This window comes from Pomacea canaliculata, linkage group LG8 (genome assembly GCF_003073045.1).
Source record: "Pomacea canaliculata isolate SZHN2017 linkage group LG8, ASM307304v1, whole genome shotgun sequence".
Classification (NCBI taxonomy): domain Eukaryota; kingdom Metazoa; phylum Mollusca; class Gastropoda; order Architaenioglossa; family Ampullariidae; genus Pomacea; species Pomacea canaliculata.
In genome coordinates, this window is record NC_037597.1 from 12533264 (window position 1) to 12604975 (window position 71712).

Consider the following 71712-nt stretch of genomic DNA (forward strand, 5'->3'; position numbering starts at 1 on the left):
ACTCACTCACACTCACTCTACCACTGTTACGTCTCTCACACTCACTCACTCCACTCTCACTCACTCTCTCTCACACTCTCACACTCTCACTGTCACTCACACTCCACTCTCTCACACTCACTCACTCACGTCTCACTCTCTCACACAATCACACACTCTCACACTCACACTCACTCACTCACACTGCACTCTCACTCACATCTCACCTCTCACTCTCACTCAACTCTCTTCTCACTCTTCACTCTCACCTTCACACTCATCACACCTCACTCTCAACTCACACCACTTCACACTCAACTCACTCGCCTCTACCACCCCTCCTCACTCTTACACTCACACACAATCTCACTCACTCAACTCACTCACTCACTCACCCACCACTCACTCGACACTCACTTCACCTCACTTTCACCACTCTCACTCACCTCACTCACTCTCACTACCACTCTCACTCACTCTCACTCATCTCCATTCTCACTCACCTCACACTCACTCACTCACTACCTCACTCACTCTCACTCACTCACACTCACACTCCTCACACTCATCTCTCACTCTCACTCAACTCTCACACTCATCACTTCTCATCTCACTCACACTCACTCTCTCACACTCACTCTCACTCACTCTCACTCTCTCACACTCACACTCCACTCACTCACTCACTCACTCACTCTCTCACACTCTCACTCTCTCACTGATAATAGATAGAACTAAAGATAGAATAATATAAAGAATTAATATAAGAACAATAGATAGAATTAAAGAATAGAATTAAAGATAGAACTAAAGATAAATAATAGAATTAATATAGAACTAAAAGATAGAATTTATAATACAACTAAAGATAAACTAAATAGAATTAAAATAGAATTAATATCTAGAACTAAAGATAGATTTAATATAGAACTAAAGATAGAATTTAAAGATAGAATTAAAGATAGATATTTAAAGATAGATAGAATAAATAAACGTAGCAATAAAAGAGAATTAAATAGAAATTAAAATAGAGGAAAGTTAGGGCACCACCAGTTGGTGCAACTACCTTGTCGTGTGTTGGTGGCTGCGTCCTTGCTGATCCACAGAGCTATTCGGCGGGAGCTAGCCTGGGGCTCCTGGCATGCCGAACAGGTCTGCTGGGAGAGGCCAGACTAAAGTGTGCAACCCTAACTAGATGTAAAGATAGATTTAAAGATAGAACTAAAGATAGAATTAATATAGAATTAATATAGAACTAAAGATAGAATATTAAGATAGAACTAAAGATAGAATTAATATAGAATTAAATTAGAACTAAAGATAGAACTAAAGATAGAATTAATATACTAAAGATAGAACAAAGAATAGAGGTTAAAGTAGAATCAAATAGAATATAAATATAGAATTAAATAGAACTTAAAGATAGAATTAAACTAAAATAGAATAAATAGAATTAAATTATAGATACCAATTATATGGAATTAAGATAGAACAGATAGAACTATAGATTAATATAGAACTAAAGATAGAAATTAGAATAGAATTATAAAGACCTTAAAGATAGAGAAAATTAGAATAGAATAGAATAAAGATATAGAACTAAAGATAGAATTATTAAATTTTGAATAAATACAAAGATGAATTAAAGATAGAATTAATATAGAACTAAAGATAAATAAAATAGATTTTAAATATAGACAAATTAAAGATAGAATAAGATAGAATTAAAGATAGAGAATATAATTATAGATCGAATTAATATAGAACAGATAGAATTAATATAGAACTAAAGATAGAATTTAGAATTAAGATAGAACTATAAGATTAGAAAATATAGAACTAAGATAGAATTGATAATACTAATATAGAACTAAAGAATAGAATTAAGATAGAACTAAAGATAGAATTAAAGATAGAATTAATATAGAACTAAAATAGAATTAAAGATAGAATTAATATAGACTAAGATAGATTAAATAAAGATAGAATAAAATAGAATAAAGATAGAATTAAAGATAGAAAGAATAAATATAGAACTAATGATAGAAATAAAGATAGAATTAATATAGAACTAAAGATAGAATAAAGATAGAGTTAAAGATAGAACTAAAGATAGAATAATTAAGAATAGAACTAAAGATAGAATTAATATAGAACTTAAAGATAGAATAAAGATAGAATTATAGAACTAGAAGATAAAGAATTAATATAGAACTAAAGATAGAATTAAAGATAGAATTAATTATAGAACTAAAGATAGAATTAATGATAGAATTAAATATATCACACTCACTCTCTGTCTCACACACTCTCACTCACACTCACTCTCTCACACTCTCACTCACTCTCTCACACTCACTCTCTTCACACTCACTCTCTCACACTCTCTCCACTCACTCACACTCACTCTCTCACACTCACTCTCACTCACTCTCATTCACTCTCTCACTTCACTCTCTCACATCACTCACTCTCACTCACTCTCACCCTCACTCACTCTCTCTCACACTCACTCACACTCTCACTCACCCTCTCACTCACACTCACTCACCCTCACTCCTCACTCTCTCACTCTCTCACTCACTCACCACTCTCACACACTCACTCACTCTCACTCACTCTCTCACACTCACTCACTCTCACTCACTCTCTCACACTCACACACTCACTCTCCCTCACGTGCTCTCACACTCACACACTCTCACTTACTCACACTCACACACTCACACACTCTTCACTCACTCTCTCTCACACTCACACTCTCACTCACTCTCACTTACACTCTCACATTCTCTCACACTCATTCCACACTCTCACTCACTCTCACACTCTCACTCACACTCTCACACTCACACACTCTCACACACTCACTCTCTCACACTCTCACTCACTCTCTCACACTCACTCTCTCACACTCACTCTCTCACACTCTCTCTCACTGACTCACACTCACTCTCTCACACTCACTCTCACTCATTCTCACTCACTCACTCACAGTCACTCTCTCTCACTCACTCTCACTCACTCTCACCCTCACGCACTCTCTCTCACACTCACTCTCACACTCTCACTCTCTCACTCACTCACACTCACTCACTCACTCTCTCACTCTCACTCTCTCACTCACTCACTCACTCACTCTCACACTAACTCACTCACTCACTCACTCTCACTCACTCTCTCACACTCTCACTCACTCACTCACTCACTCTCACACTAACTCACTCACACTCACTCACTCTCACTCACTCTCTCACACTCACTCACTCTCACTCACTCTCTCACACTCACACACTCTCACTCTCACTCACACTCTCACACTCACACACTCTCACTCACTCTCTCTCACTCACTCAATGGTGTCTTCTGATTGTATTTTCCGCAGCTGAGATACTGGCAGAGAACGAAACAACAGCCTATAGAAGAGGAAGTCCTGCGGAGAAGATGGGGTTTTCTAGGACACACCCTAAGGAATCCAACACCCAACGTCACAAGACAGTCGCTGACGTGGAACCCCAGGGAAAGAGAAAGCGAGAAGGCCGAGAAACACCTGGAGACGGGACCTCGCCGCCGACACCAAGCTCACCGGATTTGGATGGGGTCAGCTGGTGACGGTAGCCCAGGACAGGAGGCGTTGGAGGGCGGTCGTCGATGGCCTATGCACCAGGAGGGCGACGGCATAAACTGACTGACTGAGATACTGTATTGAGACTTAAGAAGGGAAGGGAAAGGCAGGCAAAATCCAAGAATGTCATCGGAGCATGAAAGCAAGTGGAAGTGAATAATACATCTCTGCAACCCACAAAAACATTAAGGACCATGTGCAATATATTCTCTCAAGATCTTCTTATCTGCTTATAAGGTATTTTATTCATTAAAATGTTATTGATTATTCATGGGGAGTCACACAGTCTGAGACAAAGTCTGATGAAATTATTGAACACAAAGAATAAACATCTTAAGAAGGTACTTAGTCAAGTGTGATAATGGTGTAGTTCATTGTTTCTCTTCAACCAAAGGAACTGCTGTTGAATAAATGCATCAACTATTATTTTTGTTGTACAGATGCCAGAAGATTGCCCAACATCTCTTAAAGAAGCTAAAAGGCAAACAACACTCAACTCAGATTGTTAGTAATTTGCTGAAAGATCAGGGTTCCAATGTTTCTATGGCCGAGCTTTCAGATATCAACTGTAGGACCAGTGCCAGTGTTAAATTTTGTGTTTCCATTGTTGTACTGGTGATATTACTTTGTTATATATCAATGTGAATGACAGTGCCTTCAGCCACTGATTTTGTTTGTATACCTGTACTTCACCTGCAAATAAGAAACTTTCTTGAAGAAAATTTCTTGTAATGTTACGTGAATCATGAGATGAAGGGGGAAGGTTTTGAAACTGCAAATAAATTAAATGAGTTTCAGTTGCAAACTATAATTTGTTGTTATTGTTGTTGCTCTTTTTCCCTCTCTTACTCCTTTTCGTTGGGTTGTCCAAAATGAAACAAACCATACTAGAGCCAAACTAACAGTGGTGTATGAGGAAAGAAAGAGGAGATAAAAAGAAAGACAAAAAAGCAATAAAAATAAAGTTTGAAAATTTCATTGTCTTTGTTGTGTTATTTGCGCTGTTCATCCTTCTCTCCTTTATATATTCTAGTTTTGTTTGTTTGTGGAAAATACATTCAGTCCTGACCATGACAGTATGTTCAGATAGAAGTCTTTCTGCTCTCTTTTTCTCTCATCTCTCTCCCTACCTCTCTCTGTTCTGTGTTCCCCATGTCCCTCTTTCTATCTCTCTGTCTCTCTTTTTCTCTCGTCCTCTCTCCATTCTTTGTTCCCTATATCTCTTTTTCTGTCGGTCTGTCTATTTTTCTGTCTGCCTCTCTTTCATCTATATCCTCTATTCCTCTCCCCTCCTCTCTCTCCCGTTTCGTCATTTCTCGTGAGAAGGAAGTTACCGTGCTTTTGGTGTGAGTCTGGTAGAGAATCGTGACTAATTACTCAGTGCTGCATGTACCTTGCTGTCGCAGTTTCACGTAAGAGCATATTTTCCTGTCGAGTTTTATTCAAGCATTAAAACCGGTCGTCAAGATTGGGGCCCCAGTGAGTTGGAGACATCCCAGAATAGCCGGTAAGAGGCAGGAGGACGGGCTAAAAAGAAAAAAGAAATCAGGCTTCTGCCTCTAGGATAAATTCTTTCACGATTGGCTGGAAGACTGATTAAGAGTAATATACTGTATGTAAATATCGAACGTTTCAAACTTCCTTACGTTACATTGATCATAATCCTCTGGTCACATTGAAGACTGGAGAACAGATTCTATGAAACACAGAGAGAAAAAGAGGAAAAAACATGGGTAGATAAATATATACATAGAGAGATTCCTTGCTGGAAATTACTGATAAATAAAAATGAAAATTCACTTCGACTTATGTAAGGTTTTCTACATTTCTTGCGACAAGAGATGAAGGTAATATTAATGACAGTGATGATAATAGTGACGACAGTGGTGATGATGGTACAGATTTGTGTATAAACATTTTGGTTGCAGGCAAATTTCTCTGAGAACTTATATCAACACTCTATCCCTGTCCTACACAAGAAAGTGTTGGTTATCACCTGTGACATTTATGTTTTATTAACTGCCGGCAACAGCAGCCACAACCACGGGGACAAAACCTGCAGCAGGAGGCGGCTCTTCAGGTCCGCCGCGCAATTTGCCTCGGCATAATTTGCCTACACTGAATTGCAGGCAGTTAATAATGAAGCCTCTTGGTTTAGTTAAGAACAAACATCTGAAGTAGAGGACAGCCATCACTCAGTATCGCCCCAAACTGCCGCTGGTGGAACTGCAAAGTCTATTTTCGTAGTCCTGTATAGGCATAGTATGGAGATTAAGTTCTTCCAGAAGAGCGATTCAGAAAACTAAGCCAGGGTGATGGCGTTTGGAAGTAAAGCTAAGCGAAACTGTCCAAACGAGCTGAGATGGGGCCAACATTATTGCTGTTTTGCTTAAAGCAGGCCCCGCTTTCATCGAATAAACTAAATCATTATTAAGATAGCGATGGAACTTTGAAAAAAAATTGTTGACTTCGTTATCTCTACGTGCTATTGTCCATAATGTGTCATCTTGCTTCCTGCTCCCCGGATTTCTCAATTTGTCCGCTATCTCCTGCTTGCTGTGTCCCCACCACCGAGCTCTTCTTAAACAAGTATTTGGATCCTAATGCCCACGTTTTTCTTCCAGATATTCTAGAGGTTTGCAGTTCTGGCTACTGCATTTCACGATAAAAACTATATGTTCAGTATTGCAAGCGCAATGTGAAATCTTGTTGTACAAGGTTGATATTATTATGTGTTTGGTGTTCTTGGCAGTCTTTAGAAAATCGCATAAGAACTGCGGCAAAGAGGATTATGTTGTTATATGAATCCCATTATTATTATTATTTTTTTTAATTATTTATATTAACATTAGTTATAGTAAGTAGATTCCTCTGGTAGAATTTTATTTTAGGCATTAGCAGTGTTGTCCATAGGAATGGGAATCCCATGGGAATCCCATGGGAAACGTCCCATAGGATGGGATGGGATGGGACAGCACACATTTGTATTTCCCATGGTAGTCGATACTTGATATTGCAAAATAAATTTACTGTTATTTCATTCATCAAGGATTTAAATCTTTCCTCTGAATCATCTATTGTATGTGAAGTAGCAGGAATTATTGAACAAAAGCCGAAAAGTGGTTTTCAGTGTCGTCCATAGGATTGTTAATACCATGGGAATCCCATGGGAAACATCTCGTGGGATGGGACGGGATGGGACAGGCATAAATTGCCATGGGACGGGATGGGACGGGATAGAAAATATGTCCCATGGACAACCCTGTTTATTGCCATTCCATCCCATCGCTGACTAGAGAGGAAAATTTCATCATAACTGCATAGCGTATTAGGCGAAATATCAATGTGATTGTGCAAGGTGCAAAAACAGTTTTCTCTTCCAGTCTAGCTTATCCCTTTGTATGACTGTTTCATGACAAATGCCAGTTAATGATAATTATTCGTAAAAGCATGGACGTGGTTTGCACTAACCACCTCAGATGGGTAATATTTCCTGGAAAATTCCTCTACATAAGGGGGCATAACGAACAGCACTGAGACATAATAAACGAGTCCTGTTAACTTACCATAATGGTGAAAGCTCCTGTCGATGTTGATCTGTAAACTCGACTGTCTTGACAGCTGCGTATGGGGCAACTCCAACATGAAGGAGGATGTAGGCCTCTCCCAACAGTCCTAGAGAGAGATTTCAGTCCGCGGAGACGGCTGGTCGTCGCTACCCGCAGTACACTCGCATCTCTAAAGTTGTCGGATCTGGCGCTCGAGATGTACTTATCTTTGTAAAGGTCATGCTGGACAAATATCAATTGTTTTCGGTCTATAAGTCCTGCATGTGAATCACAGAGATAACTTTCTCTGCTCATTCTCTTGGCTTGCACAGTGGTCACTTCTGGCCTGTTTGGTCACATGGGCCACTGGCGGCGCCACTACAGTTTTTATCACCTTTTTATGGCCTGGATCCTCACAACAGCTCTGCGATGGACACCGCAAGGAAAGAGGAACAGGGGGAGGCCCAAAGAAACATGGAGGCGAACCTCCGGGAAGATTTATCACTCGAAACAACCCCAAGAACAGCAGCAGACAGAACCAGATGGAGGTCCCTTGTTGTAGCCTCACGTGCCAGACGGCACAGAGAGGACTGATTGATATATTTATTGATTGATTGATTGATTGATTATGGGCCATTAGTAGTAGAAGTACACTCAGGAGGCTTAGATAGCCCATCGTGAACTGAAGCTACTTAGGCCCTACACACCCTCAACCACTACCGGCACCCACAAGCTTCGACCACCATGTCTTGGTAGATCTTATCGATAAGTTGGTTCCACTCATTGACATACACCATTCTGATGGGGGACAGCTTCGTCGGTACGCAACAAGCTTTGGGCACTGCACGAGGACTGAAAGAATTCACCAAAGTTTGCACAACGGCATGGTTGGTGGAGTTAATGTGAGTGGGCAGCGGAAAGCTGCACTCCCCATCACAATAATATACTTCGTATCCGCTTGGCGAGAGAATCCAGTTGCTCCAACCCATATCATGGAAATCGACGAATAGCCGGTGGCGGCGACACGGGTTGCTGTTGTCACCCTTTCGCTTCAGGTGGCGCTGTTGGGTTTTCTTTTTGTTCCTCGCAGTTTTTCTGCTGCTGCGTCCACTGCCTCGCTCGTCATCCATGTCAAGCGGAGGGCGCTCTTGGAGCCGCTGGGTCCTTTGGGTTCGCCGCTCTCCGCAAGCGCTCCAGCCCCGTCACGTTGGGGTTCGAGGGGACGAGACTGACCTTCTCTTTCCCTGGAAGTGTTGGCATGTTTAACAGTGTCCGGACACACGTACTGGGGTCGCAGTCGCTGCCATGGTGATCTGCACACAAAGTAAATACTTGTTAAGTTTTGTTAAAAGTATTTTTTAATACTCCTTGTACTTCGCCATACAGGAAGATTTAGCGTCGATTCTTCGAGCTATGTTAAAGGTCGACAATCTTTCCAGAGATAACTTCGTAGCTTCTCTAAATCCAAAATTAAATAAAATATTTGTTTTGCTAGCTTTATTGCCATTCCACCCCATCGCTGACTAGAGAGGAAAATTTCATCATAGATGCGCGTAGCGTATTAGGATAAATTTTAAAGGCAGGTACATTTTAAAAATGGACTAAAGAAAGGAGAGAAAAAGAGAAAAGAAGCAAGATTCATCATGGGTAAATCTAAAAGTCAATGTGATTGTGCAAGGTGCAAAAACAGTTTTCTCTTCCAGTCTAGCTTATCCCTTTGTATGACTGTACGTTTCATCGAGAACGGAAGACACAAATGCCAGTTATAATAATGATAATTATTCGTAAAAGCATGGACGTGGTTTGCACTAACCACCTCAGATGCTTAACATTTCCTGGAAAATTCCCATACATATGCGGGCATAACGAACAGCACTGACACATAATAAACGAGTCCTGTTAACTTACCATGATGGTGAAAGCTCGATGCTGCGGGGTGCGGACTGGTGTCAACACGACGACTGGACGACAAGGTGGAAGATGAGGTGGTCGAGGCGGAGGATGGTAAATAAATTGTAAACAGTTGAATGCTCAGCAGCAGAACCAACCAGCTTACAGTCGTACTGAAGTGCAAGCTGCAAACAATAATTATATATTTTGTGTGCGCGCTGCAAATCCCAAAGAGAAAAAAAAACTATTTAAGGTATCGATTTTACAAGAGAAAATCATTTAGGCCTCCAACAAATAAAGAGGTCACAACAATGCTTGGTAGCTGAATCGGTGTCACTACTTACCCATCTCTCGTTAGAGGTGAGAATGGTCATAGAGTCGCAAAGTTTTGGAGCAGAAGTCTTGATACCGCCAAGGTAGCGATGAACGAGAAGCAGAGCGGAAGTTACGAAGCACAAAAAGAAGGAGAAATGTAATGAACCTCAAGTTAAATAAGACCCGTAGCTACACCCCGCTGTTAGCTCAGCCATGGACCAGGAGGACGATCTAACTACCTCCTGCCCTCAGCTACGACCCCTACTGTGCCAGTTTTAAGCCCTTGGTCATTGTCGTTGAGATGATGCTCGTCATGAAGTCTGCTGCCAGTGTCATCTCTAGGGGGTTGGGTCGGGGAGTGAAGATTTCTTTCATCCAGTTGTCGAAGGTGGTTGTAATTAGACGTTCAAGATTTTGTTCGCGGACAACTTAATCACCTAGGGAATATACACAACATTGATAACATGAGCAGTGGTATCAGAAGGGACGACCGCTGACAAACCACAGCCTGGCAATCAGTCAACGAAAGGATCTTATGCATCCTTTTAATCTTTAATTTTTTTTTTTTTATGCATGACAAGCTTGTAAAATCCCCTGTGCGTGAAAAAAAAAACTATCGTCTAATCGAGAAAATAATGAGCAATCGTATTTTACATACAATTGCCCTACATACTCATCATATGGTCAGTCTGATATTGTGCTACACTTAGCGTTGGCTTATTTGTGTGTTAAACATAATCTAGTAGGATGTTAACCAGATAATAATGCTAATTACATTACATAGCAGTGTGTGTGTGTGTGGGCACATTATAGCGATTGAAATGGAGTCGTCTACAGGTGGTTTAATTAGCTTCCCATTGATACGACCGACTGCGAGATCGCCGGGCCACCTTCACGGTCAGCAGGTCACCACCCATGACGTAATCATTAGAAGACGGGTTGTCTTCCCCCTTCCCCCACCACCACCTGACTCCAGTTCTAATTACGAGGAATCAAGTAACTAGTCGGTACACCTTTTTTTTCATTTATTAAGCAGGAAATGCTGCTTAGGTTTTGAAAGAAGGAAGAACATACAGTGGCTGTGTAATAAAATATGAAATATTTCTGTTTAAAATTCTTTTCTGTGACGCAATGTAACTATAGCCTCCCTCACGCCTACTTCTTTTTTCATCCTTTTGTCTTTCGGTCATCGGGGGTGTACCTAGCTTACTTTTACATGCCTACACGAATATCTTTAATATTGCTGCATTACACTGCTTTCAATGCTGGTCTGTAATGTTTTAATCTAATAACCTTCGAAATACACATACATGCTAGAGTGATAGTGGTGCTGCTACTAATGAAAAGTATCACGAATAGCTTCCATGTTCTCTTTAAAGTATTCTCTCAATTTTGTCCCCTTTGTTCTGAAAGCGTCATCCCACCTACCCATTCCCCACGACCATCAGCAGAGGCATTGATGTCTCCCCCCTCCCATCAAGTGAATCTTAATCCCACGACAAAGAGCAATCAACCCATCTGTTCCGCTTGGGGGGTTCATATGTAACGCGGGCCCGCCATTGATTATCGAAAACGCCGAGCACAAGAGTTGGAGAAGACCCTCTCCTCCCACTCCGTTTCTCCCGGGTGTTCTACCATCCAGCAGAGGCCTCGCTGCCGATGTTTTACAAGCCATCTGCACATCTTTAGAAAATTAGTTGTGTCTCGGCGGACAGTACTGAATACCTTTTCCCCATTTCATCCCCAATGGGCTTGATTATGGACTTACTCCATTGAGTGATCCCGGTAAACAATCTCAAAAGCACTTTACAGAGAAAAAAAAAAAACCATAAACACACAGACAGAAGAATAATAATGGTCTGAAGATAAAGAGTTTATTACGTTCTCAAGGTGAATGCCATCAGCACAGATGAAGTCACTACAGCCTCTACGTACCTGTGTGGATCCTCCCGCTTCTTGTCAAGCTCTCATCTTCCTATCTGTATGTGCTTTTGCACATGTGTGTGTTACAATAATTCAAGAGAGAGAGCAAGCAAGCATATAAATGATACTCAAAGCAAATGCAGAATAGCAATATACTTGAAAATAAAAAAAAATTGTAATACTGATATAAAAACAAACTGTCACAGTTTTCTTCAGTTTACAAAGCCATAGTTTTTTTGCTAATCCCTGGTAAATACATCAGAAATTAGCCCCCTTCCCCATCCCCTAAATATGTACAATATTTTTATTACCATAGGTACAAAAATAGCTTTGAAACCACCTAGTCCTACAACAAACAAAATGTATGGTACACCATTCATCTCCAGGACTGGCTGTGAAGGTTCATGAATGATAAAACTGCATCCATTTCCCATTTACAAGGGAGTACGTCACAATCCAGTCATTATGATGATAATCTTATGGTGAACTCTTTGCAACGAATTGTGAAGTCTCTTATGCATTTGAAGATAAAAGGTTCAAATGTGATAAACATAATGATGCTACAAAACCAAGTCATATATGCGGCAACAGAGAGCAGGAATCTATTCTGATCACCAAAATGTGGGAAAGGAAGTGCTCACAACAGATGTATGGTTTATAAGATTTCAAGAATGTTAATTTCAGCCCAACCAAATTTTCCTAATTTTTGTCATTCCATTAATGTGTTTATTTCTATCATTGCTACCTCAGGGGAAATGCTCTATTAACTGCCATCAATGTTGTATCACCATTAACACAATGCATGTCCAGGATAACAACAAATCGGTGAATAGACTCTTCTTTGTCTTTACCAAGAGACTTAGTAATATTTTGCAGTGCCTCTCTGCTCATCCCTACACAGGCTTCACCTGGCGCAGAATCCAAGGCACCTGATAAACACATCGCTAATGTCATACTCCGTGGGCACTCTTTAAAGTAGCACGGCTTCATTGTATTTAAGATAACATTGGCATTTAAACCTTGCCACTGTAGCAACAGGAAATCTTCATTGTCAAGATCAGTGTCGACATCTGTAAAAAGAAAAATGGTATTTAACCAAAAACACACACATACACACAAAAACTGGTATATAGTTTAATCAACACCAAGATCTAGTATGACATAAGGAGGCAGCAGAAAATGTTTCAAGCTCAATGTCAATAGCTGTGAAAGAGATGAGTGTTCCAGACACTGAATAAGTTACCGCTGACAGTTAAGCCTATTACAGGACGAACGAAAACTGTGTAAGGGTATACAAGCGAGAAATATAATCTACCTGGATGATACAAAATTTCAACATAGAAATTGGCAAAAGAAACCATCATGCAAAGATATCAACAACTTAATGCAGTCAAAGACCAATCAAACAGGACATGTTTCGAGAAGCAGAAAAAGCCAATGCCAATTTATTTTAAGGCCCTTAAATAGGCTCTGATAGATATGCAGAAATGATACTTTCTGTGATGTCACTATCATAAACATTATACATCATCTGCACAGACTGCTTTCATCAACACAAACACTATTATTATTCTTCCTTTATATTTTACTTACACTGGTCACCAGTTCCTTGTGATGAGGAAGCTTCTTGTTGTGAACTGTGAAAATGTTTGTAGCCAATGTTAATGAAATCTGCAGATACTTCTCTGTTTTCCAAAACCATCACAGGTGCATCAGTCATAGACTGTGACAAACCAGGGAAAGCTAAATTGCACAGATTGCATAAAATGCTACACACCTTCTCACACCACAAGGTTTAGCATTTCTTTAAATTTTTAACATGCCAAACAGCAAAAGGTAAACCCTTTTTAAAAGTATAAAATGCGTTATGCAAACATTACAGATTTGTTTTTAAACGAAATGCTTTTTTTCTAAGATTATCAAATGATATTAGGAATATTCTGATTGTCACCAAGAGTCATCATTTTTGAGACACTTGTTACTGAAATAGGTTTTTGTAGCATTCAGATATGTATTCCAGTACCATTACTAATCACAGTTTGGTAGTTACTAGTGGAGTATGACCTTTATCTATGTAGTTACAGAAGAGAGTCCACTATTCTTAGCTTCAAATCTGTGTGCAAAATTTTAAAGCAGGAAAGAGTGATACTCCACAACCAAGAGCTTAACATTTTCAGGTCTTGATTGCTTTACTGCTAGCATTAGATCTATGTATTGCCACATTGTGCTCTTATCTTAAATGTGAACTTACTCAACTTATTAGCTTACAGCATCTACTATGCATATAATTAAGATTTACTGAAAATACTAAAAATAATTCTTGTTACCTGAAACTGTTGCTGCTTTGTCCTCCTAAGGACCCTGTTGGAAAGGTTAACAAAGAAGCAAATTATTTTTTTGGTTAATGTGGTAATGCATTTCTTCTACAATAACACATGTGGACTTACATAAAAAACACATCATGAACATAAGACAATGTTTCTTCAACTGGATGTTTTCAACTACAGCTGCAGAAGTTTCAGTTTCCAGCATATTAGATAGAATTACCTTGAAGTTCGCCTTCCCTTTTTTTTGAAATATAATACTGAAATTAATTTTGCTTGAAATGTCATTTGAGCAGTTTCTTTGTAACACATTTTTTCCACATAGGGTTTCCATGCCTCACTTGGAATCATCTGCAAAAGTATAAGAGCAGAAAATTTCACAATTTACTATGCCCATTTCTTTTATCATTGCCCAAAAGCTTTTGTTGCTTTTCTTACTATTGCTGCATGTACTCTGTGCACATACAGCAGATTAAATGAACAAACTGATTACATGTAGTACACTTTGTACACACCTAAATCTTCAATTTTAAGGTTAATAATACTACTGATCCACAAATATTAAAAAAAACCCAGTCTTAAAGCTTACCTGTGGTACAGCTAGTCACACCCATGACATTATTAGAAACACCAGAGATACAGATTTTAAAAAATTCTAATGATTGTTTAAGGATAACAAATTCTACATAAATAATTGGGAGCAAAAGATGTCAGTATTGAAATATGAGATGATTAGATATAATACTACAATATTCAGAACTTCCTGCATATTAATAAAGTACCAAAAAGCTACAATCCTGGTTTGACAAGTCTCTGCAAAAACACTTCACACCCATCTACTGATCTTGTGCTTAGGTTTACCTCAAGTTTATTCTTCTGTTCACTAAGAGTTTGCAAAGAAACAGGCAGTGGAGGGTAAGAGAAGAATATCTGTTGTAGCCTCCTGTCAGGAATGATTTCACAGTCTGCGTCCTGGGCCCAGATCAAAATGGCTTGGAGAGTGGTGTCTTGGCCAAACGGATAATCTCTGGCTACCTCTGTATTGTGCACATAGATCTAGCAAAAAGGAAGAGGTATAAATGAGAGAGAGAAAAAAAAGAAAGTAAAGAGAAATAAAAATTAGTCTAGGAAATTCATGCCATGCTAAAATTAAAATAAAGACTTAATTGGGGCTTTAAAATTCAAAGCCACAGAATCTAAACCAACAAATAAGACTGCTGTAAATTTCCAAGATATCAGTAAACTAGGCATAAAAGTAAAGGATCTTTTCAGATTAATTTCACAGAAAAGTTTTGTTAGCTAATTACCTGTGTGTCATTTGTAGATGTGACAAAGACAAAGCGACATTGATGTGAGGTCTGAAGATGGTCAAGGCCATGTACAACCCTTACATTTCGACACACCATCAGCATACCTGGTATAAGATTTTCTTCAAACAACTGTTTCTAAAACAGAAGCAGACACCATGAAACTGTATAAAAGTAGTATCTTTGACTGACTGTAAGTACTAGTCATACCTTCAAGGTATATGAACAGTAGAAAGTTTGTACACAACCCCTACCCATCATCGCATGATGAATGCACAAAGCAGTAAAAGAACTAAATTTTATTCAGCCACAGCCTCCAAAGAAACAATGTCAAATGTACCTGTGTGCCTCTGAAGAGTTCAATCACAGTAGGGCATGAACTACTATAATCTTGGATGAAAACCCATCGTTTGATCCAAAAACCACCACACGCACCCTGCTTAACTGTTCAAAAAGCAAATGGAACATAAGACATCATAATGCAAACAGTACTTTTACCTTTACAGAGAATAAATTATTTTATGAACATTAAAACAGATCTGCTACCTAAAGATGTCACTCTAAAACATTAGTTGCAGAAGCATTGTGAGTTGAAAATTGCATGAACTAAATATTCAACAGCTATAAATGATGAACAATAGGCTTGATAGCTTATCACTTATCCTGAAAATGGAAAATGCCAATATCTGGGTAAAGCCCCAAGAACAAATAATAATATGATTTTTATAATTGTTTAAAATATAAATAAGGGACCTCTCATATGCGTGTATATATAATATATTATTCTCTATTGTATTCGCTATAAAATTTAACTAATTAATAAATAAACCAAATATGGATCCCTCCTAAAATCTTATTAACATGTATACATAAGTGTCATTACATTTTTATATTAGTTTCTAAAGTTACCTTTCATCCTTTCTCTCTGTGTGATACTGACAAATGTAATAACTCCAGCAATATCACAAATGTAGTTATCTGGAATAGAGCTGAAAGCAAAGATTGCCTAACTGATAAACTTTCTTGAGATAATGAAAAGATACAGATCCCACAAAAAGTTTCTTGAATGCAGCAAAATGAACTCTCCCCCAGAGATTCTAATAATTTCATGAATACCCAAACAGTCAAGTTATAAAATGTATAAGTTGAATTTGGAAAAAAGCATAACACATATTATCATAGTAGATTTAATCTTAACCTAAGTTCTGAAGAAAAAGAATATGCTGTATTCGAGGGGATGGTTTAGCATTTTAATAAATTTTATTTACTACAATAAACTGTCAGTAAATGCTACTTCCACAACCGCACTTACTTTTTTTTTCCACAGACACATAGGTCTTGTAAATAGTGATTTGTAAATCTAATAATACAAACCTCAACTGCTTTCGTGTCACAAAATTTGATGCTGGCAGAGGAAGATCAGTATCAACAAGGTCATCTAATACAGAGTCATCCAGAAGAGTGATTTCTCCAATGGGATGATGGGGATTGAGGCTGAGATCAACATCATACCAAGGTAGACCTGGCTGCCTCCACAGGAGGTGTTGTGGTAAAGGAAACTTAGGCTTCACTCTGAAGTTTCGCAGCAACAGCACCTGGCCTTCAGACAAACTATATCAGAAATGATACAACTGTTAAAAGAAAAGGTAAAAGTCATCCCCTAATCTTTCAGTTGGTGGGGAGAGAACATGGAGGTCATTTGTTATAGAGGCTCATCTCTTTTCTCTCTCTCTCCCCTAACCCTCCACCTCTCTAAAACCTATGGAATCTGGTACCCATTCTTGTTTGACAGGAAAATTCACTGTGCCATGCCATATGGATATCAAACTGGTGTATCTCTCTGTGTGGATGGCAGTAGCCTAACCGCTTAGCTATCCACATCGCCGTTTTATATATATACAAACACAAATGCTCTCTCTCTCTCTCTGTTTATATAATTATAGTTAGGCTGTTGGTAATACGCTGTAAAAAAAAAAAAATTCCTAAACATGTCAATTAATGCTATTCCTTGTCATATGGTCCCTTAAGATATGAAAACCTTCTGCCAACAAGGTATTACACAACATATTTGGGGAACATTGTATTAAAGGGTGTTTGTTACATGTGTATGAATATAAATGTGTTTCTATAAAACATATATGTTTCTCTCTTTAGCCGAACAAGGAATAAATGTGTGAGTATTCATGTGCATGCATGTAAGCAATATCAGTACACTCATGCAAAAAAAAATGTATACAGTACATAAAGACATTCATAAAATGTTCCATAACAAAAAAGGTGAGATGATAAATACATAAATTGCCAACATTGCAAGGAACCAGTGATGCTATGGAAAGAAACTCAAGATGTTCCGTAAAGCTCCCTTACAATGTTAAGTCCTATCTCTCTAAACGAAAAAGAAAACAAATCAACCTGACACTTACTGGTTGAGATACTGTGGTCCCAGGACATTCCAGAAAATGGCAACACAGCATCCTGTATGGTCTCCTACTACTACTGGTAACTACATATACAAATATCATTATAATAATATTATCTTTATTTGTTAAAACTTTAATGCAAAATACATTGGTTTTCTGATCATTTGCTGACAAACACTTGTAGTCTCAAAATGTAACAAAGACAGAAAGTGTGTGTAAGAGTGACACAGAGAGAGACTGAGTGAGGATACACAAATATATTCATAAAAATATACACAAATATATACACAAAATTATTAACTGATATAAGAATGAATAAACATAAGTAGCTGAAAGTTTGTATTAAATTTAAACGCCTTTCATTAAAAAAATTATTTCAAGTCAACAGTAAGGATTCATAGCCTAGCAGGCAGAGAGGCAACAGGGCAGAGGGCTAGTTAAAATTGCAGAATTATTTTCCACTACTAATGGAACATTGTGGCCTGACATTTGGAATGTGATTTTTTCTATCCTTTTCTTGAAGATCAGGTACCTATACTGTTTGACACAGAGAGGTTTACACTCACCAAGCCAAGCAAACTTTGAACTAGTTTAGTTTAATCCATGTTGCTCCTTTGAGGAGCATAGGGCCGCAACAACACCTCAACAGCAGACCTGGTTTTGGGCAGCCCCCTTCAGTTGGGCCCAGGTGGTTCTGGTGTCCTTTGCCTCACTCTCTACTATTCTTTTCCAAAAGCTTTGAACTAACCTCCTTCTTTATTACAAATAAGAAAACTCAAATATATAGGAATAAAAATACTTTCAGTGCAATATAAACTACAGAATTTCACAGACCCCAAGTTAACTAATCATAAAGTTTTAAAATATATACTTGAAATCAATACCTGAAAAGGCCACTTGTCTTGTTTGTCAGGTCGAGCATAATGGACAAGACGTGATCTGCGCATTACTCGGACAAGAAGATGTGGTTTAAGTGACTGAATGTCTTTCCATTTTCTTATGATCTCCTTTAAGGTATACAAATCAGTTGAAGTGACATCACCTAAGTCACTGTGAATGGTAGCTGAAACACAGTTAAATCTTGGGTAACATGAACTGTCTCAATAAAGAACTAATAAAAACACTGTAATATTTTACCAAAACAAAAATGCATGGGCTTAAAAGATGTGTATTTGTTGTTTTTTGATGTCTGTAAGGTCTTACTCTATAATAAACATTTTGATGTGACTGACTTATACAGTGTTTAAAAACCCTTATTATGGCATAACTCAAGCACATGTGGATAAGCACATATTTCTCAACCTTTTACTTGGGATGCCCCCTTAGATGAAAAAAAAAAGTAAATCCCTACTAATTAGTCAGATAATTTCACTAATACAGATATGAAATATGAGCAACTTAAAAAAAAAAAAAGAAGACTGCCTTTGCACAATCCCAAGGGGGTCATGCCTCACAGGTTGAGAACCACAGGCGTAAGCATTCACACACATACGGTCATTAATCCATATAACAATTACCGATGATAAAAGTACAAAAGAGGAAATACTACTGCTAAATACCATTTGCATGAGAAAAACATTCAACGTCTGCATTTGACCACAAATCCAGATAGTAACCACGTGATGATGCTAGTGGGTGGAGCTCTTTTTGTACCTCATTGCCTGGATGCCAAGGTATGTCAGATAGAGCTGAAATCAAAAGATTTACAGTGGGAAGAACAATTACTATGAAAGTGAATAAATAGCTAGAATTTTAAGTATTTAAAAAATATGTCTACTGACTCAGAAGAATACACACATTTTTTTTCCACCCCAAAACATACTTACTCCTTCTAAATGTCTCCCCTTGTTTATTAGCAATCTTTATGCCTGTTGTTCATCCCCCCTCCTTCATTAATAATCTTTAACCCTGTTGTCTCTTGCACAAATATTCTCCAGAAACGTCTTTATCTGAATCTATAGATGCAAAATCAGTCTGCATAAATCAGGTATTAAACTGCCCATGCCTTGTCTATCATTACTATTAGCTTTAATCTAGCATGCTGAACAAATTAAGGTAGTAAGCAGAAGTATACTTCCTGCTGTCTTTTTATCTTGGATAATAATAAAAAGAACCAGATGCTTCATAATAAAAACAAAAAGGCTCAGTAACTCACACAAATTATCCAAAGATGTGATTTTATCATCCAACAATATCATATCTTCTATCACTGGAATGTATAAAGGATCCAAACTTGTCTCATCAGCTCTCATTTTCACCTTTACAAGCCTGATATGCACCCCTTCACGTAACTTGCAACATGAAACATAGCCCTTTAAACAGCACATTTATTATTAGGCTAATAAGGGGATAATTTTATTTTATTTTTTAAAAATATCATTGTCTCAAAGTATGTTATAATCCATCTTTACTCTCTTGCACACACACACATATTGTCTCAAGTTTGTCACAGTCTATCTTTTACTCTTTCACCTACATTACCCTCTTACTGCTTTCTCTTTTTTCTCTTGCACACACACACACACAATTTGTGATAATGTATTGTCAAGAGTAATGAAACGATTCACAAATAAACAACTGAAATAATGAGGGAAAACCATAAAATAAATATGAAAAAAATGCACAAACTTTTTTCTTCTGCACCAGCTGGTTGAAATCACATGAAAGAACCAATTTGTTTTTGAACTTTCCATCTGTGATTGTTATGTCATAAGCGTCGCTAGAGATGACACTTAACCCTGTTTGCTGTCGAAAAAGGGGATCAGTAATATACCGCTGGATGTTCAGTACCTGAAAAATAAAATATGGAGACAAAAGCAATCGTCTTTAGATACCATTTCAATCTGCCCGTGATTTCGATCCTAAGGAAGAACTAGCGACTGGCTCTTCAAACAATACTTTTTGTTTTAAGTGCAAAACGCGTGGAGCAATTCTATCTTTACCATACTTATATTACATTGATTATGGTAACAAGACACATTAGTCGAAAAGCAAACTGCGTCATACACCCATTGAGCCAGATATGTTCACAAGTCATAGTAGGACTCAAAGTCCTTAAACTATGTATATTCTTCTTCTTACGATTATTTTACGTAAAATCGTCATTACTGAGTCCGTAAATGCAGTAGGTGTAGGCAATGATCTAACACTATCGGTCTTTGTTTACACTCGTGTCACAAGCTCGATCGTGGTTCGTTAATTTTTTTTTTTTAACGTAGTTACTAGTATACCCTTAAAATAAAACCCAGTTAGCATACGTATTGAAAATTAGCTAAACTGCCAATAAACAGCTATCTCTTCTTGCGTGTGATGAACTATACTAATTTAACCCAACTCATCAGTGCATATACTTGGCGGATGAAAATTATAATTCCTACCATTACATCCGTCTGATCTGAAAATGGGTTTTCCATTTAAGTTAATGTCATTCATTTGAATCACTGTACTTCAGCCTAGTGGCAGCACATCAACGTGCAACTTCTTTCTCAAAACACAAGGCAGCGTATTTTATTTTCGTTTTTTCCGCCATTTTCTCCAACTACGTAAAAATGTTGACTCGGAGAAATGTCCGAAACAATTTAGGACGTGAGTTTAGTCTTTATAGTGCGGTACGTGTCTCTTTAGGAGTGTAATCTGGGTTTTGTTCTTTTTTAAAAAAAAGTCTAAAGTGGATTTCGATTGTTGTGCTTAGTTTGTGAGCTGAGGATGGAGAGAGAGAAGATGTGTAGGACGACTGTGATAGAGACACAAGGAGATGCATGTATACATGAAGCCGCCCGGGGAACGTCGTCATCTCTTCGCCACCGTGAAAACAACGATGTAAATGTAAATTATTATGACCATTATATGTGTGAGGAGGGGTTGGATGACTGAAAAGCTCTTTGCCAAAATGCTAACACAGGCGTGGCCTGTAAGATCGAGCCTTTATTCAGCTTCCATCGGGCCGTCGATTCTGTACTTGCATGCAGGACCAGCAGAGAGAAGCTGTACGTCCTTTCATATATGTGTAATACAAGTTTGTGGTCCTTTATTTGTTGTTTTGAAACCGTACTGTGTCCGAATGAAGGTAACTCCCATGTAAGCCTGAACTGTAAATGTATGAGAGTCGATTTGATGCAGCGGATATAAATATATATGTTGTGGTGTTATTGTTTTGATGTGCATCTATGTAGAGCCCCGGTTTTCAAACTTTTCCAGACGAGAACAACTTCCGAATTGACTGAAAAATTCGAATTGACCGAGTACCATCTCCCAACCCTACCCACTACGGATATATATACACTAGTGTAGGACTTATATAATTATAGTCATGGTGCTCGCGTACCACCCGTCATACCTAATTAATTCGTGTACCAGTAGCTCGAAAACCGGGGATACAGGGCTGCCTCTATAATTGCCCTCTGGGATAAATAGTCTTAATAATCCACCCCTGCCTTTATCTTCTCAAACGATTCAAGTCTCAACGTCTCGGAAACACGATAGGCCAATTGTCATTCGAGACAGTACGTCTGGTGGCAGAATGGAGGAAATGGTCAGGCTAAAGATTATTGATATTCTGGAGAAGCTGGGCGCCATCTCTCTCTCTCACACTCACACACACAGGCCTGACGAGAGGAAGAGAATGAGAATGGGACCTCAGTTGGTCACCATATGCTTCCTCCCTGTTTTTCCTTTTACAAATGTCTAAGGATATAGTCTCGCCTAAGAAACTCATTGTATCAGCGATCGAGCTGCATGAAGTACCGCAAGCCCTACGCCCGTATATGAAGATGAAAAATACGTTTAGTAGCTTGTATTCTGCCTGTCCATCCTGTCTTTTGCTGTTGTTGTTGCAATTCTGTTGCAGGTTTTTGCGATGTAACAGCTTTAAAAAGGGATATATGACACAACAGTTGTGTTAATAACAAAAGTAATAAGAACAAACGTAGAGAAAAAATAGATCAGCGAAGAGTTTATAATAAGCTATAATATTTTAATGTTCTCAAGCATAATAATAAACGTCAACGGAGCATTTCATTCCACAACACTGATGCCATCGTGCCAGAAGGGTGAAAAGCTATTATAGTGTTCAATCGCATCAGCACACACAGCAAATGACAGTGTAATTGATGATCACCGCGATATATAATGAAATTAATAATAATCTCATGAGCTGAAGACTCAAAGTAAATATTGCAGTTCTTTGTTGGGTGGAAGCTGGGATGTGATCTGTCTTTTTTTTCTTTTTTTTTTTTAACTTTGTCAGAACAAAAAATATAGTTGCACCTGAGCAGTTTCTCTAACACAGCGTCTTCATAGCTTTGGATCAAAGTTGTCACAGTTTGATGTTACAAAACATGGTAGTAAAGAAGTACACAAAAGTGTAAATAAAGGTGGCTCCCAGAATGATTTAAACTCAACAGAAAACACCGAGAGACAGTGCATGGCTTTCAACTGATGAAGCGCTAACGCGCGTCTGCGCATGTCCGTGTGGCATCACAGTTCAAAGCTTTTTTTCTAGCTTCTCATTATTTGTTTTATAAGTTTGAATTTTTCTATTGCATCTCCATGTAGCCACAGTCAATGATAACATCGTTGTACAAAAATACAGTAAAATAAGCATCCAATATATCATCTTTCTCTCCTCAGAACTTGTTATTGTTTTTATAGGCTTGCATTTTTCATTCAATTCCATGTCAGCCACAATGACTAATGACAACTTAAAGATTATATGAATATACTAAATAAATAAATAGTTTAATTACCCTGGCACCATGTATGCACCGTAAATTTTGGAGTATATATAAAACTTTTGGCCCAAGCTTTAAATCCTTCGGCTTACACAGCGATGCGGCTTGTTTGTGGATTTTTCAGATTCCGATCAATTTTTCGATGAGCACCATGTTAAAGTGTTAACTGTTAAAGTTGTTACAGTATTAACTGTTCACATTTTAAAATCAAAGCCGCATATGATTGAAGCATTCATACCAGTTGCAGAAGCACACCATCATCATGCCGAAAACGAGACGAAATGAGTACAAAGCAACTTTCAAGTTTATGTACTTGCGGCTTATTTGTGAAAAAAAAATTACAAAAATTTAGTTGGTGTGGCTTATAAACAGGTGCTCTCAATAGACCGAAGTTTACGGTATATTCGGTTGGATGAAGAAAGGTTTGTACTATTTAGTCTTGAAAAACAGAAGTTAAACTTAAGAGAGGTGTCTTTATCATATTTGTATCCTCGATTAGAAACTAAATTATGCTAAAATTCAATTTCCAAATAGCTTGTTATTTTTTTTACTCAAGACAAAAAAAGCGCAATTGAATTATACATAAGCTTATTTGTATGTGCATATGTGTACATATATACTAAAGCACATTCACCAAAGTTATATGAGGAACATTGTCAACATAGCTGGATCTTTTTTGTTACTAGGAATATTTACATCTTCTTCGTTAAAACTAGGTGTAAATAATTTGGTACCAAGAAATATCAGTCTATATTCTCAAACTGGTTACGTATGTACAGTTTGATACAGGCATCTCGTTTCATTTTAAATAAAAACACGTGAAACATGTCCTGCAATTTCGAGAAAAATAACTGTCAATGCAATATGAATCTTCTCGACCCATTGATCTTTTCTTTGGAAGAGGACAAGCTGATACATGTAGCTTAGTAGTGGGGAGGACTTGGAGTCCAGTTTCCATTAGGCCTGATGAATGAGCTACATGCTCCACTGGCTTACTAAGCACACAGTATGCTTTAGCTGAACATTATTTGACATTACACAGCATGTTACACACAAAACACACTTCTACCCTTTCGATTTCTTTCATTTCCAGTCCTCAGTCTCTCGCTTTTATCTTCTATAGGTGTCTTCTCTCCCTCAAACACAAATACTCGCCCACACAAGTGACCAAAAATTCTGTTTATCACAGTATTTGTAAAGGTACTGTAAACATCACGAAATGTTCAAAAAATTTCATTAAGTATGCAGAAAACTTCGTGAAAATAAAGTTTGCAACTGTGACCACTCTTGGAGCATCGTCTACTTTTCCAAGTGAATACAAACAGCGTTTCAACATGTGTTCTGTTATAATTAAAAGTGCATTTACCCCCGATTTTTACCTCGACAGAGACAAATCTCGATTTGGAGAGTCGGCGAAATAGGAATGTGTACCATTCAGTCAACACCATTAGGCAACAACTGTCCGTCTACGAGAGATGTTTCTAAACTTGTTAATGATCTATTGCTAAGAAAGACTGGCTCCGGCATGGCGAGATGGCGAAGATGACAACCATGTGCTCAGGTGCCAACGCAGTTTATTATAGCATCAATGGATGTCTTTGAAAAGCGAGTCCATGGATACGCTTTCAGCTTGTAATTATCAGAAAATGTATTTTCCCATTCTTTTGTGACGCCGAAAATGGATGGGCGGTGTCTGTCCATAACACTCGATGGGTCAAAGTGCGTTGAAATACGAAGGGACTAAGTGAGGGAATCAGGTGTGAATGATACTGTCCACGAATTGTCAATAACAATTTTTTTTTACTTGCGAATTTCTAGCTGCGATCTTGTCTCAGAACGGTTTGGTGCGACTGCCTATGATGACTAGCTGATAAAAATACCTAATTGAGCTGTTATCGATCTTGACCATTGATTACTCCCGCAGTCCCGCCCTTGACTTCCTGCTGCTATCCCAACGTACAACGGAGCATGACCTCCTACGACTTCAAGCAACGGTCGTGTTTGTTTGGTTTTTTTTTCCTCTCTCTCTCTCTCAACGCTCTCTGTCGAAAGGTTCAAAAGAACCGACTCCACGGGTAACAAATATCACTTATTAATTAAGTACCATCTTCCAACTCTGCAGAACTAGTGTCAAAGTCCTTCCCGCGTTTTTAAAATGGTTTGATTTAGGATGATGTCGAAGAAACTTTTTTCTTACAAGTCACGACACTAGTTCCCAAGCAATTGTCTCGCGACCTTTGTGTGTGTAAAGTCAGCGACCCAGGCAACCCCTAACGGCGCATGGGCGCCGGTTTGGTCTTGAGGTCTTTGCACCTGGGGATGTGGCGCGAGGCGGCCGTCTCGTTGAAGGTGCGGCCACAGTGTGGGCACGGCACAAGGTCCGGGTTGTGGGAGACAGGTGGAGGTGGCAGGTCTTTGGCCGACACGCCCTGCTGTTCCAGCTTGGTGACCTTCTTGGCGTAGCGTACAGACTCCAGGAAGCTTTCGTGCTCCCTCCGCCAGTTCTTCTTCTTCTGGAAAAACAAGAAAACAAGGGGCGGGTCTAAATAGGACCTCTGTACTGTACATTGCACTGCATTACCAACTTTCAAACTCACACACAGAGGCATACCACACCAGAAAGAGATACAGCCCAATGTGGTGGCGAAAAAGATAAATATATTATATATTATTTTTTTGATTGAGAGAAGGACCTTCAGACGGGGGTGAGAGTTAGCATCTACCACTGAAATAAAATCTCAACTAGAAAATCTTTATCAACGCAGATACAGCTGAGAGTCAACACAGTACAGAAGTCCATGAACTGGTGACACAGAACCTTGAAGCTAAAGATGGCAATAATCCGCCTTTTTGCTTATAGTAAATGTCGATGAAAGCAAGTTAAGGTTGGTTGGTTCAGGGAGACGATGGCTCACAGGAAGCTCGTGCATAAGGGAAGAGCCAAAAATGACTGCTCGTTGCGAAGAATGGGCTTCCCTGACTGGTAACCTCAGGGTCATACAACAGACAGCAGAGGCGGGGTATCGCTTTGTGAGAACACATGCAGAGAGTAGGAAAAAAAGAATTTCTTTATGGCTTTACTTCTTACATTAGCGTGCCCGCGTACAGGTCCCATTGAAGACGAAAGGGAAATATCTCAGTTCTTTGCTACAGGATTGGCAGTATGGTAGGACAAGCATAAAAGAAGTACAGCAGGTCTCCATTGAACCCGTCTCGGCAATAACTTTGAATGTAATTTTTTTTCAAGTTTGCGCTGTGGCTTTTTCGTCCATTCATACACTAATAAAATTCGCGCTCATGAAAATGTTTAAAAGTAGGTGCAATTCTTTGCTCTTAACAGATTAAAGACTTCTTCCCAACAAATTATAATAATACAGCAAGGAATCAAGCAACAGTCCTTGTTGGTTGTTTTTGTGTAACTCCCGCCAGGACTCGATCAAGTAGATCGTGTAGGGATGGAAGTAGAACGCAAACGTGAAAGAAGGAATGAAGGGTGGGGAGAGACAAGAAAAAATAGTATAAGACACCAACTATAAGCCTGGCACGAAAAAAAGGAAAGAACATGTCACTAAAAGAATATTGAACTATCTAGATTGGTCATTCCAACACCTGTGATGCTTACACGACATCATTACCTAGCGACAAAATGGATACTCGTCATCGTTTGCTCCATCTGTCTGCTCTCAAAGCCTTGCATCAATGCGTCACCCTTGGCAACCAAGTCATCTTCTTAACTTAAACACCAAACCGAATTGGATGTTTCACCTGGCTCTAAATAATGCAACAGCCAGAAAAGGCCAGACGCTCAGCCCCTACATCTTGACTAATTCACTAGTAAGGTGAGACTGCACCAGGAAGAAGTACGTGTCTTTTTTTGACCATTGCTTGGCCGCTGCTATGGTTACTAAACAATCTCTAATGAGGGTTCGTGCAACTATTCCAAACAGCGATCGGGAAGGCTGCACCAACACGGACTGTTGATTTGTGCATGTTGGATCTCTCTCTCTCTCACAGAGAGAGAGAGAAGGTAGATTTCTGATTGTCATGTTTGTTTCTCGTAGAATGGAGACAAAAGTTCATCCTAGTCCAGTTCTAACGTTTCTCTCTCGAATACAAGCATTCTAGGTCCAGAATACTAGCAATCCAAACTAAATTCCGGATACAAGCAAACTAGATTCAGAATACCACCATACTAATCCCTATTACAAGGAACCCAGATCCTAAGGCAAACAAGATACTAAATACGGACGAATAAGATACTGAAAAAAGATAAACTATACTGTTTGTGGTATCTTGGGAACAGGACGAAAATTGGAAAAACCATTCTGTATAAAAAAGAGAAGACATCTAACTCTAGACCTCCATTCAACAAAATAAGGTTCTCTCTTTCTGTGTGTCAAAGAGAGAGAGAGAATGGGGAGAAAGGAAAGTTTCAGATAGCGAAATACAGCCCACCCCCGCATGCCGAACAGCATGACAAGTAGCCAAGCAGACAAGCCAACGATCTTCAAAGATAATTAACTGCAAACGAAAATTACCATGAGAAGAACAACCCTGTCCCTTTGCATCCCACAATGCCACACTCACCGGCGTTTCCTTCTTGTGGTCGCCCCTGTTGACGTACTTGGCCATTTCCGTGCCGTCAGTTCGCATCTGCACAGGGTCGAAGACTTTGCGCTTTTTCTGGCTGACCTTGCAGGCATCCAAGTGTTTCTGAACGCGGTCTTCGGCGAACTTCCGGCCGCACAGGCGGCACGCGACCAGCTTCACCCGCTCGCCACTGGCGTCGTCCTCCAGAGCCTTCTGGACGTAGAAGCTTACGTCAGGGCCGGGAACTGGCGACTCGTGTCTCTCGGAACTGGCATCCGGTCGTGATGGCTGTTCTCCCCTTTGGGCCTGAGGAGGTGGTCGGGTCTGGAAAGGAGCCGGCTTGCGTGGGGCTTCGGGAGCTCCCCTCGCCGAGTCGCCAACGCCGGCGGATGGTCTAAAGTCTTGTTGCTTGGAGTTGCGGTCTCTGGGGGCATGGGAGCGCGTGCCTGTGCGCACAGCACGCTGGGACTCTTCTTCCTCCTCGAACTCATTTTCGTGTTTGGCTTGCGCCTCCTCCTCCTCCTCTCTCTTTCGTCTGGCTTCCTCCTGCCGCTCTCGTCGACGCCGCCGCTCTCTCTCGACCGCCTCTTGACGGCGTTGCCGCTCAGTTTCCTGTCTTTCCTAAACACACACACACGCACACACGTACACACACACAGAGACACACGGGCACATCCACACGCACACACACAACGCACCAAACGTTAACAGAAGTAACCAATCTTAGCTTTCAAGCACATCAGTCTCTAAAACACCATATATATATATATGTAAGTTATAGATATTGTATATTGTTCGGATAACAGGCTTTTGACTATATCAAAGTTAATGGTTAAATTATCTTGCAAAGTGTTTAAAAAAAAAACCAAACAAAAATAGAAATCAAATCGAAAAGGAGGCACTACTGGTTACGCTCTCAAAAAATAATAATAAAAAAAAATCCGAGAGAGATGGCCCAAGGGACGATGAAGCAGACTGTGAGCAAATAAATTAAACTACACTATGGAAAGAGCAGGCCGAATTTTAGCAGCTAGATATTATAACTCGCCTGTCATATTACAGGAGTTTTCGTTACAATTTTATGTACTTTAAAATGGCAGTTGAAAGCACCGACCACAGTGGAATCTGAATTCACAGAATTGAGAAAAGTCTGTCTGAAGAAATCCGCTCCCGATAGTTGTCAGCTATAAGACTTGAAGTACATATCGTTTTATATTGTCACAATTTTAATGATTTAAATAAACTTTATTGTAAAAGGAATTTTTCCACAAACCTTCAGCTTTCTTCAAAAAAATGTTTATTTTCAGAACAATAAAGGATGAAGGTTGAACTGAACCGGACTAGCAATAAAAAGTGTCAGCAAGAGTAAAATCAAGTGTTTATTTTAAAATTTAAACAGCTGTTTTTAAAAATTTGAATTCAAATATTTCTTTCTAAATATTGACTATTGTTGGCATGCCAACCAACGATCTTTCCTCGTGGGACTTTGTCACCAACAAAAGCAGGAGACACAAAACAGCCTTTGCATGACCTGTCCACACCCTTGAATCTCTTTTGATCGCATTAATGAAAACGTGGACGTGAATAAAAAATGATCGATCAGGGATGAACCATTTTTTACAAAATCAATAACTCTTTCAAATCGTCAGTCAGTTCTAAGGCGCCTTAGTTCTAACTGACGTTGGAAACGACAACTTATTTTAGATAAAATTATGTACAGAAAACAAGCATCAATAAAATGTATCCATGCGCTATGACAGATTATCTAGCAAAGCGTACCTAATTTATCTGAGATGGTAAATGATGGTGAAGGAGGGTGTGTGGGGTTAAGTTGACCCCTCCGCACACATTGCCGTATGGCCACAAGGTACATAAGGGAATGTCTACGATTGTGAAGCGGTCAGTAAATACATGTTATCTGCACGATCAGAAGGTAGACACGGACAGGAGTGTCAGTGAGACTAGGTGTGACAAAGACACGTGAAGGCAGGTAAAAAGCAAAGGTCAGCCTTCACGACTCTTAGTCGAAACGGTGATGACAGTGAGCACTGGGCCACTTGGTTTCTATCCACAAGATAAAATACTGGCGAGCAGCAGTATTGTTCCAGCACTAGAACTCCCTGCACTTCGGCCAGGTTGCTATGGAGTGTCTGAAAATGTGCGTAAACACACGTCCGGATTTTGAGTGTTACTGGGGCAAATGTGTTTGTAGACACTGCGGTTTACTGAATGATTAATGGAAAAATAATGTTACCTGTGAGACTATAAATGACCAGGGATGAATTTATTACCATCTGTACGGATTGTGAGACTTCTAATGGAATCCATTTCATACCCCTGACCTAAGAGATGGACTACGATAACTGCACTTTTTGAAAACACGGAGAAACTTAAACATCCTGAATTCTCTTCCTTATTCTCGTCCCATATTTTAAATCCCTCTTTTTGTGTGTGTGTGTGTGTGATAGAGAGAGGGAGGGAGAGAAAGAGTGCGAGAGAGAAGGAAGGGTACAGAGAAAATGAGTAGAAGGAAAAGTGAGATGAAAAATTAATTGTTTAGTATCTTCTTGTTTGTACTAACGCAAAGATAATAAAGCGGCTTGGAATTCTATTTGCTCAAACTAGGACATATGCACAGTGCAGAAATTAAAGCAAATATCAAAGCAAATTAATCCTAGTTATCTAAAGAAAATGTCCAGTGAGTGGAAAGCAGAACCACCTACAAGATAATAAACACATTCACCGATCCTCGAGTGTCTCGAATTGCGCTCACATCGTGCATCAGTTTCGTGTTCGGGTTCCTTTCAATGAATCATAATTGATCATTGTCTCCTTATCCACCCCGATTAATCAAATACATGTATGTGCTTTCCCGACATGCTTTAATGTCGAACATGACTGCGCACAGGGAATAAACCTGAACGCATTGGCCGTTTGCGCAAATTGTTTGATGTGCTGTTCTTCTGAAAACGGTCGTTCAGGTGATGGAGGTGATTGTTAGTGGCTAAGTGGAGGAGGTGGTGGTTGTAATGATGATAATGATGTTATGATGATGATGATGATGAAAACACCAGTCCATTCATTAAGGCTGTGTGAAGACAAAGGGGAAGGGGAGCAACAACTGTACTCACTTGTTCCTCCTCCAGCTCGCGCTCCTTCTTGAGGAGGTCAAGCTCTGCCTGTTGCCTCGATATCTTCTCCACGAGTTCTCTTTCTTTCCTCGCAATGTCGTCTTCCTCTTCTTCTTCTCCCTCCTCTTGCACGCGATGGCTAAACCCTTCTGAGTCGCGCCCGCTCTGAGGAACTCGAGTGTTCAACTTCTTCAGCCTCTCTTCCCTCGCCTTCGCCTGCTGCAGCTGCCATTTCTGAAAATCCGACAGCTTTTCTTCCCTCGCCCCGGAAGAACGCTTGCTGGTGCCAACGCCGCCACCAACGCCACCGCTGGGCGTTGGTGATGCTTTCTTGACAGCGCTCCGAGAACGAGGATCGACGATGCTGGGCTGAGGGTTGCCGGAGACGTCTGCAGTTTTGTCCGTTTCGTTGTTGTTGTCATCTCGCAGGTTGCCGCGTGGTTTGACCAGGCGCGGCTTGCTGCTGCCAAAGGGGGTGTCGGCCGGGGCACTGTGTCTCTGCTGGATGGGGGCAAGCGGCTGGCTCCTATCTACCCCAGCGCTGCCTTTGCGGCCGCTGTTCCCCCGCAGGCTGTTCCTTGCGCGCTTAAAGTGCTGCTCAATGGGTGGCACGAAACCCCCTTTGGCCTCCATCTCCCGCCTCTCCCGGAAGAAGTCGCGGACAGATGACTGGGTGGGTTCGGGTTGCCCATGCTGCATCTGCTGCATCTGCTGCTGCTGCATCTGCTGCTGCTGCTGCTGTTGGTACTGTTGCTGGATGAGTCCCGGCTGCTGAAGCCTTGAGTTGGGGTAGGCGTTGGCCGAGTGACCTTTGGTGACCCGCTCGGCGCGGTCGTGCGCACGGCGCTGGCTCTCCTCGTACATGTGGATAATCTTGTCCTCCTTCTCCTTTAGCATGCGCTGCTGGTATTCTTCGCGAAGCTGCAAGAGCCGCGATTGTTTATGACTGCCTCCCGCCTTCAACATGGCTGTCTCGAGTTCCAAGTGGGTGGGAGTAAGGATATCCCGGGTAGTTGTCGTCGGTACCTGAGCTCCTAAAGCGTCGTAGAGTCCCGAGGCTACAAACACAACATGCTGGATGTTAGACTCTACAAAAGCATATTTCATTTACCATAAGACACACGAAGCTCCCACACACCAACAAACAACAGTCGTGCATGGGCATGTGGATTCTTTAGGAGTTTGAACAAAGTATAGGGATTAAACAGTTTGTATCACAATCAAGACTTAGTTTGGACTGGCATACAAACTGCAAGGGGTCAAGACATTTGTTAGTGGCATTTAGAATAAGTGTTTTGATGATTGTCTCAAATATTTTCATGATCAATGATGTTAAGGCTTAAGATTAGGAACGTCAGGACAAATCAAGTAGAGATTGGGAGTTACATGCACTGTAACGCGTTCGAAACATTTCCCCTGAGATAAATGTACACAAGTGTGAAAAACAGCTGGGGGAATTCTCTTTGGAGGAATAATGGGCAAAGCAAAATTGTGAGTAGCTCAAGGTCGCGAGTACACAACCTTTCATAAAGAATTATCGTATTACGTACAGTACTTGTTGTTGACATAGAAACAGATTCCTCCGACACGCTTCTTACCGATAATTGTGAAAGATCTATCTGATCTAAATGGGCCACAAAAACCGGTAATTTCTAGATCCTAGTCACTTTCTTGAAGCCATGTTTCGGTAAATGCCAACAAACAAATATCCCTGTGTAGTGGAAAGATGAGTATCCACGCCTCAAGATAATCAGTCCTGCTACAATATACACATGTCAATTTAACAAAATAGATCTTTTTAACTAACCGATAGGCCTTGTTATTTCCTAATTCAAGAACACAAAGTTTACTAGAATGTTTAGCACGAGTCAGATTATGCAAGGTGGCTGTCCTAGAGGCTTAACATTAAGACAAGATTCAAAATAAATCTTCTGATACGTTTCAAACCGTAGCGAACCGCGTTATCTCGGTCGGCGTTTCACACATTGACAAACAAAGCACTGTTCTTTAATTGCCACGTCATTACCTACACATTTAAAATACCAAAGAAAAACGCCTACTACTGGCCATGGTGTTATGGTTTTACAATACTTTTACACAGGTTAAACTTCTTTTAACAAAAATTATGCCTAACAATAACGCTTACCTTTTACATCGAAGCAAGAAAACGACGAAAAGACGAAGACAAGCCTTTTCCTTAAATCGATACCTCAAAAGCTAAATAAAACAGCAACCGTGTTGTGCTGTTTCCAGCTTCGTGAGCATGCTTTTATATCGTGTACGCCATCGATCAATGGACCGTGAAGTGGGGAGGTGGGGGTCCATAACTCCGCCATGTTGTTTACACATCGATACATAGCAACGCTCACACACATACACGCTTTCAAATAACGTATACAATTTTATTGATTGATAGCTCACAATAGTGTTACATTATTAAAATAAATTTAATTCGATTAATAAGAAAAAAACTATTAAATCAGTCCACAACTTTCATATGTTGAGAGGAGTTTTATAAAATCTAAAATAAAATCGAAACACAGATTTAGCCTTAATTTTTATAAACTAGTCCAAAAACAGCATGAATTAATTGCGTAATTTTTTATATTTTAAAAATAATTTTCAAGTTAGTTTTAAAACTAGTGGCAGGTGTTAAAGAAAGCTTGTGTCTTTTCCGTTGGTAAGATTGCTTTTTTTAAAGCTACTTCAACATCAACATCCGGTCTTCCTTTCGCTATTACGGAGTAATGGAAGTATTTCAAGGTGGATTTTGTATTCTGGGTAAAATACCAACTCCTTGGACTTTAGTGACAGCAATATTTGCTTTTCTCTTTGTGAATGTTTTCCTTCTATCTTAAATTAGCCGATCTTGTGTAACATTTAACATTGACAATGGTAATTATTTTCAACGCAGCTTTATGTCAAACAATTTCGGATTTGGCCTTTACAATTTTCAGCCCTATGCTGAAAGCTTTGTTTTTGAGAAGTCGAAGGAGAGGGGGTATTTCGTATAGCTATGTGTTTTAGTATGTTAATGGTGTGTTACTGCCTCGCAGTCAACGATAAATTTGTCAAGTCAGTCCGGCACATAATATTCACTTTCGAAATTTGAACTTTCTCTTAGCGTAAGGATTTCCATTATTTATTACATATGTGTATTTTAGAGGTGTATTTATAATTATTATATGTTTTGATATACATATTTATCTTTTAAACTTTGGAAAACAAGCCAACCATTTTTTAAGTGAACATTCTTCTACAGAAAACAGGTAATAACTAAATTTGCATAATATTGCAAAATTCTCACATTTAATAAATCTTTAAAATTTCAGAGAGTGAAATCGTGAACACAGTGTATGATTTACAAGGGATGGAAGATCTACATTAAATGGGTGCTGCCAGACAAGTTTGAAGAGGAAAAGCAGATTTTATTTTGAGAAAATGATTCGACATTTGCCAAATGAAGTTCAAGGAAGGCTGCGGACTGGTGTGGCACTGACTGGATTAGCACAGTGTGTGGAAGAGTTGGCATTGAATGCAGTAGATGCTGGTACCACCTGCGTGGCAGTGCGGGTAGATTTGCAGAGTCTTACCGTACAAGTAGTTGATAATGGTGTCGGCATATCTCTAGAACAACTTCCCTTTGTTGCAGAAAGGTAAACAGGATATGATACTTTCTTGTTAGAACATAAACAGAACATAGACTAAAAGAGTCCTAGCAGCTAGAAGTGGTGTATGATAACGTTAAGTTGTTAGTGCTCATTTTAGTTGCCATATTCAGTTTCTTCTTTTAATTTCTTTGGATTTGTTTTGTAGAGTAGAAAAAAGTAAAGTTCACTTTTTACTAATATGCTCAAAAATCCCCCAACAAAAAACAAAAAGCTCTGAAAAAGTTTAAGATAATGCATATCAGTTTCAGTAAGTCTTTCTGTCCCACTTTCTCAGTGCAGTCTGGTAGCACAATGGTTAGCGCCTGTCACCAATATAGTGAAGGTTGGCTGTCCTGGGTTCAGCTTTCTTCTTGGGCATGCTGTTTTTTCTCTGCATGTGACATCTGTTTACAGGCCTGGCTTCCTTGCTGTGATATAGCTTTAGTTGCTGGTTTGGCATAAAACACCAGTGACCCCCACTCCCACTTTCTCAATCCTCCACTCAGGCATTAGGCATGAGCAACCTCCCCACCCCCCACATACGTATACACAGAAGACACTCAAAACTTTTCATATTCTTGAATTTATTTAAATTATGTTAATTGGTATTTAATATGTTGTATAGTAGTTTAAGAGCCATAGAAAATAAGACAGCCAAACTTTGTAAATCCAGATTGTTGTTTGCTTCCTTCCACCACAGTATAAAGTTTCAAAGACTTCATGATCTGCATTATAAAATATTGATGTTTAGCATGATTAGAATTGTAGCTGTTCTAAAATCTTTTAGAATGGATGCTTTCTCCATGTATGAACCAAACTAGTTTAACATTGTATTTGTTTAGACCTCAATAATTTGTTAAAAGAGACAAGTCATTAATTATTATTTGGTTATAGGTACATGACAAGCAAATGTCACACTGTAAAAGACCTGGACAATCTCAAGTACTTTGGTTACCGCGGTGAAGCCTTAGCCAGCTTACGCTGTGTAGCCTCTGTCGTGGAGATTATTACACGGTCCAAACATTCTACTACTACATATAGTCGATGTTTCCATAAAGGGAAAGCACTCCCAATATGCGAAGCAGCAACACCTCGACCTGGTGCAGGCACAACTGTAACTGCACGAGATATATTTTACAATCTTCCTGTGAGAAAGAAGAAACTGAATGAGGGTTTGGAACTGGAAAAAATTCGCTTTCGTTTGGCTGGCATTGCTCTCATCTGGCCACAGATTAGCTTCAGTTTGAGGGATGATGTGACTGGAAATATAATTCTTCAAACACATAAAAGCAGTGGAGTGATGTCAACCTTCTCATCTTTGTTCGGAGGAGCTCGGGCAAAAAGCATGCGAGAGGTCAAGGCTGAAAGTGAAACATTTAAAGTCTCTGGTTATATCAGCCGAGAATCCTATAGCCGTAAAGATCTGCAGTTTGTATTTGTCAACAAGAGATTAGTTCTAAAGACTAAAATTCACAAAGTGCTGGATGCAGTTTTAGGAAAAGGTTCATTGGTTAGGCAGCGGATGTATTTATCTGAAAAAGCTGACATAAGTGCTACTCAGAAGCAGACAGAAGAAGAAGATGCAGGTACTTCTGTAGAGACAGGTAGCCCAACCAAACTGTTTGAGCGCTACGCAGTGTACATTATTAGCATTGAATGCCCATTTAATGCTTATGACATCACTTTTGACCCAGGTAAGACCCTGGTTGAATTCCATGACTGGTCAGAGTTGACTAAGCTGGTTGATGACATGGTGGTGCATTTCTTGAAAGACGAAAATCTTTTGACTGCCAGTGAACCTCTTCAGACAAGGTCCCTTGTGATCGCAAAGAATTTACAGACTTTGTTGTCAGGTACTTCTGAGCCCATCCCAGAAAGCGAGGATCCTTTTGAAGGCAACAATGAAAAATATGATGAACAGATGCTTGTTGACCAGCAGAAAAGACGATATGCACAAGGCATTTCCACCTACAACAATTACAACAGCCTCTTTTCCCACACTGTACGACGACCCAGAGAGCTGCAGCTCAAGGTAAACTGCACAGAGTCTGGTCCCAGCATGGCAAAAAAATCAAAAAAAGTTAGCACAGGTGACTTGCAAAGTTCTGGCATTACACTCTATGATGTAACAACTGAACAAAATTCTGCCTCTTATGTACAGGTATCAGACTTAGATTCCCAGTGTCAGGTGATGAGAAAAAATATGCCAGATGTGCCAGTTACAGGTGAAAGGGATGATAATGAGGAGGCTATCTATACTAAATCCCCTGTTAAAATTAAGCAGATCTCTAAGGCATCAGAGACAGGAACAAATGGGGGTAATGAAGTTGGGGAAATAAAGCTACACAAATTTCGGTACAGCAGAAATCTCCCACTACAGCATTTTAAAAGGAAAGAGTCTACAGAACTAATGAATTCAAATCATACTGTGGCTGAGATAAGACTACCTGAAAGCTTCTCAAATTTTTCTTCTCTCTATCATCTCCGGTCAAGACCAGTTAAGGAAGTTGGAGCCACACGTGCCTTGTTTGTAGGGACAGATATGCTGTCCAAGACCAATGATAACAATGACCTTGCCAGATTCCACGATGCTGCAGCTCATACAGCCTCAGTTTTTGATGTTGGAAGGTATATGTATGACAAAACAGATACAAATGCCTTGCCATGTTTGAAACGAGCAGTGCTTTGGAGAAGTAAATCTATGGATGCTGGATGTTTTCAAGAAAAGAATACAACTAAAAGGCATAATCTTGCATGTGTATGTCCCCCTTGTGGCAGACATGCTCACGTGATGACATAAGAGTAAGGTATACTGCTACACATTATGGGCAGCACTATGGTACAGAGCGACAAAACATGGTGACAGAAGACAGCAGTGCCATGAGGAAAAGTGTTCACGCAGCATTTTCTTGCTTACAAAGACAGTCTGTAGAAAATGTGAATGATTCAGCATCCAGATTTGAGTTTGCCATGGATTCATGTAGCCCCAGTATGTCTCGACCTGCTTGGCAGCCATTTACCACTATATCTCAAGCATGTTTTAGTGAAAATGAATGTTTAATACAGCAAACAAATAATGTGCCATTAGTTTCCTTAAATGAGTCACCAGAAGAAGTCAGAAATACTTCATCACTTCCTGAGAAGCAGGGCTTTGCAACCCACGAGCTAGCTCGGATACATAGAGGGTACCAAAGATTGGAAGATGTAGAACATTTCAAGGAAAAGAAGGGGTGCACAAAGGAACAAGCAACCTTTACTGAAAAGGAAGTCCAGACTCAATCAGAAAAACTGCAACATCATGGCTGTGAGTCAATGGATAAAGCTGGTTTGAAAAAAAGAACGTGTTTAACTGAGTTAAAGGGTACGAATGATTTACCATGTGAAAAGCTCAGTTCAGAAGCACATAAAAGGACATCTTTCGTGGAGCCAGCTCACCTGAAAGACAATATTCTGTTGATAAATTCACAAGAAAACTGTGCAACAGAAAACAGTGTATTGGCACTGGATGTGTATGCCAAAAAACCAAGACACTGTGTTTCAGACACAAGTCTGCAGGGATACCATTCAAGTGATGAAGAGATAAGTGCATGGGGAGCTTTAGGTACATGTATGGAGGAAGGTTGGTCAGAGAATCAGAGTGTTTGTGATACTGATTTAGATGGTCTGCAGCAGAAAGTGCATGGGACTACAAGAGATGTGCAGTGCAGTAGAATATCTCGAGATGTATTTCAGCTTCATAACTCTAGTGACATGACCTCCATTAGTGCAAATTTTGCAAAATCTCTTTCCCAGACTCAAGAATCAATGGAGACTCAAGGTTTTCCTGTGCTTAGTTCACAGGGGTTTACTCCCCAGTTGAAAATCAGCAGTCCCGAATTCCACGTGACCTCCTCAGCATCAAACCTGTCCATCCACTCCAGTGGATTCAGTCCTGCAGATGTAGATCCCATGATTTCTGAGAGACAGTGCTTGTCACAAGGATTAGCTTTTTCTGTAAGTTGCGAAGACTTTGATGATAATCCTGCTAATAGCCATGAACTCAGTGAAGCACAGTATACAGAGAATGATAAAACAGAACACACAGGAACTGGTAGGAGAAACACAAACTTGTGCTTGGATATCAAGGAGCTGAATGTGAATACAGAAATATATACTGATAAAAGAAATAAATGTCTTCAGGAAAAGAAAGTACAGGGAAATTATTTGATTTATGGTAGTTCTGAGCTCAGGGGAAAGGTGTCTACACAGAACAATCCAGGAACACCAGAATTTGGTAATAATATCATTGACAGACAAACCACACAAAATGACTTATTATGTATTTCTTCCTGCAGTAATATGCCTATGGTGGGAAGATCTGAACAAAGTACAGAAAGAGTTTTCACATTTTCAAATGATGATGCACTACTGTGTTCATCACACGGGCTTGTGTTCTCTGATTTACCTGGAGTTGCCAGTTGGTCATCAGAATCTGAGCCTGATAATTGCCCAAATCAACCCCTCCCTTCAGAGGTGCTGCCATTATCTGGCAAGCTGAACACTGGCTGGGAGGCAGGAAAATTACAACCAGAGCTAAAAGAGATGGAACTTGAGAAACATGCTTTGCACAATGAACAAATGGTTTCTTCTCAGACAGCTGACATCGGTTTTCAAGATTCTCTTCCAGACTCAGTTTTAGGAATGATACCAACGCCAGGAAGCCAAATCCTAAACACATCTTCGCAGAGCTGCATTGTCAAGAATAGCTGTCATTCTCAGCATTCTTTTATTTCACCTGGTAACCATAGCAGCATGAGTGAAGTTGGTGATGCCTCTGGAACCTGTCATAAGGAGCTGTCTGGCGCCCTGTGCATGTCAGAAGAAGAATGTTACAGGGACAGTGCATACAACACCAATGAAATGGCATCACATGCAGACAGCAAGAAGTCTCTCTCAGGCAATTCAGACTTGACAGACCCTGAGTTCCTATCATCAGCTCCCAGAGAGCTGCTGCTGCCCTCAGATGCACCCAGCATTGCAGGCAAACTGTCACGAGAATGGAAAAAGTCAAGAACTCAGAAGGTGTCAGTGGTTCATGAAGATGTGCTTTCAACCCCAGGAGATGGTCTCAAGGCATGTCAAGTGCAGACCCCTCCCAAGAAAACCAGCATAGATTTGCAATGTAGGATGGACAAAAAGGCTGTTCAGTGGGTTCCTCTTGCAGATCCAGCAACAGGTACTGTATATAATCACAGTCTGTTGTGATCATGTGCATGCAAACTACTTCCTGTTCACTGCTTGATGTTTATACAATGTGAACTTTATATATTATTATATGTATGTATTATAAGAATATTTAAAAGGAAAAAATGCTTTTTTCGAGCAACACTCATCATTTTTTTAGACTCTTTTTCTCTGTTAATATATTCCTGAACCTGTCTGTATATTAGATAAGTGTGATCAGGTAATATACTGCAATATTTATTCGGACAATCGTAAAAACTATTTTCACTTATAGATTTGTGTGACATTGCTCTAATTTTCAAGTAAAAATAATGATAATAATTATTTACTTTACTCATTAGGTAGCACAGTATATGTAAATACCAATTCTGGGCATTCACTGACAGAAGCCCAGTATTTTGAGATGGACATGGATCAGGAACTTGAAACCCATTCAAATGGTAATTGATCGTTTTAGGATGTGTCATATAATTTACTGAAAATAGACTTTTGTCTTTTCTGTTGGTCAAGATTGCATTTTTCCAGTTACCTTTTTCCATTTAATTTTGCTTGAATAAATCTAAATTTTTCATCTTTCAGAGAGTGAGAGGGAGTGTGTGTTCATAAAAATGAGCAAGTAACATGCACATGCACATTTACATATGAGTGTGAGTGCATGTCTATCTATACCCACATATTTACCTGCCCATTCACTGTGTCACATTTGCGTGATCAGCTCTTTTCTAAAGATATTTGGGTAACTGCATTATTAAAGTTGTATGTTTTTGTTTTGTTCTAAATCCATGGAATTAAAGAAAGGGTTTCATCACGGTGTGGAGAAGACAGTCAGGCACTAAAACAACTTTCACCTATAAGCCATCAAACCCTTAAAGCCCTGATAGATGAGAGCTTTGATGAAGATGAAGAAGAAGAGAGCCTTGCAAAATGGAGAGACCGAAAACCGCTGCTTACAGACAATTCTGAACGGTCCAGCACTGAGGATCTTCTGAGCACATGGGAAAACCCTGTTTTCTGTATACCCGAGAAGGTACTATTTGTGCAGCAGATTCTTAAATAATGGCCTGGAATCATATACATTTTGATCCGATTATTTTTTTATGATGGTCAAAATATACTAGATGGAGTACTGCAGTATGCATTGTTTGGGAACTGGCTTTATGCCTGGAAAATGTAGGCTTAGTAGACTGAAAGTGTGGTCAACTGCGGAACTAGTCTGAGGCATGCTCAGGCTGAGAACTCAGGCTGAGACTGCAAACCCAGCAGAAATATGTGCCTCATGATATTAGGAAATATAAAGAAATATAAATGTTGTACCCTAGGCACAGCTAGCCATTTATGTTTGCTTATGGCCACTAAGCTATGGGAAGCTTTTATACTTTTTTTTATATTATTTTTAACAGATGTTGCAGGTGGCTGAACAAAAACACAATAGTAGGGCTGGCAGGATGTCTCATAGTTTTCTGCATCCAACTTCTTTTAACAAAGCCATGCTCGTGAATGCCAAGGTAACACTATTAAATATTTATCTGCAGACCTTCATCTACTGGTGATGTGAAAAAATGTGACATAGTGTTAGTATGCTTCAGTTTATAAAAACTGAAATCATGAAAGCATAGGAGGAACAGCAACTTGTTCAACTGCAACATGACATGTTCTGAAACTGATTTTTGACTGCAGGTGTTGGGACAGGTAGACAATAAGTTTGTTGCCTGTCTTATCCATGAAAACAAGCCAGCATCATCGACTTCAGGGACTGCAGGTAAATTAATGTACCTATGTTTTCATATAAATGAGTTTATTTTCTTTGGATCTGCATGAATGCACACATATATTTACATGGATATTTGCATCTGCATGCACATACAGGACAGTTTAATAATCCCACATCCTGTGCACACACATATATGTGTATAGAAATATACCTCATCAGTTCAAGCAGGTCATTGTGACACTGCTTCAAAAGAAATTGAAATGATTGGCCTACTTTAAACTTACCTTTTATCTTAAAACTATTAGAACATGTCATCCTAGCATAGTTGCAAAATCTCTTCTCTCAAAACCATTTTTTCAAAATGTTCAATGGGCTTAGAGAATGAACCATAGCACTGAGACTGCTGTCCCTGTGTTCTCAATGGTCTGTAGGTTCTAAATGACATCTCAGTTCAGTTCGTAAATTTGTGGATGTTGATGATATTAAAATTTCTTTGAAATTTTCCTTGAAAGACTTGTATGGGCATCTTGAAGCTCTCCATGCAGTGTTGTGTCAACTCTTTCATGCAACCTTTCTTGACCCTCAGTAGTTTGTTTGCTGTCATTTGTCTCTGACTGCTGTAGCTAATCTTGTATCTCCCACACTGATGTCCCAACTTGCTATTTTTGTCTCGTTATTTAAGGTATCCGAAACAAATCGAAGGTCCACAACAATGCTGCAAGATTTGTTTTGTGTATGTCAAAGCAGGAATAGATAACACTTTTTCTCAAAGACCCGCACTTGCTTCCAGTACATTATCATATTCAGTCCTTGCCTACCATCATTTTTGGGGCTCTCTTCCCCCTTACCTGTCATCATCTTTCCTTATTATTGTCCTGTCTCCTGTCTCTGTTCAGTCTGCAGCAGGTGGGGGGCAGGGAGGAGTTCGTTAAAGGGAAAACCATAGTATCTAATCTTTTGGACAACAATCCTTCAGTTTTGGTGCCCTATGGCTCTGAAACTCACCTTCCACTGCACTGAGAAATATACCTATGCTTTGCAGCTACCAATCTCAGCTCAAAACATTTTTTTTTTCTGTGTGGGTTTTCTTTCAAAAATCCTCCATTTGCATGCTTACATTTATAATGTTCTGCATGGCTGTGTAGTTTTTTTTTTGTGTGTTTGCACATCATTTTCTGTGTGTATGTGTAGCGTCTGTTTGTGTGTATTTGTTGGGGAAGGGAGAGTGTGTCATGATTGGGTATGCACCCAAGAGATTTAGTAAAAGCACTACATAAAAGTGTTTCATCCTTTATTATTATTATTTTTTATGATAATATTTTCTTACAGTCTATTCCATGCTCTATAGTGATGGTAGAGAGCAAAGAAGAACTTTCCTACAAGAAATGGGGGTAGAAAAAATATTACTGACTGAAACCTTAAATGGTTAGTTGTATCTAAGTTTATATTGAAAATGCAGGATTGAATATTTTTGTTTTATTGATATGTACCAGGAGGTTTGTTAGTTCTCTTCGATCAACATGCTGCTCATGAAAGAATTCGATTAGAGCAGTTGATTTCAGGTTTGTTTTTGACATTTTGACATTAAAATTTGATAATTCCCTAACATGGAACTTGCAGCCAGATATCTAGTTTATTTATGGAGTTGTTGCCAAAGATAATTTAGTGCTATGCATTCTGGGTTGACAGAGTGGGTGAATAAGAGAATGTATGTACATAGAAACAAACTAGACATGTAAGATTTGTCTAGCCTTTAATAGCATATTTGGCTCAATTAAGAGAGTAATTTTTTATATCTTTATGTACAATCCTCAAGACATATTTCGATCTCTAAAATTTTACAAACTTTAAAGGTATGAAGCTTAGGTTTTCTGAAGGTAATCTGGACAATTTTTATATAGAAGATGCGTTTTGGTGCTCTACTGAATGTTGAAATGTGTTGTGTTAGGTGTGTATGAGAAGAAAGATGCCAATGGGGAAGATAGCCGCATAATTCGCAGATCAGATGTTGATCCTGCAAGGAGAATAACTCTGTCTGAACGTGACGTAAGGATGATGCAGAGCTTCAAGAAGGAGTTTGAACGGATAGGTACCTATGGCTGGTCTTTCTATGTGACAAGTCTTAATATATGATTTGTCATATTGTCTTCTTTAGGGATTTTAAGAGAAAACGTTTTAGTACTGTCTCTATATGTAGAATAATAAATGCATATGTGTCTGTTTCTACATGCATCTGTGTGTGTGTGTGCATGCATATGTGCAAAATGAACAATAGCATTTTAAAGACTGCATTCCTCCTTGCATGATGAAGGCATTACAGTCATAACTCTAGAGAGGATCATCCTCTCAGTTAATTAAATTGTGAGTGCCGAAGATGCTACTTCTAATGTTAGTGTTATACAGTAAATCACTCCTCTAATCAGGCATCTGCTTTGAGGTTGACAAAGAGAAGTGTGACACTGTGCATGTCTTCACAATGCCAGTCTGCATGGCCCAGAGAGAAGCAAATGACAGAAAACGTGGCAAAGATCCTCTCAGATATGAGTATGTTGAGGTAAACAGATCATCTTAGTATTTGAATTGTTATCTAGTCAGGAGTAGTGTTGTTAGCATTTCTGCCTTATATCTGCCATTTTTTTCTGGTATAGTCTGTTATATTAATAATTATATACTTTTCATTCCAGTATGTCTGTTGTTGTTTGTGTGATTCCCTAGCATCAAAAGAGATCCTTTGTACTTAACGTAGGACCAGTCACCATCTGTCATAGACTAAGCAGATTTGTGTGGTGACTACATTAATTTTATCGTTATGTTTCATCTTTTGCAGACAATGATCCGAGAACACACTCAGGTATGTTGTCTAAACTCTACCAGGGTTGTGTCTCAGACACCTATCATTTTGCAGACTACAAAATATAAAAAAATTGTACAGGCACATAAGAGCAGATTTCAAGAATTATCATAAACTCATTCCTTAATGTGTTTCATTATCAAAGAGAGTATGTGCTTTTTTGCTGTTTTAACTGAGTCAGGCATTGAGTGGACCTTCATTAATCTCTATAAAGCTGTTAATATTATAGTTACAATTTCTGGCATGCTGTGATGTCTGTCAGAGAAATTCTGGTTTTCTTATTTGCATAATGTTTGATATTTGTGCATTCTTAAAGAGGTTGTTGATGTACTTTTTCAGAGGTTGCTGTCAACTGAAGGTGCTACATATCTTCTTCCACAGTCAGTCCACAGGTTGATGGCTACTCATGCTTGCAAAGGTGCATAAACAGACTTCTGCCTTGACGTAATATTACAGTTGTTACCTGCAGATATAAATGTATTCACCCTCCAAACTATGCAAAAATAATTGTTTTGTAGTGAATGTATTTATAATAAATAACATAGACAATATGCATCTGCCCTGGTAAGTGTCTTAGTCAAGCCATTATTATTTCTGTTTTAATAATGTATGTTCTTATTGCCACCTGGATGTTTCATTGATGTCTGTGGTTCACTTTAAAGGAGCCATCAAGTTTGGAGACAAGTTATCCCTAACAACTTGCAGACAGTTAATACAGGGTCTGGCATCCTGTGACCTGCCCTTTCAGTGTGCTCATGGGCGGCCCTCGTTAGCACCCCTTATCAGCCTTTCACAGCTTCAAATGATTTCACCAAATCAGGTTAGTTTTTTGATAATTTATTTGCTGACCAAGTGAAATAAAGGCATTGGATATTTGAAAATAATTTCAGTCTGAGTTATACACAACCTCCTTCATCGTCAATCATTTTGTACGTTATGGTTTCTTATGCAGGGGAAGCAATTTGAAATAAAGAGCGTAAACGTACTAGTCTCCCTTGTGCACAGAGAGAGAGAGAGAGAAAAAAATGCTAATGGAAAGGAGGCGTTTAGTGAGAAGTCAGTGTACTAGAGTATGAGAATATGCCCACGTTTATAATTGAATGTTATTATAAGTATGAATCTCAGCTCATTCTGTAAACATTACATTGCAACACTCACTCACGCACACACAAATACAAATGCACACATTCTTGAAACTCACATTTTGGAGTCTATAGACCTTAGACCAAAGTTCATTACACAATCATGAAATATTGATTAAAAATAATCCATAATACTGTGTTGCAGAAACAAAAACCAAGTGTGTGGAAACTTTATAAGAAGATGCAAAAAGCAAAAGAGGTATCTTTGCAACCATCGGAAACTGGGGCAATATGAGTTTCGTCTTGGCACAAGAGGAATGTTTTAACATTTTGACCTATCATAGTTTCCCTTGCTTAATACAATTGTTGTAAATATATAATTAGCACAAAAGAAATTGATACATATGAGTGATGGAATAAACTTGAAGCATAAAATAGAAAACAAACAGTTTTAGAACATACTGAGACAGCGAACAGTCTCATCCCTTTCTTATGATTTTAACTTTTTAAGTGACAGACAGTTTTGTGTAGTATTTGAAGTGTTCGCAGTGGTCCATCTGTGATACATATTTCTGTGATAAAAAAATCGAGAAGTGAGAACATTACTTACTTGTTTTTTTAGAGCCATCTAAAATGTTTGTTTCACACTGTTTATTTTGCAATGACGAAAAAAGAAAAGAAAATTTGACAGGGTCATGTTACATGCATTTATATGTATCTGTGTGTGTGAGAGAGACAGAGAGCTAGTACTTGAAATTTTTTTTTTGGTAAGATTAATAATTCAGTTTCCTCAGAATCCATGCTATCAATCTTTAAAAAACTGCTTTATAATTTATCTGTAAGATTTGTGCTGTAACAGTGTTTGAGTGATGGATACAAGATAAAAGACGAACAGACTGAGTTAACTGCAGTTTGTGGTAAGAAGACTTGCTTAAAAATTACTAAGTGGTATCCGACCATAAAACAAGAACTGATCTTGATGTGAAGAACATACCACAGATTCCAGAAAGAAACTTGTGTTCAAAACTGTGATCATCGCTACAAAAGTACTAAGATGTAGGAAACGCATATCATTTAGTGATGTATTTCTTATTTCTAACTTCATGAAAAAAAAATCACTAAAACCAAAGACAATATGATGCAACTGGGAGAGGGAGGGGCAGGAGGACATACTGGCTGTTGCCGACCGAGCTACATGGAGGTATGGAGAGACTTGTTAGTTTAGTTGTGTTTGTTCAGGCACTTCTTGACTGCAGAGTGTTTCCTGTTCTGCCCGGATGTTGTCTTTTTTTTTTTCTTTTATGTCTCCTTTTCATGAAGATGGTTTGTTTAACACCGAGTCTGATGTTACTTAAGTAATTTTTGGACAGATTTCAACCTTTCTTAAAGCATGTACTGTGTAAGAAAAACCACGCTTTTTTTTGGTTATTTTAAGATCTGTGCGCTGATGTGCTCTCTCTCTCCATGTGTTCGCGTGTTCCTTTTGCATAACAATTAGTCTTAGCTTGACCAATAAATAGCAATTGAAAAAAAAAAAAGGCTGACTTCAACAATTGCTAAACCTTTCTGCACCAAGCTGATTTTTGACAATACTGCCAACCTCTTGTCGGAGTCGACATGGAACATGAAAGTGAACTTCTAGACTTCGAGCTGTGGTAATGGCCTGTCATTGTCTGAAAGCACCAATTTGCTATTCTGAGCTTCAAACCTAAGTTAAATTTAGAAGCACAGCTTCCCAGGAGCCGATAACTCAATGTCAACGTCACTGCGGTGGTTCGGGCTACTGCAAGATATAATCAAATTGCTTGCCCCGCCTCACTTCCACCACTGTCTTCATACACGCGCACCCTGATCTCTTTTTCTCCCAAGATCCCAGTCACTGAAAAACTCCGCAATGATGTGCCAAACCTCAGTTTAACAGAAGAATCTGTATTTTGTCTTTCAGCATCGTTTTCAAGATTAATAGCGGAATTGCCACTTCAGCGGCAATAACATTAACAAAGTCGCAGTCCCAGCACCTTTGCAAACACACCTATACCCCACCTTCCTCCCATCTCCTCACGCACATGCAGGCTGGCACGCACACGCGCGAGCGCAGGCTGCACGTTCACGTTCCTCGCCGCATCCGCATGCGCGTACCCTCACTCCCTTAAGTTTTCCGTTTCTCCACTACTGCCCGGCAGCAGGAGTAAGTTGAAAACTCATTCAGTGAGGAACAGGCCAGGCTCCTCCCTTCTACCCCCAGCCCTCCTGGTTCAGAGATCGTTGTTCATCACCGTCAGCATCATGTCCGCTGAGCCCAACGCCTCACCAGACGGGCGTCTGTGTTGACAGGGTGGTCCGATCAACCGGAAGTCAGGAACAGACAGGCAGTCGCTGGTGATGGCCCAGACCCTGGAGCAAGCATTCTGTTTTTAATCGACAGAAACAGACCAACACCGATTCTAGAGAAGCAATCCTAGTTGGGAAAGAGGGAGCGCCGCACACTGCACGGGAGGTACTTCTGTGAGAACATGATTGTTTCATCATTCTGTTGAATCACAGAGACCCTCTCGCCGTCTCACCACTGGGGAACTGAACAACTGTTTCTTCAGTTTAAATTAATCCGAGAGTAGGTTGAATTTATTATGGAAGGCTGGTTCCAAAGATTGAGCAAAAATGTTTTTCGCCAAGTACAGGAGTAGGAGCGTGACAATTCTCACCTGGGTTTTTAAATATGGTCAAGTTTACATTTCCTCTGATGTGATAAAATGTCGGCCTGTTAATTGGGCAATATCAAAGAAATCGTTATTTTATGTTAACTTTTCAGCAATGACTTAATTTTACGTTTGACTGAGGTTAGTTTTTTTTGAAAGTACGAAAGTTGTAAGGATATCGTTTTTCTCATCTACTGTAACAAGACTCATGTGATCTGAATGTTGCTTTTTAAAAGATTATTTCTTAGGCCTTATTTTTGAAGGAAACCATTGTCCACTCTCTGTGATCAAAAGAAAACCCACTTTAAAAAAAAAAAAGCGCTCGTGCTGGAACTTTTGCGAAATGACCTGGCGAAAGGTCGATCGATCATATAAACAGTTTGATTCGTTTCCAGACGTTTGCCAAAGCCAATGAAACCAGTTATCGAGGTTTTAAAGTGGAAAAAATTGGTAAATGCAGTAAGAAACGTCCCAGTATATATCATTCCGCAAAAAAGTATGTCAGAAGGTTCTGGAAAGGCCGGAGTCAAGCGCCAAGTGACTAGAAGTCGATGGTCACGTGTCACCCATTGGGCGGTGATTAGCTCTTATTATCGACAGCTTCAGTACCCGAGACCGCGTCATCCTGCAGGCGGGGTCACTGACATCTAGCAGCGGGTCCTCCCTAAAGTCTGCTGGGAGGGAAGGCCGAGAAGTAAGGAACTTCAACCGTCTCACATCGAGACCATCCCCTTCGCTCTTTATTATTCCCGAGATAGCCCCGGGCGTCCGCCCCTGTCATCAAAGCTAAGAAATCTGCTGTACTCCACGGGCCCCGAAGGTTGTCTATTACCCTGCCCCTCCCCTTCGAGCAGGAGTCCCCCATCCTCAACCCCAGCTTGGAGGACCAGCGATAGCCACGAGCTTTTCCACGCATTAGAAGCGAAACCAGTGTAATCCTCACTTCACGAGAGAGATTGCTATTCATCTCTGCAATCAACTATGGTGAAGGTTGGCTGTCCTGGGTTCAGCTCTCGTCTCGGGCACACTGTTCTTTCTCTGCATGTTGCATAAGTTTACAGGGCTGACTGCCTTGCCGTGATATAGCTTTAGTCGCTGGGTCTCTGTAAAACACCAGTTCCACCCCATCTACCCTTCCGTCACGCCGACCAACGTTCAGTCACAGACAGCATCACACAGAGTAGGGTGAGATCCCAGCTGGTCCTGACACCATCCAAAAACTTACCAAATATTTTTAAGTGAAAACCGAGGCAGACTCACCAACAGGTTTCGCCTTAATAATGTACAGAATTTATCAGTCGTCAGAACTTTCCAACTTTAAGTCTGACCAGGACTTACAATACAAGACTGGAGAAAAATGTAAGGTCACAGTCAAAGCAGCAAAAATCATTTTTCTCAATCTTAACTCTTCCCATTCATACAAGTGGAGCCCTTTAAAGACTCCGGCACATCAAAGAAAAAGCTGCCGTCACACCCACGCTTGCGCCCACCACACACCCACGTTCTCCCACGCAAAACACTCGCCATCCACTCCAGTTTTTCGTTCTCGTTCATATACCTCAGGTCGGTAATAATGACGATACAGACAAGTCTATTTGTTTATGGAATATTAAGTTCAAAGTTTAGCATCACCTTTCCCTCCAAAACAGCCCGCGGCACCAAACAAGGACAGAAATAACCGAGACGCTGTTGGTCTCTGTCAACCGATGGCTGGACAATATGTCTCACCGGCAATTCTATATTCTTCTTGTCGTATTTTTACATCTGTGCATGACATTTTGTGTCAATCTTTTTCCCCACATGGACAGATTTTTTATAAAGGAAGAATGAATTAAAAACTCATAACTTTCCAAACTTCAGGCAGTCTGCATACTTTGGCGTGATGTCGGTGTCTGGGTATCCCCCGCACCCTGTGTCCAGAAACCCTACTCCCCCTCCTACACTTCCCTTCCACACATCGCCGCGGGCAGAAAGAAAAAAATTTTTTTTTGGCCAAGATGCAATTTCATCGTGTCTTCTTAACTTTCTTGTCAAGTCACTTCTATCGCACCATCAGCTCGGCGCTGACACTGCACTCCAGTGAGAGCTCGGATGTTTCCTTTATAGGTCCATGCTGAGAAGTTTCCAGATAATGCATTCTTCATTAATGTAACGTTTTAAGCTTTCGCCTCACGTTCTGCGCCATCCGTTAAAAGAAGTCTCGGGGTAGTTTTTGGCACTTGATTCTTGATTCTGCCATAAAACTTCCATCGTGATCACTCAAATATAGTATTCAGACGTCATTGCACAGCTTTTTAATTTATGGATTTGCTTTTTTGTCCCTAGATCTTTGCATCCTTGGTGTTTATTTTTCTGTTTGAGAGCTAGGGATGTCCGTGCACCTGGAGGTAGACACTGTATACACGCAATAATCGCAATGGGGAAAAAAAGAGAGAAAGTGTTGTCTTCCAACTCGTCTCTCTCTTTCTCATATACAGACACGCTTCTCTTCCCTCAGCTTATTCTTCCTTCTTTGCTATTCTGACCACTGCTTGTCAGCATAAGTCACAAAATGTAGATACATCATAATCTATTGTAAACTTAAAGTGGTCGGAGTGAAAGTGTTAGTACGTTCCAATAGGCCATGAAAATCACAAATCTGTTTTTTTAGCGGACTCCGACCTTGTCACGTGATCCAACGGCCAACATATGTGATAGCTTGTGTATGTGATTTGTCCAGCTCACTGCATTTTCTCTAAAATTTTACTGAAAACGTTTAGCGTGCATTTCACGGTAGAAACACCGACACCACACCCAACACCATGCACAACAAACAACAAACAACCACCCTCAACACAAATCGTACAGCCGCTCGTAACAACACTGACTCAAAAAAGTATTATTATCGGGGTGAGCATACACATTTCTAGAAAGGTCTTTAAAAACATTTTGAAGTTTTCTGCCATATCTGAATGTCGGACATAGAAAGGTTGCTGTTCCGTACTCAAGGATGAAGATTAGAATAACGCAGTCTCTGAGTTGTGCGTGTGTGTGTGAATAATAAAAGCTGGAGAATGGAGAAACCGGCAGGGATTGAAAGAACACAAGAATATCGCTAATGTCATATCTTAATTAAGAAACCCGCTTAAGATGTAACGAAGACGGATGAAATGAGCTTTCTGGATGGCAGACAGTTTTCACTCCGACTCTGTTCAACACTCTGATGGGATCGGATGAAAGACAGAGATCATCAGCCGCACAATATAATAAGACAGTGTTTGTCTTGGACTGAGAGAACTGGACACTGCTTTCGGCCGTCCATCCCCAGACATGCTGACAGTGGAGGGGGAGAGGGCTGGTGATACGGTCACAGTTATCGAACTTGCCACGTGCTGCTTCGATAATCGAGTGACGTCATCGCCATGGGTGACTAGGGTATCCGCCTGCACCCCGCTCTCATTTGCCCATTTCTGAGGATGGAAAAAATCCCCACAACAACAACAAAAATTGACCCATCCTGCAAGTTCATTCCGTCCTCGCTCTTTCCTTTCACCCTTCCACCCCTGACCAACCACCAACCCTCTTTGCCATTTAGTAATTATCTTTTCCTGCATCTTCTTTTGAAGCGTTCGTCGTCAGTTGGATGTTGGTGCTCCCCTTTCTTCAGACGCATGAAATTATACACTCCTGAATATTGCAGCCATTAGAGCGCTTGGGAAATCTTCAGCACAGTACGAAGTCCAGAGGGTGAGAAGAGGGTGTGGACAGGGGGGGAGTGTAGAAAATAAGGGTGGGTGGTGGGTGGGGAAGGGAGAGCAGTAAAAATGTCTCTCGATGCTGGGAGACATACCGCAGGCAAACGTCTGCCGTCCTGACCACCCTCACCCCCATCCTTTCCCAGCATCCCCTATTTGCACGCTAAGAAGAACGATAACACCTCTAACGCAGGAGTGCTCTGCCCTCAGACGTGAGAACTCCAGCAGATGGGACTCGTACAGGGTGAGGGTTGAGACAATTGACCGAAAGCGAAGAACGTACCGCCGTACCCGCAACATCATTAGTCGCTATTTCATTCATCAAAATCTTTCTTTCATCTCTTCTGGTAATGGTTAAGTCATAAGCGTTATTTATTTTTTACCGATAACATGCAGATAACAAGGACGAACATCCCCAGGGTGTGGATTTCTGCTGAAACTTTCAATGATAAGGTCAGCACTATACCGGAAGTCGTTCAGATAAAAAGAGAGAGAGATAACATAAAATAAAAAAGCAGACCGTGACATTTTTAATATTACAAATACAAACCAAGCAACAACAGAATTACCCACGCAAAATATCTTCAGGTAGAGAGGCGATTTCCCAAAAAATTCCTCCCTGTTCTTTTTCAGGCAGTTAGGAGGAGTTCATCTGGTGGACTAGGAACGATTACAAATCTCTCTGACATTATGTGTTGCATCCCTTGAATGACAGAGTAGATCGAACCAAAGTGTGGTGGTGGTGGTGGTGGTGTGGGTGCTCTGTCACATCCCTTCCCCTCACCCTACTCCCCCCCCCAAAAAAAAGAGGGGGCAAAAAGACGACTGTTATGACAAATATATTCAAGATTTTTGTAAGAAATGTCAAAAAGAAAAAGTGCGTTTACTAACTAATAATTGTGGATTTTAATTATTAATTTTCAACTCCAAAACAAAAATTAGAAATGATAGTAGTGACTCCAAAGATGTCCCGAGTCCTTAGACGATCTTGACTCACCAGGCAATAAGTAGCTAAGAAATAAGAGAGAAAGATGAAAGAGAGAAAGAAAGAGAGAAGCAGACAGAAAAGCAAGCTAGCGAGGAAGAAAGAATCTGCAGACCGTTGCTCTGTGTAGCCACAGACCTCTGATACCATCTTTAAAAGTAAAACTGGTTTAGAGGCGACATATTTTTCTGGAGTAGGTTGTTGCACAATTAGTTTGTACAACTTTTATACCTTTTATCCAACTTTTATCCTTCTGGCAGTGCGGAATATTCCATTTCCAGCATCTTTGTGAGCGTGCGCGCACACACACACACACTGAGAATGCTCACCTTCTCCACATTGCCAGCATCTAAACTCTGTATGAATGGACTCTCCTCCCTGGCGGCCGGCGGCGACGGAGCTCTCCGATAGAAAAGTCTGCAAAAGCTGGCGGCCGCGGATGTTTTCAATCGAGACCGCGGCGTCCTAAATGTCGTTTGACAAATCAAAGTGGCTGACAAATGCCGCTCGAAACGAGACGAATAGTTTAGCCCGATGCTGGGCCAAGAGGAAGCCCGAAAAAACCATTAAAAAAAGAAGAGAATGTTTTCCTTTGGATGTGTTTTAAACTCGACAAAACACCCATCTATACCACGACTGAAAAGTTCCTTGGGTTTTCTTTTTATTTTTTTTAAAAACCTCTTCAGGTTTAAAAAAGATAATGAACGAACAAATGATTGTAAGAGGGAGCGGCTGTTTCCTGAAGCGGGAAAGATTTAAATTGGAAGCTTTGGAGAGCTGGGAGATAAATGTGTTGGTCTGACAGCAGCACCGAGTATGAAGCAGATCTTCAAATTCATTTCCACTTCCGGCTGGAATAGCAGCCGTTAATTTGCAGTCGTGTAAACATGGACATAATGAGCGTGAGTCGTTCTCTCACTCCTCCAGTCTGCAGCCAGTTGTACAGTCACATGTGAATACAGTCAGTCTGTTGACATAGAAAACTTGGGCCGGAGACCACCCAGGGTGGTGTGTATGATTGAGTTTAAAACTGTGTATGAGCCTGGCAGGCGAGGCGAAGTGCAGTCTACAAGATAGGTGTGAGAGTGGGATGGGATGTAGAACGAGGATGAAGAACATCGGGAATGGAATACGACATTTCCGTACAATTTGTTCTTGATCGGTGGTTGCCTTTGGAGAATTTTGTCAATATTATAATTATGCAGATTTTTCTGGAATTTTAGGTTTGAATGACAATTTTTGTGTCTCCACATTCTGAAATAAAGGAACATATTTCAACTATATTCAAAAACATATTCAACCATATTCAATGTTTCTCGCCTTGCCTATGGAAAGCTCCAACCAAATCTCCTAAGAACATTTTTAAACGATGTTTTAAATTATCTCCATTTCAAACACGAGGCTGAGACTTCAGTTGTAAATCTTAAAAGCCAGACACGTTTGATAAAGGAGAGAAAGTTCCTCGTGGGTTTAGCCGTCAACAGACGACCTTTGACCTAGAACATGGAGAGAGGACCTTTGGCCAACTTAACTAAAAAGAAGACTTTTACCTCAGACATAATATGCAGTACCAGAGGGTTTTGGTGTGCTAATCGTCCTCCAGGCGGCATGGCAATTGGCTCTGGCGAAAGAGAAACCAATGGAGGGAATGAAATTCCTGCTCGGTTTAATCAGGTGTCTGGGGCTTACCTCAAAGTGAGGAATTCTTTCTGTGAATTTCTTTGTAAAGGTTCCAGATGCATATCATTTTAAATGTCAGTCTCAAACACTCTCACTTGTAGATATCTACACATACATACAAACAAAATCGGGATGCATGGAATTTTGTAACATATTTAGTTTGGATTTTTGTTCAAGATTACGTTTATTACAGGATTTTCAATTACTTTTGTCTTGCCATGTTGTCAGTTGCATTTATTTAGTTCTAAAAAATCTTTACCCAAGAAAGGCAACAAAGTTGTGGACAAACCTAAGATGAAAACAGGTTTCCAAATTTTTGCTTTTTCGCCAGTTGCAAGTCTTTAAAGAAGTGTACTGAAAGACGAGTGTTGTTAACGACTGTCACAGGACTACTCTTAGTTTTCATCCTTCACATCTGCCGACATGTTCATAGTCAGAGGACCCGGTAGAATGGGAAAAGGACGGTTTGAAGTTTAAATATCATCGAATGAGTGTGTCATGCCACTGGACATCGGCAGTTTTATCGCCAGGACGATGCATGAATGGCTCATTAGACTGTGATAGAATAATCACTCTTTTTATCTTGTGTTCTTTCCAAAAATTTCTCTTGGACTGGTGACGACATGCACGTGAGAAGGAAGCGGCTCGTGAGTAACTGTATTGAACACTAATTATCTGTTGATTTTTTTAATTTGATTTTTCAAAATATGTTTTGTAGCCTTCCGTGGAATGTTGACATTAAATGAGAAAATCAAGCCTAGCGAATCTGCCATGCTCCATATCCTGGATTACGACAATCACACGCCCAACACAAAAAACAATAAAAATTAATGAAAAAATTGTTTGCAAAGAGAATTATTTCTTCAGAATAATTTATAAGAGGCTTGAAAAGGCGGCATGCCGTACAATTTTTAAAGTTTGGGAATCATTATAGTCGGGTGTTATGGGCGCCAACTGCACAGCTGGTCTGTGTACAATGGCTTCTCCGATGCTGATGACCGATGATCAATCATGGCAGTGGTTAACATGTCAGCTGGCTGCAGTGTCAACAATTTCTATAATAAAACGTGCAGGCGCGTGGATCGTAATGTCCAAACTGCTTCCGATCCCAGATTCCAGAATGTTCTTTCCATTTTGATCGCATTTCCAGACAGTTACATGAAAGCTAGTTTGGGTGGAAGCCTGTTCGCAGCAGCCGCGCAGTCCAACGGACCCTGGCGGGCCTGCTGGCTGTTGCAGGGTGTACACACTCACCTGGAATGTCTCCTACATCACTGTACGCAGGTCCTGGGTCTTATACTACCTGTCTCCTGCACCACTGTAATAGTACACATGATATTAAGGCTCGGTAAGTCTTATTGTCCCAGCAACCCAACATTTTCTGTCAACTTGGAAGCCTGTGTCTTCTACGGTTGCTTCTTTCTCTGGGTCAGGTCTATTTAGTATTCCTTTAAACTGTTCTGCCCATCAGTTGAGTTGCTTTTTTTCTTTCGTGAGGACTTTGCCATTTCTACTGTCGGGTCTTTCAGTCTGCTTGAATCAGAAAAGTCGCTCAATGTTCTTCCTTACTCTTCAGTTTCAACCTCAGCTTGCACAGCACAAGGTTAGCTGGCGTCTCCAACCTTCCTCAATACTCTGACATCTGGACCTCCTCCATTTCTGGTTGACGGCTGTGAGGTCGATGAGATTACTGATTGTCCAAGTCAGCTTGTGTATGGTCTTGTGTTGGAAGCTGGTGCCACCAGTGACCAGTCCATTCTCTAGACACAGGTTCACAGACACTGCTTCGCCTTGTTGTCCATGATCGTATTCCCTCTTGATGTTGACCGTCCAAGTGTGCATCTCGAGTAGCTCACAGTCTTTCCTTAACTGAGGGTCAGGATACCTGAGTCCGTCCACTTCATTTCACAGATTTCCCCGAGCTTAAGAGGGATTTTGCGATTTCCTCATTTCGTTGACATGGATGTCCGTTGTTTTAAAAAGCTTATAATTTTCAACTGTCTATCGATATTTTTAACAAAAACTTCGAACTCTTCGGTATGGTCTTTAATGGCATATTGCTCACTGTTTTGAGGGTCCTACATCCAGCCTGCTCCACGCATGCGCAATTACACGTGATCCAGCGCAGTCACAACGGATCGGTTCTGTCAGACTAATGGCAGGAAAGGACCATCCAAGACTGGGCAGCCCAACCATGAAAGGCGTCGTGCCCGCTGTGACTTTACTCTTCATCTCTCGTGCCATTGGCGATTAGAAGTCAATTTAACGGTCAGCAGAGAAATGATGGATCTGTGTAGTGAAACCCAAGGTGGGGTTAAGGCAGTGAGACGAGGTTTTGTATCGAGTCTCTCACAGGACAAACTGTCTACCACAGAAATTACATTCGTGTTGAAGTCTGCGCAACAATCCCTGACCGTTGTTTTCCTCTTCACCAGATGGTAAGTGATGCTTCAAGCTCTTGAGTCGGAGGGTGCGTACGACAGCGAGCATTTTACGGAATGGTGCAGCTGGGTGAACTGTCGGTCATTAGGTGGAGAAGAGGGACAACAAGAAAGCAAGCGGTTCCTAATGTACCTTGCTTTGCTGATAAACAATAATTTCCAAAATGGCGACTGAGTAGATCGCACTCTTCGGGCCTCGCAGAGGGCTGTGACGTCAGCCCAGACACTCGACTCTAGCCAATCGCAGCCGTCTCTCGCTCATCCCCCAAGAAAAATCCAACAATAAACAATCCCCAAAACCCACCCATTGCCATCCGCATTACTGCATTGATACTAGCTGCAAGTTCTAATCTCCAAGCAGTTGACGGATAGTAGGAGAAAATATAAAGGTGAGGCTTGTCAGGATGACTCGTGTCACTCCATACTTCATACTTCATTTTCATCTTTTTCACAAATGGCAATAATCAGGATAATCAGTCTTAGGAAAAAGTATTATTGTAGAGAAAAAGTTAGAGGATAGAGAGAAAAAAAATGTGTAAAGAAAAAGATGTAAAAAGGAGAGCGAAGAGAAAAGGTGGACTGGGAGAAAGGTGAGATAACGAGATATAAACCAACAGGCAAAAAACACCTCCCACAAACAACGAACAAAACAACCAAACAAACAATCAAACAAACAAACACAACAACAACAAACAAGCAAACCCAAAACAAACCAAAAAAAAAATCAATATGATGAAACAGCGATAATCAAACAAATACTCAAGCAAACAAACGAAACCCCCCAACAAACAAAAACGAAACAATAATACACAAATAAGGAAACAAACGTACAAAAACAGAGATGAGAAAGGGACAAACAAACTTACAAACAAATCCAGAGAGACTGTCAAGACGGACAAGAAGAACAACTAGTGTCCAATGTTTCGCTGACCCTGATTATCGACATTTTACTCACAAGTTCAAAAGATTCCGCAGCACGCTTCTTCCTTAAACGCACAATGGAAAATATTTCCTAAAATAAGGCCACGACCCGGTCAGCAAAAGTGCGAGACTAAAAAAAAAAAAAAAAAAAAAAATGGCATAAAGGCGTTGCTATGGGAGACGCCAAATTTGATTTGATGTTTAATGATGCGGAACAGAACGATTCCTTGCAGTGAATTTCAAGAAGGCATTCATCACACCGCCATTTTTCAAATGTAAATACAGTGGAGGCAAACTTATTGTAGTGGGAGGAAAAAGAAGTCCTTCAACCTCAGTTGAAGTCATTTTCAGGACACAATTCCTCATGTCGATACAAAAGTATTAATCTGATGTTGTCTACATAGAAAGCAGAAAATATATATGGTAGGAAAATCTTGAAAAAAACCTACAAACAGAAAACGTTTCATTTATACTTTCAACCCTTCCATTTGTTATAAAAGAATCTGGTGATTGAATAACGAAGGTGAAACACCACCATCAGGTGCAAATTGTTCCCAAAGCTTCCAAAACATTAAGGCTGTCGGCCATCTTGTCAGAGGCGAGACAGGACTCCTCCTCCTTCTCCTCCTTCTTCCCCCTTTCCTCCTCCTCAACCCCACCGAGTTGCAAGACAAGGCCAGTAGAGACACACGTCGATATTATCAGCTGGGCCGTTCAGACAGATCGAAATCCGAGTCAAATTTCATCGGAATCTTTCTTTACCGAGTCTAAAGAGTAGGTAATGTGCCAAGCTGTGACCGCAGATTGGGATGTCTGATCAATCAACGGTCGGTGGACGACTCGCCGCCTCGTGCCGGGGGGAAAAGGACATCCAAGGATGGCGGCGATGCCAGGAGATGTTTGACGTTATTTCATTCGTCAACACAAAGTTAATCGTCGACGAGAAAGCTTCTCAGATTGGACATGTTCGCCAGCTGCAGGAAGTATCAGTTGCGCAAAGGTGATGAATTCCAGTTGACCTCTTAATTTAGAACTCGGTCAGACCGCGAGTCTGTGTGTGTGTGTGCATGCGTGCGTGTGTCTGTGTTTATGCGTGTGTGCAACTGTGTGCATGCATTCATACTTGAACACAACACCTGATGTGTCATCTAGCCAGGATTATTATCATCTGATCTTTTCTTTTCAAAAGTTAAAATATTACTTTTGCTTTGAATACATATTTCTCTCCCTCTCTACGTGCTTCGAGAAATCAAAAAAAAAAAAAAAAAAAATAAAAATAAAAATAAAAAAATAAAATTTACGACCAAACACAGTTATTTTTAAGTTGAATACATTTTTTCACTCGCCGTCTATCAAGAAATCAAGCAAGGCAGTGAAAGGCAATATAAGATAAGTATCAAGCTATTCTCTGTGTACCGACATTTCACAGTTACTCGAGAATCAAAGGATGGCCACAGAAAGATGGACAGACAGACGAACAACCTCCCTGTGATTAGTCGTAACACCTGGTCTAATAAGAATCCCTGAAATAAATACTTGGTCAACTGGCTGCATCTAAAGCGGCTTGGTAACTAAAACCACAGGAAGCAACGAAAGAAGAAATAAAGGAAGAAGAAGAAGAAACAGGACAAATGTAAGTCTGTGTCAGACATACAATAAATTGTTAAAGGGTCAATAAACTTAAAGCTCTATGTAGTTAGAATTTCACAAAAACTTTTAAATTGTAATTTATTGATCGATTAAAAAAAAAAACCACCACATTGATGGGGTCTGATTTGACCTTTGACCTAATCTCAGCCTCATATTAATGAGGTATTGCCATAAACGCTAGTCTAGTTTTGTGATAATGGGGCCTTGATTCCTTCCATAAAACTTAGTGAACATTGCAGGTCTCAAAGAGGTTTTTGCAGAATAGGTAACTGGTAATGAACTAAACCCAGACACTTGAAACAAAATGTTCGTCTCAGATCAGTCCTTCGGAAAGGACTTCAAAAGAAATGACCAAAGCTAGACAGCATTCGAAAAAGGAAAAAAAAAAAAAAAAACAACTCCAATGAGAGTGAAGACATCAGATGAAGCAAATGAGTGTGGACAGATAATTGGTGGAAAGAAAAAAACAGCAGATAGGCAGCTTGTCCAAAAAGTGTGTGAGAGAGTGCGAGAATAAGTGGACTAAGCTAGTGTGAAACCATTAGTGAGAAGGAAGGTCAATGACGAAGAAGAAATAATAATAATAACAACAATAATAATGAAAGCTAGGAAGCTTCAAGAGGAGAAAGAATCAATATACAGACGACAAGATGGATGAATAAGAAGAGAAAGACAATAAGCCGACGAAGAACAGGTGACGATAGAAAGTAGAATGGTTGAAACACTTCGTGATCATACGAGAAAATATACATCGCATTGATGGACGAACTGAAATAGACCATAAAGTAAAAAAAAAAACAAAAAAAACAACAACCCAAAAAACAGAGATGATGTGGAAAAAAGGAATAGGATTATGGGAAGAGAATAGAAGTGAAGACAAAGATGTGAGCTCTTGTGTGTGTGTGTGTGACAATGTACGGTATTTTCTCGTTAAAACGTGGAACACTGGCCCTGAGGAACGGGTCACGTGGGTTGACAGTTACTACGTACTTCTGACCACCCACGTTGACGTAATACTACAAGAGAACGTTAGAAATAATGTTCACACCTCAGACAATATATATAAATACAACGTTTGGTTTATCTAAGAGGAATCCAACCATCCGCGCTACCCGAGCTCGCTTATGTTATAGTGATGTGAACTCTCGTTATAACAAACATCCGCTCCCACACAAATACACTCAGCATAAACAAGTACATCGTTTCAAATTATTTCAAGTTGTATTCAGCTGAGTTTATTTAATGTTTAAATATTAGAAAAACTGCTAAACTACTCCTGACTCTGCGTATTCACGCCACCTCCTTGAATAGACAAACAATATTAATTATGAAGCATAAGTCAGGATTAATTTCTTCCATTAACCTAAGACTTATGTGATATTTAATTATAACATTTACAAAAAATGGAAAAATCCGTTTTCTAAATGAAAAGTGCCATCTACAAACTCAGAGCAGTTCCTCCTCCCCCCTTCCCAAATAAAAAAAAAAGAAAAAAAAAAAAAGTAAATAGATTACCGGACGACCGTAGAGTTTGGCATCGGATTTACTCAGCTCTGTTTACGCCCAGTAAGTCACATTTGTGAGTGGTTCAATAGTTCTAACCAGCTACACTGACCACTCTTACCTACAGTCATTTTTCTAGCAGTCAAACTTTCCTTGTATTTTAAAGCAAATTTTTGACAGTAGAAGCAGGTGTCCTAATGCACTAGAAGCTTTCTAAAAAGCCGACTGATAAACGGAAGAAACCGTTTGGATACATTCAGCCAAAATTTCAAAACATTTCCAGACCTCATAAGCAAACTGTAAAAATTCCATGACATTTCCGAACTTTCCCAAAACTTTGTCAAGAGATTGCTAGTGACCGTGAGGTGAGCGCCTGACTGCACCTAGACGGCCATTGCTCCCTCCGTCACTTCCGGCTCATGCTACCACCTGGGTAGCCTGCCACCCCGTCCATAGCCACGGCTCCTGTAAGAAAAAAAAAAAGAGAAAGCCACGAAGAGAAAGAACCGAATCAAAGAACATCAAAGAAAGATAATATATTTCAAGGGAGGAAACCCCAGCTACTCTGGAGGTGTCCAGGATCGATGCTGACACAGGCATCGCGATTAGAGATGTTCTGGGGAGATCATCCGTTTCATTAACAAACTTGTGTGTCATCGCAACTCATGAGTTAGTTTGCTCAACAGACTGAACGATAAGAGATTGTAGATAGATAAAGAGAGATGTGCCGAGTAAAAAAAATAAAACAGCAAAAATCTGGTTTGAAATCTGAGAAAATAAAAGTGTAGGGCGACTTATATCGTAAGAAAGCGCTTCCACCTACATTTCACAATTGTATGAGGGAGCAGACGTAATCAGTAACACACTACAATATGTTTATAACAATCGATTTATTATTAAATCCATTTGATGAGACTGCAAAAAAACAAGTACGGATTAGACTAAAATTGATAACTGTATCGCCTTCTACCCATAATCACAAAATCTTCTTAAAAATCAACAGTTATCTTAAAGATTCAAGAAGGATGGTGATGGTTAATAAAGATTGATGCTTTTCTGCAAAAGGAACATGAAGCCAGACAGCTTTCGGAGTGTCGGAGTGTTGGAGTGTTGGAGTGTCGGAGTTGCAGAAGAGCCAAACCTAAAGTTATTTTCCTTGTCATCAATATTAGTTTAAAGAAGGCGCAGCTAATAAATATATTTAATAAAAGTTGTGCCATCTATTTCTGAGAGATATTACCATGCTGCAGATGATGAATGAAACCTTTTCTGACTGCTTCAGAAGCGCTCTCTTTGACACACAAAATACTACATCTGCAAGAACACACACACACAGACGTACACACAAGCACACAAGCACACACACACACACAAGCGCACACACACACAAGCACACACACACACACAAGCGCACACACACACAAGCACACACACACACACACAAGCACACACACACACACACACAGAAATTATAAGAATCGATAGAAAATCGGAGAAGGGGGAAAGAAGGAGAGAAAGCTGGAATCCAATCGATGCTTTCTTGCCAGTGTTTGAAAATGTCTGTCCGATACCCGCTGATTTCCATCTCGCGAATTCTGGGTCCAGCGCAGGCTGGAGGGTCTTTTGAAGTTACTGCTGCCTGACTGTCCACAGAAGAATGGAGAAACAGACTGTCATGTCCAAACAGCAACACCAGGTCACGTGGTTACAACAAAAAACCCATCAATAATAACAACAACAGCAGCAACTACAACAACAGGCAAAGGGGATCAAGTCTAGACGTAGTAAGAAAAAACAAAAATAGCAATTAATAATCTTTCTGCACCTTCCCCTTTGGAAAGCACATTTGTCCGCGGACGCCATTCATTAGACGTGGCGGCCATGACACTCCCTCTTGTCTTTGGTTTCCACAGCTGCAGCTGCACAGCTGCTGGTCGGTGCATGACTAGTGTGTTTCAGATCATTAGCAGCTTCGTTTGATTGTTATTGCCAGCCCAGCAAGCTCCAGACAGCTGATAACCAGCTTTCTCTTCTTTTTCTCCAAATTTCCGGTCTATTTTAAGCGATGACCACGTGATCTGCTCACGACAGAAACACTGAATATATTACATTTTTGGAATTTCACGCAGACGATATTTAAGACAACGTGGAGAGATTTTTATGTTTCTCTCTCTCTTTTTTTTTCGTTTACTGGAGACTTCTATTTTTATTTCATTTTCTCCCTATTTCTCTCTTTCCTACGTTTGTTTTACAATAATCGCCAAAGTATTAGCTGGGGAATAGGTTGACATTGCCTAACAACAACAGGCAATTATACACATGGAAAGAAGAGAGAGAGGAAGACAGAATGACCAATGTTACTTCAATTGTTATTTTTTTGAACACCGTGGTAAGCAGGTCTCGTCTCAGTGGAAATAAGAAGGACGAGGCATGACAGAGGAGGGTGAGGAGTGGAGATGAAGCATGTCGCCAGACTGGCGGGTTGCGGAGCCCGCGTGGGTCAGGGAGGCAAGTCAGGGAGTGCCCAAGTTCCAGGAAAGAAGAAATTAAAGTAATTGTCTTGAGCTGACCTAGTGTTGCAGCTGACACTTCAGAGATGACCTGGGGTCACCATAGGGTCACGTGCTCGATATATTCACGGCCCCAGTAACGTGGCCAAGTTGCCACCTGCTCTCTAGGTCCCGTCAGGTCGTGTGATAAAGATCTCTGTATGACATTTACACAAGGACTGGAGAACTGTATATCGTGTTCACAACTTTCATGATCCGAGAGCTCGACGACTTTGTCACGTAAATATCACGTAAGCTATACGGGAAAAATTTAAGAGCGAATCGTCCTGGGCCTGTGAGTGAACTGTAAAAGTAGGACGAGAGTTGAAGTTCGGAGATAAATTTTAGTGCTACTCCATTAAGTCGAAACCTTGCAGTTCTGCAACATCTTCATTTTTTTTTTTAATTTTTTTTTGACAGATGGCTGTACACTCGCTGTTTCTTTTAAGCCCAATCAATGTCCCAAATATTTCGAGTTTTCCAAGAGATAACAGGTATTATGGTGTGTGCAAAGCTCAGTAGAGAATTTGCATAATATTGACGAAATTCTTGAGGTAGAAACATCTTTCTTGATCAGACATTTTCTAGAAAACACTTTCTGTGGAAAAAATGCATGTAGTTGCATCTGTGACTAGATCGATGTTACGGAGATCCCCCAGTGAACAAAACACATCAATCCAAACTACTAAGATGTTTGTTTGTTTTTCGTTCTATCCAAATTAGACTTTGGTGGTGTTTTTCTGTCAGGCTGTCAACAATACTTTATTGACAAGCTTAGTCGCAAAGTCCAGAACTCTTCTGTTAGTCTTGTCCTCAAGACTGGCAAGTCCGAAAATACCACAGTACTCATCGCTACTCTCCTCCGGCTTCCACTTAAAGCAAGAATTGTCTATAAGCTCAGAACTCAGTCCTCTGCTCTCTGCCAGGGTTTCTTACTGGCTCCTGTTCTATTTCTCTAATCTCTTATCTGTCCACACTCTTCTAGAAGCCTCCTCTCCTCGACTGACTCTTACAATCTATCCATTCCACATACAAAGACAGTCTCAATATGGACAACGTGTGTTTTCCTTCTCTGCTTCTAAACAATGGACCTTTCCTCCAGACCACATTCGTTAAACGGAAACAAAGGCAATATCCAAACACTCATGGACCACATATTTATTTTAAAAAATGCTATACTTGAATTTTGAAAATCATTGTAACTGATATTATGTACTAATGCAATTTATTTTACATCGTATTTAATTAGTCATATATTTTTTCATACCTAATTTCTTACTGCATTTTTTTAATTACCTGTTTATTCTTTAGCCTTTTGATTACTGGCTGTGTTTTGTGTATCCTAGCATCTGATTGGTTAGCTAGTGTTTCAGTCATTCCCTATGTTATTAATTTATTGTTGACCAGCGCAGAGAATGCAACCTGCTTGGTTGTGATCGTCGGTATAAGAGCCTGCAGTACAGGTAAATATACTACCTGGTCGTCTTTTCATCAATGGCGGCTTACAACAATGGTCTTGCTGTAGTGAGGACGATGCGTTGCTTCCGTTGCATCGGGAACTTGTTTACAAAATTATTTTGAGTCAGTGTGCTTTAGTGTAAACACTTTTGGAGGAAAGTAAGTTTTCTATAAGCAGCGAAAGCTTGGATTATTTGAAAATTTATGACGACTATTTTTAAATTGACACTAAAATCATGGGCGACATTAAATGGAAAGTCCCAAGAAAAAATACCAGAAAGACAGACGAATGAACGAGTGAAATGCTTCTCAGACTTCCCATTCCACCCCCTAACACAAATATAACCCCTCCCCCCCCAAAAAAAAAACAAAAAAAAAAACAAAACAAAGCTTTCTCATCTTGCGAAATAAACGAGGACTTCCGGCCAGGGCCAGGAAGCGAACCCTAAGGTTGAACAGCGGATGGCCTCTCGTTTGGAACAGCGGGTGTCCAGACGGCAGGCTCAGACATGAAATAGGATGCCAGCAAACGAAAACATGCAGGTGGGTGGGGTGGACGGTGCTGATGGCGGGTGGTGGTGGAAATACTGAGCAAAGCGGAAATGCACTGTCCTGCACACGTGGACGCCATGCTGCGATAGTTTTCCTAATGTTCCACCACACACTATCAAGCAGGCCGCTCGACACCCAAAAATAGCTTCGTCTTCCGGATGAACACTTTTTTTTCTTTACTCCGTCGAAGTGTGGCATTTCCTGCTAAAATGGACGATTTAAGTGTCGGGAGGAAGAAAACTGGGACGGGACAACACTTTGATTTTGAAATGTTGATGGACTCGACGACGCAGTCTGGAGGAAGATTCTAGTGCGACGATATAGGTTAGCGCCGTGAGGACCGCATCTTCAGGTGGGGCTGGTGTCACGTGACGTAAATAATAATAAGTCTTAAGTCACTGGTCTCAAGACTTCGGTAAGTTTGATGTGAACGGTCGACTTGCCGATGATTTGAAGACCTTACATGCACACAGCCCAAGTGTGCTCGTCTTGTCTCACATGTGTCTAAAACAACAACAATGACGACAACAACAACGATGACGACAACAACAGCACTTTACTACGTCTTTTACAACCCCAGAAACACAAGACTATCACTGTCTAATCCATAATTACAAAATCTCCAAACTCCCTATTGTAAAGTAATATTCCCTACCCACAGAAACATCAGATTTAATTTCTTCATTTCAAGGATGACTGGATTTAAGTGCTTGCATCATTATGATATTAACAAACATCTTCAGAACTGGCTCTAAATAGCAAAGTTTTTTTTGACATTTATCATGAGGGTGGCATTCTAATATATAACTCTACATTAATAAAACTAATTACATATATGTTTCCCTGTCATCGCGCTCAGAGAAACTTATTTGTCGTTATTACCTAGCACATGAATTCTCTTACATAACAACAGAATATAGACTGACATGTTCAACAGGAACATATGACACTGTCAACATTCTCCATGGAGGCCGGAGAAAATGCCACAGGCTTCTAAAGCAATTTTGACAGGCTTCGTGCAGATGGCGCCACTTGCCAGCCCCGGCAAACACGCGCATTGAGAGAATAAAAATCTCTCTTTTATGTCTGCGGCCGCATGCGCTCTCACAGCGAGGCTCTTCCACAAGTACTCATACTCCAAGCCAGTCGCTTGTCGGGAGGACATTTTACTATCAGAAGCCCTTCTCGCCGCATCTTCTCGCCTCTTCCGCCCACGAGATCTCGCGATAAAAAACGAGACCCGCCATTATTGACCTAGATATGGGAGTTGCCGTTCGAAAATCATTTTCCCGCGTCTTTTCAAGAGTTGGGCCGCGCAGGTTGTTGGTGTGTTTGTGCGTGGGGAGGAGGGGGATCTGTCTGCCGGTGGGAAGCCGGGCCCGCATTACCTCCCTGCATTGTGTGGCGCGGAATCTCATCTGCCGTGCAATGCAAGGGTCGATCACTGGAGGTTCGATCTGTTTGCACAGTCCATTACGTCCCCCCCCCCTCCTTGAGCAAACGGTCTGCCTGGAGGCTTACGGCTTGTTCGCAGGACTTGAGTGTTAATTGGCAATGTTTTTGTCGTGAGTAAGCAAAGTCGGCATTCTGGGACGATTAATGAGCAATGGACAGTGGGTCACGGGGTCAGGTAAGGATTAGAATAACAGACAGCCAGACACGCCGTGGTTGTAAGAAAGGTGGAGGAGGTGGGCAATATGGTGGACAACACGACAACGTGCAACGGTCAAAGAATTGGGGTCCGACATAAAAAGTATTTCATCGGCTGCTGAGAAAAGGGAAAGGCTTTTGCCATTAGACCTTCCCCCTCAAGAAAAAAAAAAACAACAAAAAACCTCAGCAACAACAAAATAACAACAAAGTAAAAGCCACATTTGAAGTAATACATTCTCTGATTTTCAGACCTGGCAGTTGCAAAAATAGGTTTTTAGAACTAAAAGGCCCATGCCCTTTAAAAAAAAAATCCAAATCATCATCTAAAAGTTTACAAAATTAAAGAAAATTTCAAACTTGCGTTATATATGTCCTTCTTCTCGTCCACGTGCGCGCTCGCATGTTTGACCGTTACCTACTCACCCGTTGTATGTCCAATCATCGAATAGATCATCATCTGTGAACGGAATGGTTCTCTCCACAAAACAACCTGCGAATCTCCTGGTAGCCGCTGACAGTAAGTGTATGGAGATTTTTGTCCTCTCTAATAAATAATGTTATGCCTTCCCTCTTTTTGCAACCATTTTTCTTATTTATTATTTTCCTTCGTTTTTCTAAGTACACCAGTGGAGTTACGGGCAGACAGTTTGTGACAAACCTAATAATTGACGACCTGACCTTCTGGATCATTTTATTTCTTCACTGAGCAAAGTTTTTGATCATCAATGATCGTATGAGGCTGAGCACTGAAAGTACCAAGAGTTAATTGTAGACTAGACCTCAAGTCTCTAGTGACTAGACCTCACGTGACTGCCAGAAAGGTACTTTTTACCTAGAAATGTTTTGTGCTCTCTTATGTCTGCTGGGTGATGTTACATGGAATGTAGAATCAGATAATTTTCAGAATACTTCATGAAACTCTAGTGTCAATGGTCTGATTGAGAAATCAACTCAGTAACAGAAATTTTGAGCTGATAGCCACATCATCAACCTCATCCTCGTCCTACTCCTCCTCCTCATCCTCATCCTCAGTCTAGATCACTAGCTTCACTCGTGTTCAATCCTGCAAAGTATGTAATAAGAGATATATATAAATATGATAAGTGGACTATCTTATAATCAATCAACAGCGTTTTCCTATTTTGTGAGCTCTAAACATTTCAATAAAATTAAGAATGAGTCTTCAGCTGAGACAATAAGAAATGTTGTTAGCATGGCTAACACTGTCTTTCTGCTCGACTGTCATCATCGAGGACATGTCCAAAGGACTGCAATACCTTGGAACAAATGAATAGCTTGTCAAATCTTCTATAAAATCTGCTTATCAATCGTGTGCTTAAAAATTATGTTCGTACGGAGATTTCTACTCGCTCTTTCATCAGCCTCGGCCTCTCTTCCTGTATCACTCATCTTTGCTTTGGCCTCCTCCACTCTTGTTTCCGACACTTCCTTTTTTAATTTCTTCTTTCCCCCTTTCCCCCTCTTTCTTTGATCCACAGCATCGTTCTTGAAGGACTCCCCCCTGTCCCTGGCGGCGGCTTTGTTGTTGGTGCTTCCTCCTGGAGCTGACAATCGATGTGATGGTCACGGCCACAGCCTCCCTCTCGGTGACATCAGATGACACCAACCAACAGCGACATCTACAACAATAATGCAGTGTAATACCCGCCCACAGTGTTGTCGCTGAGAACCTTAGACGATAAGAAAAAAAAATGAATAATGTTGTCAACTTCACTCAGACTCACGAGGTGGCCGCTGCTCGAGCAGTGATGATTGCGCATCACGTGACTCTAAAAAAGAAGTTGTAACTGCCAAGACAACGACTTGACTTTCCATAAATCTCATTGAACAGGGTGACGTGCGCGGCGCTGGCGGAAGTGGGACGTGCTGATTAGACACGTTGCGGAAGACATTTTTGTTTCCTGGCGAGAAACAATAATTCGGGGCAGCACCCTCACTTTTATTTACTAACTTGATTAATCAAATCTCGTGCTGCTTCGTGAACATTCGCTTACTTAAGGGCGCGTGTCTGCTCGTGCGAAGACGTCTGGATATCCCTCACCCACCACACACACTTTCCCCACTTATCCCCACTTTGTATTCCAAACTCTTATCATCGTCCTTTCCTTAATATCTTTTGATTGTATATCGGGTGTTTACTGTTTACCATTGATACCCCAGGGCTGCCGTTTGTTTTTTTCAAATGACCAAAGTTCAATGGAGGGTGGGGAAAATCTGCGATTGCCTCAAGGTAGAGAGTTGTGATGATATTTCCCTTAAAATTCTTTTAATTTTTTCTAAATAAAATAAAACTGATAAGGGTAGGGCAAGGAAATGGGGTACAAGATAAGGAACAAGTAATAGGCCTCGTTCGTCTCTGATACATAATGTCAGACTGTTCAAACTATAAACTAAGAGCCTGTGGTCACGTGACTTGGTCTCCGGAAAGCTGCGAATAGTTTCGTGACCTACCACGTGACAGGTCGTAATAACGGGACACGCGTCCCTCTAGACATCGAGTAGGACAGGGACTAACGAACAAACGAGCAAACAGACAGGCCTACGTGAATCAGTACCGGGTCGCACGCATCATACACAATCAAAGAAATAGTTAATTAAGCACCGCACCAGACCTGCAGCGGTGGAAAGGTCAGAGGTTAATTACTTACTCAGAGCGAGAATTTTCTCGGACATTTTAAGAAGGCCCAAGATGGCCTGTCGCCCTAGATTCGGTCCTCAAAATGAGGCTTTAGTTTCGACATCGCAGTTCAGTCTTGCTCGCAATCAACCTTAACAGCTGTCTGTGACAGGGGGGCACCACAGAACCTTCTTTTCACTCCTTCTGTTTTTTTTTCAGACAAATCTCTCCTCCGTTGACAACAAACCAGATAGAAATATGACAGAACAGCACAGCTTCGGAAAAAAGGTTAAATTCAAGATCGTCCAAATAGCTTTTTATTTTCAGGTCTTTGGGTAGTGAGGTGTTAGAGTCTACCCCTCCCTCTCACTGCTTTGTTTTTGTCCTCAATCCAGGAGTCAGGTACCCGTTCCCGACAACTGGGTTGAGTGGGGGAAAGTCACTAAGCCACACGGTTATCGAACCGTTCAACATCCAGGTTCGAACGCCAGTCGTTTAATCACTCGTCTATCCGCTTCCCCAGTCTCAAGACGAGAGCAAAACTCTTCTTGCGTGAACAGGCAACACGCCGACAAAGCCAAGCCTCAGTGCTCGGAAACGAAATCCGTCTGCGAACGATCGCCATTATTCACTGGCTGGCATCACGGCATTGGTCGCTGTGGTGTACGCTGGTGGTGCATGCCCCACAGCGGTGGTGGTCATCGTCAGTCGGTTATGGTGGCGGGGACTGAGTTCCGGCAATGGGAAGGGAGAGGAGATCTTTACAGACCTTGCCACCCACCTACTGGAGCTTCAGCTGAGGGCCATCCTAGACACAGCAAGGGAGGCACATCCATACCCACACACCCACACCCAGCCGAATTATGGAAGAGTGGAAGAGAAAAGGATGGAGGGGGAGGAGATGGTCACGTGGTCAGTCGTGATAGAGCGACCGCATCCTGGCGACTTGAATGGTGCTTATGTAACAAACATATTTCTTTACACCAAGTACCCGAAACACAAAAGTCGCGAGATACTGACGAAGCAACATCTCATCTGTGTCAGGGTACGTGCTGTGATCTCATAACTGAATCCAAGAAATCTACGAATATATTACTGACATCATATACTACTACTACTACTACTACTACTACTACTACTACTACTACTACTACTACTACTACTACTACTACTACTACTACTACTACTACTACTACATGGCAATGAATATCCGACAAAAACATCTCTTACCTTGTACTCGGGGTAACTGAAATGTAATCATGGTGTTCATTTCAGAAGCAACTGATGAACTATTAAAACAGTAACCTGAAGTGGATTAGGGAAGGAATCAAAAAAAGAAATAAAACCCCCGTCCGCCAATGTCTGAGTGTTTGAAGAAACGGTAGTGTCATTCAATATCCTGAACTAGTCAGGTTTAGAAACAGAACACTAAAAGCACGCCAGTGGCATTTTTACATCCGGGTTCTCGGGAATTGATGGGTAACCGATGGAGGACGGCGAATGGAGGATCTTTGGGACGAAAACCTCCTTTTTCGTGGTCAGCAGATCGGTTGAACGAGCGCAGCGGAGCGTGAGGCCAGTCTCAAAAGGAGGCTGACCGGGATGGGACAGCCTGAGAGGACGGGACAGGACTGAAGCTGTGATGGAGGTGACACATTCCGCCATTGATTCAGCGGCGGATCGCAGGTTTTGGTAAAAAGATGGCAGGCTTGGCGATTTAGAGGCGTGAGAAAACGTTTGGAATAAAATCGATATCGATTTGTAGAATTTCCTCCCGCGCAGGGACTCAGGTCTCAAGCAGACGTGAAATGATAGGGTCTCGCGAAATCTGACCTCGCTAAACGTGAAGGGTCAAAGGTGAGACCTGGATGCTCGGGGTGCAGGATGAGACCCAATGAGAGAGGGAAAGGAGACCTAATGAGGGAGTAAGATAGCGCTTGAGAGGATAGAAGAC

The 71712-nt window shown here is 40.5% G+C and overlaps 4 protein-coding genes across 7 annotated transcripts; 2 read left to right on the plus strand and 2 right to left on the minus strand.

Annotated features, from left to right (window-relative positions):
* Positions 1 to 11212: 11212 nt before the first annotated feature.
* On the minus strand, positions 11213 to 20864 carry LOC112571051 (RPA-related protein RADX-like). 2 transcript variants are annotated; one of them, XM_025249844.1, is made up of 15 exons: positions 20709 to 20864; positions 19960 to 20121; positions 19487 to 19622; positions 18891 to 19019; positions 18216 to 18394; positions 17335 to 17414; positions 16286 to 16522; positions 15821 to 15900; positions 15252 to 15355; positions 14912 to 15049; positions 14466 to 14660; positions 13828 to 13955; positions 13608 to 13641; positions 12874 to 13003; positions 11213 to 12350 (listed from the first exon to the last, which is right to left on the minus strand). In XM_025249844.1, exons 1-15 carry the CDS (start codon positions 20742 to 20744, stop codon positions 12022 to 12024), a joined length of 2097 nt encoding a protein of 698 aa, XP_025105629.1. In that variant the 5' UTR covers positions 20745 to 20864; the 3' UTR covers positions 11213 to 12021. The 2 variants fall into 2 exon arrangements, with proteins under 2 accessions (XP_025105629.1, XP_025105628.1); XM_025249843.1 differs by having other exon boundaries at positions 19487 to 19643.
* Positions 20865 to 22286: 1422 nt separating this feature from the next.
* On the minus strand, positions 22287 to 33126 carry LOC112570949 (zinc finger C2HC domain-containing protein 1C-like). Its single transcript, XM_025249701.1, has 4 exons — positions 32928 to 33126; positions 30782 to 31839; positions 27648 to 28271; positions 22287 to 25573 (listed from the first exon to the last, which is right to left on the minus strand). The coding sequence occupies exons 2-4, from the start codon at positions 31745 to 31747 to the stop codon at positions 25331 to 25333; spliced, it is 1833 nt and encodes a 610-aa protein (XP_025105486.1). The 5' UTR covers positions 31748 to 31839; positions 32928 to 33126; the 3' UTR covers positions 22287 to 25330.
* A 338-nt stretch (positions 33127 to 33464) lies between these two features.
* On the plus strand, positions 33465 to 37255 carry LOC112570784 (DNA mismatch repair protein Mlh3-like). 3 transcript variants are annotated; one of them, XM_025249405.1, is made up of 3 exons: positions 33465 to 33544; positions 34114 to 34437; positions 35326 to 37255. In XM_025249405.1, exons 2-3 carry the CDS (start codon positions 34223 to 34225, stop codon positions 37229 to 37231), a joined length of 2121 nt encoding a protein of 706 aa, XP_025105190.1. In that variant the 5' UTR covers positions 33465 to 33544; positions 34114 to 34222; the 3' UTR covers positions 37232 to 37255. The 3 variants fall into 3 exon arrangements, with proteins under 3 accessions (XP_025105190.1, XP_025105189.1, XP_025105192.1); XM_025249404.1 differs by having other exon boundaries at positions 33487 to 33562; XM_025249407.1 differs by having other exon boundaries at positions 33540 to 33676.
* A 2-nt stretch (positions 37256 to 37257) lies between these two features.
* On the plus strand, positions 37258 to 45992 carry LOC112570783. The gene is made up of 12 exons (XM_025249403.1): positions 37258 to 39646; positions 39996 to 40094; positions 40449 to 40681; positions 41055 to 41159; positions 41332 to 41413; positions 42859 to 42927; positions 43314 to 43454; positions 43789 to 43919; positions 44193 to 44216; positions 44556 to 44634; positions 44879 to 45036; positions 45504 to 45992. The coding sequence occupies exons 1-12, from the start codon at positions 37288 to 37290 to the stop codon at positions 45591 to 45593; spliced, it is 3570 nt and encodes a 1189-aa protein (XP_025105188.1). The 5' UTR covers positions 37258 to 37287; the 3' UTR covers positions 45594 to 45992.
* The last annotated feature ends 25720 nt before the right edge of the window (positions 45993 to 71712 follow it).

Excerpts from the sequence above, each read along its gene's own strand:
- LOC112571051 (XM_025249843.1), bottom strand. The coding sequence starts at position 20,744 with ATGGAAAACCCATTTTCAGATCAGACGGATGTAATG. Across the intron at positions 19,644-19,959 it reads AGCTGGTGCAGAAGAAAAAA|GGCTATGTTTCATGTTGCAA; the intron begins GTTTGTGCATTT and ends TGCTGTTTAAAG. Across the intron at positions 18,395-18,890 it reads ATGTTTTTCTCATGCAAATG|CTACCATTCACAGTGACTTA; the intron begins GTATTTAGCAGT and ends ACTGTGTTTCAG.
- LOC112570949 (XM_025249701.1), bottom strand. The coding sequence starts at position 31,747 with ATGTTGAAGGCGGGAGGCAGTCATAAACAATCGCGGCTCTTGCAGCTT. Across the intron at positions 28,272-30,781 it reads GCGAGCTGGAGGAGGAACAA|GAAAGACAGGAAACTGAGCG; the intron begins GTGAGTACAGTT and ends GTGTGTGTTTAG. Across the intron at positions 25,574-27,647 it reads ACCACAAGAAGGAAACGCCG|AAGAAGAAGAACTGGCGGAG; the intron begins GTGAGTGTGGCA and ends TTGTTTTTCCAG.
- LOC112570784 (XM_025249405.1), top strand. The coding sequence starts at position 34,223 with ATGATTCGACATTTGCCAAATGAAGTTCAAGGAAGGCTGCGGACTGGT. Across the intron at positions 34,438-35,325 it reads CTTCCCTTTGTTGCAGAAAG|GTACATGACAAGCAAATGTC; the intron begins GTAAACAGGATA and ends ATTTGGTTATAG.
- LOC112570783 (XM_025249403.1), top strand. The coding sequence starts at position 37,288 with ATGGTGACAGAAGACAGCAGTGCCATGAGGAAAAGTGTTCACGCAGCA. Across the intron at positions 42,928-43,313 it reads ATTAGAGCAGTTGATTTCAG|GTGTGTATGAGAAGAAAGAT; the intron begins GTTTGTTTTTGA and ends GTGTTGTGTTAG. Across the intron at positions 43,455-43,788 it reads GAAGGAGTTTGAACGGATAG|GCATCTGCTTTGAGGTTGAC; the intron begins GTACCTATGGCT and ends TCCTCTAATCAG.